At 40.5% G+C, this 56,950-nt stretch overlaps 1 protein-coding gene across 1 annotated transcript; it reads right to left on the minus strand.

Moving 5' to 3' along the window:
• Positions 1-16,446: 16,446 nt before the first annotated feature.
• Positions 16,447-54,476, minus strand: LOC142274114 (adhesion G-protein coupled receptor F1-like). Its single transcript, XM_075332555.1, has 8 exons — positions 54,216-54,476; positions 53,809-53,847; positions 52,793-52,866; positions 50,249-51,613; positions 40,923-40,964; positions 20,290-20,343; positions 19,509-19,545; positions 16,447-16,796 (listed from the first exon to the last, which is right to left on the minus strand). Exons 1-7 carry the CDS (start codon positions 54,331-54,333, stop codon positions 19,522-19,524), a joined length of 1,716 nt encoding a protein of 571 aa, XP_075188670.1. The 5' UTR covers positions 54,334-54,476; the 3' UTR covers positions 16,447-16,796; positions 19,509-19,521.
• Between the last annotated feature and the right edge of the window lie 2,474 nt (positions 54,477-56,950).

The raw sequence follows: 56,950 nt of genomic DNA on the forward strand, positions 1-56,950 counted from the left end.
TGAAAAAAACATTAAATGTTTATAACCTGTAGAAACACCGAAGCCGCAAAATGGGAAAAACTAAACTTGTGCCAGTCTGAAAACTGTTGGCAGCGACTGTGCGGCCCTTACCTGAGGATTTCTTCACTCTTATCTCAGGAATATTCTCAGTAATTTCCACCTGAAAATAAAAAAACAAAGACATGTAGAAAAAAATCCAATATATTTTTCAGGACAATGGGGAGTGCTGGCACTGGTGGGGGAGGGGTGACGCCCGCACGATATTCGCCCCGCGCTCCGCACACAGGTAATGACTTTCATTTGCATCTAGAACAATTCAACGAAACCGGAGAAGACTTGTAAAGTCCTGACGGAGGGCGACGCCGGGATCTGTATAAATATCTCTGTGTGCTCTTCACTTTATATCCTAGGACACCAAGAGATCATTTGCATATGCAAATCCAACATCTTAACGAGATGACTGTCCTTAGTGTCTTAATGAGTAAGTAAATTTCAGGCAACAAGTGTGTGCGCAACCACTGCTCATCCTAATGGGAGAACGGAGAGTTCTCAGCAACTACGAGAATACAGATTATTAGCAGCTGTATACATCTCATTACAGGGAGCTCCCCCTAGTGGTGGCTGCAGACAGGATCTTATCATGTATCCCTGTATACAGGGAGCTCCCCCTAGTGGTGACTGCAGACAGGATCTTATCATGTATTTCTGTATACAGGGAGCTCCCCCTAGTGGTGGCTGCAGACAGGATCTTATCATGTATCTCTGTATACAGGGAGCTCCCCCTAGTGGTGGCTGCAGACAGGATCTTATCATGTATTTCTGTATACAGGGAGCTCCCCCTAGTGGTGGCTGCAGACAGGATCTTATCATGTATCTCTATACAGGGAGCTCCCCCTAGTGGTGGCTGCAGACAGGATCTTATCATGTATCTCTGTATACAGGGAGCTCCCCCTAGTGGTGGCTGCAGACAGGATCTTATCATGTATCTCTGTATACAGGGAGCTCCCCCTAGTGGTGACTGCAGACAGGATCTTATCACATATCTCTGTATACAGGGAGCTCCCCCTAGTGGTGACTGCAGACAGGATCTTATCATGTATCTCTGTATACAGGGAGCTCCCCCTAGTGGTGGCTGCAGACAGGATCTTATCACGTATCTCTGTATACAGGGAGCTCCCCCTAGTGGTGGCTGCAGACAGGATCTTATGTATCTCTGTATACAGGGAGCTCCCCCTAGTGGTGACTGCAGACAGGATCTTATCATGTACCTCTGTATACAGGGAGCTCCCCCTAGTGGTGGCTGCAGACAGGATCTTATGTATCTCTGTATACAGGGAGCTCTCCCTAGTGGTGACTGCAGACAGGATCTTATCATGTATCTCTGTATACAGGGAGCTCCCCCTAGTGGTGGCTGCAGACAGGATCTTATCATGTATCTCTGTATACAGGGAACTCCCCCTAGTGGTGGCTGCAGACAGTATCTTATCATGTATCTCTGTATACAGGGAGCTCCCCCTAGTGGTGGCTGCAGACAGGATCTTATCATGTATCTCTGTATACAGGGAGCTCCCTCTAGTGGTGGCTGCAGACAGAATCTTATCATGTATCTCTGTATACAGGGAGCTCCCCCTAGTGGTGACTGCAGACAGTATCTTATCATGTATCTCTGTATACAGGGAGCTCCCCCTAGTGGTGGCTGCAGACAGAATCTTATCATGTATCTCTGTATACAGGGAGCTCCCCCTAGTGGTGACTGCAGACAGGATCTTATCATGTATCTCTGTATACAGGGAGCTCCTCCTAGTGGTGACTGCAGACAGGATCTTATCATGTATCTCTGTATACAGGGAGCTCCCCCTAGTGGTGACTGCAGACAGGATCTTATCATGTATCTCTGTATACAGGGAGCTCCCCCTAGTGGTGACTGCAGACAGGATCTTATCATGTATCTCTGTATACAGGAGCTCCCCCTAGTGGTGTCTGCAGAGAGGATCTTATCATGTATCTCTGTATACAGGGAGCTGCCCCTAGTGGAGTAAAAATCAGGTATACTAACCTGAGCATCACAAAAGACACCACAGATAACACAGTGATATCTCTGAGTACAGATAATGTAGTAGATGTCACCTGCAGTCCTATGTAACACCACAGATAACACAGTGATATCTCTCTGAGTACAGATAATGTAGTAGATGTCACCTGCAGCCCTATGTAACACCACAGATAACACAGTGATATCTGAGTACAGATAATGTAGTAGATGTCTCCTGCAGTCCTATGTAACACCACAGATAACACAGTGATATCTCTGAGTACAGATAATGTAGTAGATGTCACCTGCAGTCCTATGTAACACCACAGATAACACAGTGATATCTCTGAGTACAGATAATGTAGTAGATGTCACCTGCAGTCCTATGTAACACCACAGATCACACAGTGATATCTCTGAGTACAGATAATGTAGTAGATGTCACCTGCAGTCCTATGTAACACCACAGATAACACAGTGATATCTCTCTGAGTACAGATAATGTAGTAGATGTCTCCTGCAGTCCTATGTAACACCACAGATAACACAGTGATATCTCTGAGTACAGATAATGTAGTAGATGTCACCTGCAGTCCTATGTAACACCACAGATAACACAGTGATATCTCTCTGAGTACAGATAATGTAGTAGATGTCACCTGCAGTCCCATGTAACACCACAGATAACACAGTGATATCTCTGAGTACAGATAATGTAGTTGATGTCACCTGCAGTCCTATGTAACACCACAGATAACACAGTGATATCTCTGAGTACAGATAATGTAGTAGATGTCACCTGCAGTCCTATGTAACACCACAGATAACACAGTGATATCTCTGAGTACAGATAATGTAGTTGATGTCACCTGCAGTCCTATGTAACACCACAGATAACACAGTGATATCTCTGAGTACAGATAATGTAGTAGATGTCACCTGCAGTCCTATGTAACACCACAGATAACACAGTGATATCTCTGAGTACAGATAATGTAGTAGATGTCACCTGCAGTCCTATGTAACACCACAGATAACACAGTGCTATCTCTGAGTACAGATAATGTAGTAGATGTCTCCTGCAGTCCTATGTAACACCACAGATAACACAGTGATGTCTCTCTGAGTACAGATAATGTAGTAGATGTCACCTGCAGTCCTATGTAACACCACAGATAACACAGTGATATCTCTCTGAGTACAGATAATGTAGTAGATGTCACCTGCAGTCCTATGTAACACCACAGATAACACAGTGATATCTCTCTGAGTACAGATAATGTAGTAGATGTCACCTGCAGTCCCATGTAACACCACAGATAACACAGTGATATCTCTGAGTACAGATAATGTAGTTGATGTCACCTGCAGTCCTATGTAACACCACAGATAACACAGTGATATCTCTGAGTACAGATAATGTAGTAGATGTCACCTGCAGTCCTATGTAACACCACAGATAACACAGTGATATCTCTGAGTACAGATAATGTAGTTGATGTCACCTGCAGTCCTATGTAACACCACAGATAACACAGTGATATCTCTGAGTACAGATAATGTAGTAGATGTCACCTGCAGTCCTATGTAACACCACAGATAACACAGTGCTATCTCTGAGTACAGATAATGTAGTAGATGTCACCTGCAGTCCTATGTAACACCACAGATAACACAGTGATATCTCTGAGTACAGATAATGTAGTAGATGTCCCCTGCAGTCCTATGTAACACCACAGATAACACAGTGCTATCTCTGAGTACAGATAATGTAGTAGATGTCACCTGCAGTCCTATGTAACACCACAGATAACACAGTGCTATCTCTGAGTACAGATAATGTAGTAGATGTCACCTGCAGTCCTATGTAACACCACAGATAACACAGTGATATCTCTGAGTACAGATAATGTAGTAGATGCCACCTGCAGTCCTATGTAACACCACAGATAACACAGTGCTATCTCTGAGTACAGATAATGTAGTAGATGTCACCTGCAGTCCTATGTAACACCACAGATAACACAGTGATATCTCTGAGTACAGATAATGTAGTAGATGTCACCTGCAGTCCCATGTAACACCACAGATAACACAGTGATACCTCTGAGTACAGATAATGTAGTAGATGTCACCTGCAGTCCTATGTAACACCACAGATAACACAGTGATATCTTTGAGTACAGATAATGTAGTAGATGTCTCCTGCAGTCCTATGTAACACCACAGATAACACAGTGATATCTCTGAGTACAGATAATGGAGTAGATGTCACCTGCAGTCCTATGTAACACCACAGATAACACAGTGATATCTCTGAGTACAGATAATGTAGTAGATGCCACCTGCAGTCCTATGTAACACCACAGATAACACAGTGCTATCTCTGAGTACAGATAATGTAGTAGATGTCACCTGCAGTCCTATGTAACACCACAGATAACACAGTGATATCTCTGAGTACAGATAATGTAGTAGATGTCACCTGCAGTCCTATGTAACACCACAGATAACACAGTGATGTCTCTCTGAGTACAGATAATGTAGTAGATGTCACCTGCAGTCCTATGTAACACCACAGATAACACAGTGATATCTCTGAGTACAGATAATGTAGTAGATGTCACCTGCAGTCCTATGTAACACCACAGATAACACAGTGATATCTCTCTGAGTGCAGATAATGTAGTAGATGTCACCTGCAGTCCTATGTAACACCACAGATAACACAGTGATATCTCTGAGTACAGATAATGTAGTAGATGTCACCTGCAGTCCTATGTAACACCACAGATAACACAGTGATATTGCTCTGAGGATAGATAATGTAGTAAATATCACCTGCAGTCCTATGTAACACCACACATTGCATTAGCTACCTGTCTGACTGCGTTCACTTACTGCACAATGTATGAAGAAGATGAGGAGGAGGATGAGGACCGTGGATCCTGACCCCTTCATCCTGGTCGCCTCCGCGGTGTGTGCAGAATGTCAGTGTACCCGGACGGTGAAATGTCAGGATGATTTGAATATCAGTCACCAGATGAAATATTCACAGGAAGGGATCAGGTGTCTGCGCTGCTCCTGACATACAGCGCCGGCCTGAAGTATAGATATTTCCATACAGAGATAATAGGTTAACATCAGAACATGATTGGCCCCACTATGGGGGCACTGTGGATATCACAGGGAAGAAGCTGAGTGCAGGCTCCTTGTAAGGACGACGGCCGTTTCGCGTTGGTGTACGCTTCGACTGGTCCACGCGAAACGGCCGTCGTCCTTACAAGGAGCCTGCACTCAGCTCCTTCCCTGCCTTTTATGCTGCACTTGTTGGAATAACAGAAACTTCACTTGGCATATGGATTGTGCGCTCCTTTTCTTCTACGTTCTACTTGGACATTCTCTGGACACCTGTCTATTTGCAGGACGAGCACTCCTTAGCTGTGAATACTTGGAGCCCAGGTCTTTTCCCGGTCACCGGTGAGACCCCCGCAAGGTAAACCTAGTGGTGCAGGGCTACATCTATATATTTTTTGATTGGATGGGTTGATACCATTATCTAGTGAGAAATTTATGTCAATAACATCTTTAGAAATATATTTCCATAGCAAATTGGTGACTAGTGATGGGCAGACTCGTGGATAGCTGGAAACCGGGAACCTAACCGGATTTAAAACCACTCATTACCTTCATTGCATATGCACTGCTTTCCCCGCCCACAGGTGTCTGTGATTGGTTGTATTCAGACGCTCCTCCGCCCTGTGTGACAGCGTGTCAGCTGACTGCTTCCAATGAGTCGCTGTGTGCGTCTATTGGGGTATAAATATAAATAAATAAATAAAACATTTGCCGTAGGGTCCCCCCATATTATGATACCCAGTACAGATAAAGCCATGGCTACAGACTACAGCCCCCAGCCGTGCGCTTCTCTTGTCTGTGTATCAAAATAAGATGGACCGCATACAGGTTTTTTTTTCTTTTTTATTTAAATAAACAATTTAAAAAAACAGTGTGCGGTCCCCCCCAATTTTGATACCCAACCATGATAAAACCCGGCAGCTGGGGGCTGGTATTCTCAGACTGGGGGAACCCATGCTTATTGGAACCTCCCAGCCTAAAAATAGCAGCCTGCAGGTACGCAGAATTGTTGCATCCATTAGATGTGACAATCTTGGAACATTACCCAGCTGTTCCCGATTGCCCTGGTGTGGTGGCAATCAGGATAATAAGGGGTTAATAACAGTTCACAGCGGCCACTAAGCCCTAGATTACTAATGAGAGTTGTCTATGAGAAACACCAAAACAATCCTTTATTTGTAGTAAAATACAAAAAAGCAGCCTCTTTCTCCACTTTATTAACCCCACAAACACCTGTATTTTGTGTATCCTGTGCAGTCTGTGCATTCTGTGCAGTCTGTGCATTCTGTGCAGTTTGTGTATTCTGTGACTTCTGTGCAGTCTGAGTATTCTGTGCATTCTGTGTAGTCTGTGCATTATGTGCAGTCTGTGTATCCTGTGCATTCTGTGTATCCTGTGCAGTCTGTGCATCCTGTGCAGTCTGTGCATTATGTGCAGTCTATGCATTCTGTGCAGTCTTTGCAGTCTGTGCATTCTCTGCAGTCTGTGCATTCTGTGCATTCTGTGCAGTTTGTGTATTCTGTGCAGTTTGTGTATTCTGTGCATTCTGTGCATTCTGTGCAGTCTGTGCATTCTGTGCAGTCTGTGCAGTCTGTGTATCCTGTGCATTCTGTGCAGTCTGTGCATTCTGTGCAATCTGTGCAGTCTGTGTATCCTGTGCATTCTGTGCAATCTGTGCAGTCTGTGTATCCTGTGCATTCTGTGCAGTCTGTGCATTCTGTGTAGTCTGTGCAGTCTGTGTATCCTGTGCAGTCTGTGCAGTCTGTGCATTCTGTGCAGTCTGTGCAGTCTGTGTATCCTGTGCATTCTGTGCAGTCTGTGTATCCTGTGCAGTCTGTGCATTCTGTGCAATCTGTGCAGTCTGTGTATCCTGTGCATTCTGTGCAGTCTGTGCATTCTGTGTAGTCTGTGCAGTCTGTGTATCCTGTGCAGTCTGTGCAGTCTGTGCATTCTGTGCAGTCTGTGCAGTCTGTGTATCCTGTGCATTCTGTGCAGTCTGTGTATCCTGTGCAGTCTGTGCATTCTGTGCAATCTGTGCAGTCTGTGTATCCTGTGCATTCTGTGCAGTCTGTGTATCCTGTGCATTCTGTGCAGTCTGTGCAGTCTGTGCAGTCTGTGTATCCTGTGCATTCTGTGCAATCTGTGCAGTCTGTGTATCCTGTGCATTCTGTGCAGTCTGTGCATTCTGTGTAGTCTGTGCAGTCTGTGTATCCTGTGCATTCTGTGCAGTCTGTGCAGTCTGTGTATCCTGTGCATTCTGTGCAGTCTGTGTATCCTGTGCATTCTGTGCAGTCTGTGCATTCTGTGTAGTCTGTGTATCCTGTGCATTTTGTGCATTCTGTGTAGTCTGTGCAGTCTGTGCATTCTGTGCAGTCTGTGCAGTCTTTGTATTCTGTGTAGTCTGTGCAGTCTTTGTATCCTGTGTATTCTGTGCAGTGTGCAGTCTGTGCAGTCTTTGTATTCTGTGTAGTCTGTGCAGTCTGTGCATTCTGTGTAGTCTGTGCAGTCTTTGTATCCTGTGTATTCTGTGCAGTCTGTGCAGTCTGTGCAGTCTTTGTATTCTTTGCAGTCTTTGTATTCTGTGTATTCTCTGCAGTCTGTATATTCTGTGCATTCTGTGTATTCTGTGCATTGTTTTCTTATTTTCACCAGTTCTCATTTTCAGAAAATAAATACAGAATGTATTGCTTGGAAATTCGGAGACGTCGTCAGTAGTTTATAGAATAAAAGAACAATTTACATTTTACTCAAAAATATAAAGAATAAAAATCCTGAGCATTTTGCAGCGGTCTCTTAATTTTTGCCAGATCTGTGTATATTTAAGAGACATGTGCTCATTGACCAAAAGATTACACCATATATTAAAACCCCGTGCATTGAAGATACATCACCTAAAGTAAGTATATCATATATATACTGTATATATATATATAGCAGCAACGAACCACAACATTTCTTCAGATGGATGCAAGTCGCCTGCTCGCATCCAGGGCCTGTGTAGGTTTCTAAGTCTATCACCAGCAAAGAGCAAGGGGAAATGAGAATATTTAAAGACACAAGAGAAGTGCCGATGATTAACAGCTGAAAAGCGAGGAAATACGCAGGGTCCTAAAGAGAAAGGGATATACCCCAAACAGAGAAAAAGGGAAAGCCAAGGAGCAGCTTGTGTAGCCAAACGTTGCGACCTTCTATAGCTGAACATCACAGGACTGTCTGTGAAGCGTGACACACCCGTGACAAATACTGTTATGCTCGCGCGGCGAGTACAGAGTTAGTGGATCCACTGGACCAAAGATACCAATCCCGGGCCTAGAGGTGTGAACTGGATTGGTCACTGAGTCTTTACTAAAGCCACCAGAGGTGGAGATAGACACACATGCTGGTAAGTAGCCAACAGAGGGCAGCTTCGGGGGATCAACTGTATCTGTGGTGCCAGCTGACGAGGTGCCAACAGTCTCTGGTAGCAGAAGCAGCAGCAGCTGGTGTCATGGATTTGGCCAGGATGGAGGGATGGATGCAGCAGCAGCGGCCGACGTGGATACTTGCAGCAGCGCATATCATAGAAGTGGCCGCTGCAGATACTTCCAGCAGCGGATATCGTGGAAGCGGCCAGCATAGTTACAACAGCAACAGTGGACTTGTAATGCACTGAAACACAGAAAGGAATCATGAGCAGCGCACCACACAATAACAGCAGCAGCAGCACAATGACAGCAGCAGCACAATGGACCTGAGAGCTAGCAACATATAGAACTTGTTGCCCAGTCACCTTCCTTAAGGGAAAGGTGCCTAAAATACCTAATGCCTCTCAGCCGGTTCAGGGCATACTGGCCTGTTAAGAAAAGGTGTGTGTCTGCTCACAACTTATGCATTCCCATGAGGCCTGTGCTTCATGCGCAGCACCTAGGAGACAGAAGGATGGACTTTATGTATGTGCTCCGTGTTTACATGTATATATGTGCTCTTTGTATTCATGCGTTTGTATGTATGTGCTCGGTGTATATACTGTATAGCTGTATGTATGTGCTCTTATTTATTTTTTAAATAATTTTTTAAATAAAAATAAAATAAAAATAAAAATATAGTCGCGGTGCGCGGCCAGGGATAGTAAGGCCGCCGCTGCCAGTCTTCCCTGGGGGTGATGGATGGGCAGCGTGGATGGTGGAGCCCTCCGCAAGCAGGGCTTTTCCCCCAGGGGTAGGTGAAGGGTTAACTGTTGTGAATACGTTTTCCAGTTCGGAGCTCCCTCTTGTGGTCAGTGCTGGCAGTGCAGTTGATGTGTGGAATGGAAGCGACACACCTGCAGAGGACTGGTAATCAGGGTCTGACTGGGCTATTTAACTTAGTAGCTTACTCTTGTTACTTGCCGGTGGTTAATGTCTCCTGTGTGTTAAGGACATTCTGTAACCAGCTCTGCTCACTACCAGAACTTCTCTCAGATTAGTGGTCTTTGTACCTCTGTTCTTTCTTTACTACCTTTTGTTGTTGTTCTGTTTTGATACTAATGCATGATTCCTATTTTGTCTGTGTGGAGTTCTTGGTGGAATTGGATCATTCCCTGCTGAGAGTGTCTGTATACTTAGCTCCATGATTCTGCAAGGTATTGTTTTTGTCATGCTTGGTATTATTCAGTCCCTCATCTGTATTAGTGTTTTTGGATCCCAGTAACATCAGAGTGCTGATACAGTGGGGGAGAGGTTGTGTGACCTCAGGATTTTTCCATATCAGAAGTGCTGGTATATATTAGGGTTTTTACAGTTGCAGACAGTTGCTCTATCCTATCCTTTTCTATAAAGATGGTTTGGGCCTCACCTTTGCTGAAATCTGTCTTTTCTGGCTTTGTATTGTGTTTTTCTATATCACCGTAGCCTTTACATGTGGGGGGCTATCTATCTATCTTTGGGAACTGCTCTGAGGCAGATTAGCTTTCTTATATTTCTATCTGTGAGATTATTTAGTTCTCCGGCTGTGTCGATGTGTCCAGGTCATCGTAGGGTCGTCCCACGGCTACTTCTAGTTGTGTGTCAGGATTAGGTCTGCAGTCCGTTAAGTTTCCAGCCACTCTGTTACCTTTTGGGATTCCGCATTATTTGATCCTCTTTAGTCCCTGAATCATAACAGTTAACGTGGAGGCGCAGGGCAATAAATCAGTCCAGACAGGGGAGTGCAGTTTGGTTGCTTTTACTTACAGGTGGGTTCGCACCCTGGAGACGTGCTGGATCTCAGGTGCACTCTGAACTCTGCAAAAAGAAGTTTCTGGATGCCGAAGGGGACTGATGTCTGCCCCAAAGGAGCTGGAGTCTGGCGACCTGGAGCCAGACACTGCTGCCTGGCTGTACTGGGAGCTGGCCCAGTTCTGCAGTCATCCGGCAAATGATGGAGTGGCATGCGGAGTTGCGGGACTTAGCTGTGGCAGTATGGGCCCATGAAGGCTGGGCCGCGTAATCAGTGCCAGTCCGGGAGGTGGCCACCCAGACCCCCTTGCTGATGCCGCTTGGGGTGCAGGTGGAGCGAGAGTGCCCCACCACCGGAGAGCACCAGTTGGAGCTGACCACCAGCAGTGTCCTGATACTGACCCCAGCTGCGGACCAGGTTGCAACCCCAGTTCCAACGGCCAGACCAGGCCGCAACGCCTCCACAATCGGCCAAGAAGGACCAGGCCGCACCGCTGTCGTTACCAGCTGAGAACACAGTAGCGACGCCTTATGCCCTGCCTGCGACGACCTTGCCTACCACCATGGAGGAGAAGTACGTCGCTGACCCTGCCTTGGAGGTCCTACCAGCTGCCTTTGCTGGGGACCCGGCAACGGAACTCCCGGAGGTGAGCCAACCTGCACCGTCCGGGATCCCTACTCGCTCCCCGCCTCGGGTTGTCCAGGCCGCAGGCTTGGGTGCTGCTCTGTCACTGGAGGTGGAGGAGGCGTGCAAGGCCATGGCCTTAAAGCTGTCCCGGGAGTATCATCATAGTATCATAGTTTTTAAGGTTGAAGGGAGACTCTAAGGGGTACTTTGCACGCTGCGACATCGCAGGCCGATGCTGCGTTGCCGAGCGCGATAGTACCCGCCCCCGTCGCAGCAGCGATTTCCTTGTGATAGCTGCCGTAGCGAACATTATCGCTACGGCAGCTTCACATGGACTCACCTGTCCTGCGACCGTCACTCTGGCCGGCAACCCGCCTCCTTGTTAAGGGGGCGGGTCGTGCGGCGTCATAGCGACGTCACACGCTAGGCGGCCAATCTCCTTCCTTCCGCATATCCCACGGAAGCCGCAGTGACGCCGGTAGGAGATGTTCCTCGCTCCTGCGGCTTCACACACAGCGATGTGCGCTGCCGCAGGAGCGAGGAACAACATCGGACCGTCGCGTCAGCGTAATCATGGACGCCGACGCTGCACCGATGATACAATTACGACGATTTTGCGCTCGTTAATCGTATCATCTAGGCTTTACACACTACGATGTCGCATGCGATGTCGGAAGTGCGTCATTTTCAATTTGACCCCACCGACATCGCACCTGCGATGTCGTAGTGTGCAAAGCCCACCTAAGTCCATATAGTTCAACCCGTACATCTTTCTACTCAGGTCTTTGCGGAGTCTTTGCTACTTTCTCTGTGTCTCAAGATTCCGTTGTCTGTCTTGATACATATTCTTTTACTACCGCTCACTTCTCACTCCTCTCCTCAACTCCTTTCTCTCTCCTTGTCTTCCGCAAACTAGCCACACCCCCCAGGTCACTCGCTCCTCCCCCAGGTCTGGTCCCTCCCTCCCCAGTTTGCTGTGTGTTAGCTCACAGTGCCCAGCCCTGTCACCTGGTTCTATGGGAGTCTCCCGTCCTGGGTGTGAGTGCATGTGTCCTGGTGTGCTAGTGTGTATACTGACTGGCACAGTTATGTAGGACCCGAGCTGTCGCTTTGTTGTTACCTTATTTTGTGACACCTGGTTACCGCAGGGGCGTCACATATGTGCTCTGTGTATATATAACTGTATGTATGTGCTCTGTGTACACCTGTATCTGTATGTATTTGCACTGAGTATATATAGCTATTTGTATGTGCTCTGTGTTCACATGTGTCTGTATGTATTTCGTCTGTGTATATATAGCTGTATTTATGTGCTCTTTGTATATATATATATATATATATATATATATATATATATATATATATTGCTGTATGTATGTGCTCTGTGTACACGCGTCTGGATGTATGTGTCTGTATGTATGTTTGTGCTCTGTATATACATGTATCTGTATGTATGTATGTGCTCTGTGTACACGTGTCTGTATGTATGTATGTGCTCTGTATATACATTTGTCTGTATGTATGCATGTGCTCTGTATATACATGTGTCTGTATATGTGCTCTGTGTACACATGTGTCTGTATGTATGTATGTGCTCTGTGTACACATGTATCTGTATGTATGTATGTGCTCTGTGTACACATGTATCTGTATGTATGTATGTGCTCTGTGTACACATGTGTCTGTATGTATGTATGTGCTCTGTATATACATGTGTCTGTATGTATGTATGTGCTCTGTGTACACATGTGTCTGTATGTATGTGCTCTGTGTACACATGTGTCTGTATGTATGCATGTGCTCTGTGTACACATGTGTCTGTATGTATGTATGTGCTCTGTGTACACATGTTTCTGTATGTATGTGCTCTGTGTACACATGTGTCTGTATGTATGTGCTCTGTGTACACATGTGTCTGTATGTATGTGCTCTGTGTACACATGTGTCTGTATGTATGTGCTCTGTGTATACATGTGTCTGTATGTATGTGCTCTGTGTATACATGTGTCTGTATGTGCTGTGCTCTGTGTACACATGTGTCTGTATGTATGTGCTCTGTGTACACGTGTCTGTATGTATGTGCTCTGTGTACACATGTGTCTGTATGTATGTGCTCTGTGTACACATGTGTCTGTATGTATGTGCTCTGTGTACACATGTGTCTGTATGTATGTGCTATGTGTACACATGTGTCTGTATGTATGTGCTCTGTGTATACATGTGTCTGTATGTATGTGCTCTGTGTATACATGTGTCTGTATGTGCTGTGCTCTGTGTACACATGTGTCTGTATGTATGTGCTCTGTGTACACGTGTCTGTATGTATGTATGTGCTCTGTGTACACATGTGTCTGTATGTATGTGCTCTGTGTATACATGTGTCTGTATGTATGTGCTCTGTGTACACATGTGTCTGTATGTATGTGCTCTGTGTATACATGTGTCTGTATGTATGTGCTCTGTGTACACATGTGTCTGTATGTGCTGTGCTCTGTGTACACATGTGTCTGTATGTATGTGCTCTGTGTACACATGTGTCTGTATGTATGTGCTCTGTGTACACATGTGTCTGTATGTATATGCTCTGTGTACACATGTGTCTGTATGTATGTGCTCTGTGTATACATGTGTCTGTATGTATGTGCTCTGTGTACACATGTGTCTGTATGTATGTGCTCTGTGTACACATGTGTCTGTATGTATGTGCTCTGTGTACACATGTGTCTGTATGTATGTGCTCTGTGTACACATGTGTCTGTATGTATGTGCTCTGTGTACACATGTGTCTGTATGTGCTGTGCTCTGTGTACACATGTGTCTGTATGTATGTGCTCTGTGTACACATGTGTCTGTATGTATGTGCTCTGTGTACACATGTGTCTGTATGTATGTGCTCTGTGCATACATGTGTCTGTATGTATATGCTCTGTGTACACATGTGTCTGTATGTATGTGCTCTGTGTACACATGTGTCTGTATGTATGTGCTCTGTGCATACATGTGTCTGTATGTATATGCTCTGTGTACACATGTGTCTGTATGTATGTGCTCTTTGTATACATGTGTCTGTATGTATGTGCTCTGTGTATACATGTGTCTGTATGTATATGCTCTGTGTACACATGTGTCTGTATGTATGTGCTCTTTGTATACATGTGTCTGTATGTATGTGCTCTGTGTATACATGTGTCTGTATGTATGTGCTCTGTGCATACATGTGTCTGTATGTATATGCTCTGTGTACACATGTGTCTGTATGTATGTGCTCTTTGTATACATGTGTCTGTATGTATGTGCTCTGTGTATACATGTGTCTGTATGTATATGCTCTGTGTACACATGTGTCTGTATGTATGTGCTCTGTGTACACATGTTTCTGTATGTATGTGCTCTGTGTATACATGTGTCTGTATGTATGTGCTCTGTGTATACATGTGTCTGTATGTATATGCTCTGTGTACACATGTGTCTGTATGTATGTGCTCTTTGTATACATGTGTCTGTATGTATGTGCTCTGTGTATACATGTGTCTGTATGTGCTGTGCTCTGTGTACACATGTGTCTGTATGTATGTGCTCTGTGTACACGTGTCTGTATGTATGTGCTCTGTGTACACATGTGTCTGTATGTATGTGCTCTGTGTACACATGTGTCTGTATGTATATGCTCTGTGTACACATGTGTCTGTATGTATGTGCTCTGTGTACACATGTGTCTGTATGTGCTCTGTGCATACATGTGTCTGTATGTATATGCTCTGTGTACACGTGTCTGTATGTATGTGCTCTTTGTATACATGTGTCTGTATGTATGTGCTCTGTGTATACATGTGTCTGTATGTATGTGCTCTGTGCATACATGTGTCTGTATGTATATGCTCTGTGTACACATGTGTCTGTATGTATGTGCTCTTTGTATACATGTGTCTGTATGTATGTGCTCTGTGTATACATGTGTCTGTATGTATGTGCTCTGTGTACACATGTGTCTGTATGTGCTGTGCTCTGTGTACACATGTGTCTGTATGTATGTGCTCTGTGTACACATGTGTCTGTATGTATGTGCTCTGTGTACACATGTGTCTGTATGTATATGCTCTGTGTACACATGTGTCTGTATGTATGTGCTCTGTGTATACATGTGTCTGTATGTATGTGCTCTGTGTACACATGTGTCTGTATGTATGTGCTCTGTGTACACATGTGTCTGTATGTATGTGCTCTGTGTACACATGTGTCTGTATGTATGTGCTCTGTGTACACATGTGTCTGTATGTATGTGCTCTGTGTACACATGTGTCTGTATGTGCTGTGCTCTGTGTACACATGTGTCTGTATGTATGTGCTCTGTGTACACATGTGTCTGTATGTATGTGCTCTGTGTACACATGTGTCTGTATGTATGTGCTCTGTGCATACATGTGTCTGTATGTATATGCTCTGTGTACACATGTGTCTGTATGTATGTGCTGTGTACACATGTGTCTGTATGTATGTGCTCTGTGCATACATGTGTCTGTATGTATATGCTCTGTGTACACATGTGTCTGTATGTATGTGCTCTTTGTATACATGTGTCTGTATGTATGTGCTCTGTGTATACATGTGTCTGTATGTATGTGCTCTTTGTATACATGTGTCTGTATGTATGTGCTCTGTGTATACATGTGTCTGTATGTATGTGCTCTGTGCATACATGTGTCTGTATGTATATGCTCTGTGTACACATGTGTCTGTATGTATGTGCTCTTTGTATACATGTGTCTGTATGTATGTGCTCTGTGTATACATGTGTCTGTATGTATATGCTCTGTGTACACATGTGTCTGTATGTATGTGCTCTGTGTACACATGTGTCTGTATGTATGTGCTCTTTGTATACATGTGTCTGTATGTATGTGCTCTGTGTATACATGTGTCTGTATGTATATGCTCTGTGTACACATGTGTCTGTATGTATGTGCTCTGTGTACACATGTGTCTGTATGTATGTGCTCTGTGTATACATGTGTCTGTATGTATATGCTCTGTGTACACATGTGTCTGTATGTATGTGCTGATTGAATTGTTTATGGTGGAACATTATTTTTCTCAGCAGGCTATGTTCACATGTTGCATTTTTGCTGAATTGTTTCATGAGTTTTATGCAAATTAAAAGCTGCTTTTTTCAGCACCAGTAAAACAAGAGAGCAGGTTTTGGCTGCAGAAAACAATGCAACGTGTGAACACAGCCCAGGGAGGCCGGGAAACAGGAGCCGAATGACTTGTATATTGTGTAATGCAATGACTGGGAGCGGCCGCACGCCACACAACAATATTCTTCCGGCTTTACCTGCAGCTTATTGATATTGAGGACTTTTCAGGTTTATGTAATAAAAGGAGACGCTGCACTGAGTGTATATAGTTTTATTTACAGCATTGAGTTCACAACCTGGAAAGACAAGACAAGGAGAGCGGTGACTCGCCCACTGAGCTTACAATCTACACTACAATATATAGCTGGATAGAAGGATGTGGGGTCAAAGGTTACAACGTGGAGCGTCCTACATTGCTGGGCACAGTCCTTATGAGTTGTCCTGACCTCCTATGGCCATGGGAAGGACACCAAACATGGGAGAAGCAGCCGGTCAGGAGTGGCGGCTCTTTCACTACCGGACAGTTGTGTTGGGCTGCCCCTTTCCAGTATGGAGAGCCTTGGATAATATGGAGACAATGCGGTATAGTTTGTGACAAGCACCCGGATGGCGGCATCATTGCAGAATATCTCATCAGGAGGAACAAGTGAGGAGTCCACGTACGGAGAATAAGCCGTGGTCTGTGATCTCTGCAAAAAAAATAGTAACAAAGGTCATAATGTAAAAGTGTCCAATGTTTTCTAATCTATTTCTGGCCATTATAGGACTGGTATATGGCAATTTCACCAGTTTACCCCTCTGCCATTTTACAATTGCCCTCAGGAGCATGGAGGACATTATACAGCACTGAGCAGGGTGGGTGTGAATCCAGCTCTGGGGGGAGGTAAAAGACTTGTTAGAAAGCTCAGCACGAGCTTTATGTCTCTCCCTCTGCTTGTTTCCTCACTCTGCTCTACTCTTTTCCCTACCTTGCCCTCTCCATAGGGTATAACAGGCTTTGTGACCTGCCGCCTCGCACTCTGGAGTCACACGGGGGAGGAAGCGTCTCATCTTACAGAAACAATGGAGTGACTTGTCTAGTCTAATCTATTTTAGCCCACTCTAGTCTAGAATAATCTAATCTCACTGTACCCTCACCCTCTCTTCTAATCCATTTTTTTCTATCTTACTCTAGTCTAATCTATTTTAAAGTACTCTAGTCTAGAGTGCTCTAGTCTAACCTACTGTAGCCTAATGTACTCTAGTCTATTCTAATCTATTCTAACCTACTTTAGTCTAGACCTACTGTAGCCTAATGTACTCTAGTGTTTTCTAACCTACTTTAGTCTAGACTTACTATAGGATAATGTACTTTCCTTTAGTGTAATCTGTTCTAACATACTGTAGTCTAATATATTCAAACCTATTCTAGTCTAGACTAATCTACTCTAATTTACTGCAGGCCAAACGTACTCTACTCTAGTCTAATCTATTGTAACCTACTCTAGTCTAGATGATGCTAACCTACAGTAGTCTAATGCACTCTAGTCTAATCTATTCTAACCTACCTCAGTCTAGACTAATTTATTCTAACCTACTGTAGCCTAATGTACTCTAGTCTCGTCTAATATATTCTAACATACTGTAGTCTAATATATTCTATCCTATTCTAGTTTAGTCTAATCTATTCTAACCTACTTTAGCCTAGACTAATTTATTCTAACTTACTATAGTCTAATATATTTTAACCTACTCTAGTCTAGATTAATCTATTCTAATCTACCATAGCCTAATGTACTTTCGTCTAGTCTAATCTATTCTAAACTCCTCTAGTCTAGACTAATCTATTCTTATTTACTGCTGGCCAAACCTACTCTACTCTAATTTTGTTCTAACTTAATCTAGTCTATACTATGCTAACCTATTTTAGCCTAATGTATTCTAGTCTAATCTATTGTAATTTACTTTAGTCTAGACTAATTTATTCTAACCTACTGTAGGCTAATGTACTCTATTCTTGTCTAATCTATTCTAACCTACTGTAGTCTAATACATTCTATCCTATTCTAATCTAGCCTAATCTATTCTAGTTTATTCTAATCTAGTCTAACCTATTCTAACCTACTATAGTCTAGACTAATTTATTCTAACCTACTGTAGGCTAATGTACTCTAGTCTCATCTAATCTATTCTAACGTACTGTAGACTACAGTCTGTAGTCTGATATAGTCTAACTTACTCTAGTCTAGACAAATCTATTCTAACCTACCGTAGTGTAGTGTCCTTTAGTCTAGTCAAATCTATTCTAAGCTACTCTAGTCTAGACTAATCTATTCCAAACTATTGTAGTATAAGCTTGTCAAATCTATTGTTTACTAATCTATTCTAACTTACAAGTCTAATCTATTGTAACCTACTTTAGTCTAGACTGTGCTAACCTACTGTGGCCTAATGTACTCTAGTCTAGTCTAATCTATTCTAACCTACTTTAGTCTACACTAATCTATTCTAAGCTACTGTAGCATAATGTACTTTAGTCAAATCTATTCAAAGCTATTCTAGTCTAGACTAATCTATTCCAAACTATTGTAGTATAAGCTTGTCAAATCTTTTGTTTACTAATCTATTCTAACTTACAAGTCTAATATATTTTAACCTACTTTAGTCTAGACTAATCTATTCTAATTTACTTCAGGCCTAACCTACTATACTCCGGTCTAGTCTAATTTTTTCCAACTTACTCTAATCTATTGTAACCTACTTTAGTCTAGACTGTGCTAACCTACTGTGGCCTAATGTACTCTAGTCTAGTCTAATCTATTCTAAACTACTTTGGTCTACACTAATCTAGTCTAAGCTACTGTAGTGTAATGTACTTTAGTCTAATCTATTCAAACCTACTCTAGTCTAGACTAATCTATTCTATTCTACTTTAGTCTAGTCTAATTTTGGCTTAGTCTGTAATCAGTAAGCCTGACACTCCAATGTTTGTTCATTATTTATTGTGTCAGTTGCTTTAGGGATGGGATGTCAGTTGGGCGGGGGATGGTTTGGATGCTGTAGGGGGGATAGGGATACCCTGATATTGACTTTTTATGGATTTGTAACTAGAGCTGTAAGTCCATCATACCCCTCAGAATTTCTGCGGTAATGACCCGGCTGTCCTCACATTGGGCTTCCAGGAGGCTGAGACATGAGGGGCTGTATACCGGGGTCTCCATACTACAAAGCTGCATTATTGGCGCTTGTTCTGCCTGTGGTCAGTGTTCTAGTAAAACATCAAATCTGTTCTAGATACTTCCTCCATATCTCCGGCCGCTCCGGGACACCAGGACACCAGGACACCAGCAGCCGCCGGCGGTGGTCTACAGTATCTCATCCTTATGGACCGTTATTTAGGGGGGACACGGAGCTGCTCTTACCTCTCCGGGAGCATTAATAGGAGCTGACGGTTGTAGCCTGCGGAGAAATAGAGAATAACATTATCAGCCCCAGATACAATATACAATATACAGACAAGAAGATTCCAGAAAAGAGGACGAGAAATGTAAACACCCAAACACTGTATATAGGAGAACTGTCCCTACAGGGAGGGGAGAGGACCTCTGTATACCACCTCTGTATATTATCTCTGTATATAATCTCTGTATACCACCTCTGTATACCACCTCTGTATACCACCTCTGTATATTATCTCTGTATATAATCTCTGTATACCACCTCTGTATACCACCTCTGTATACCACCTCTGTATACCACCTCTGTATACCACCTCTGTATATTATCTCTGTATATAATCTCTGTATACCACCTCTGTATACCACCTCTGTATACCACCTCTATATATTATCTCTGTATATAATCTCTGTATACCACCTCTGTATACCACCTCTGTATACCACCTCTGTATATTATCTCTGTATATAATCTCTGTATACCACCTCTGTATACCACCTCTGTATACCACCTCTGTATATTATCTCTGTATATAATCTCTGTATACCACCTCTGTATACCACCTCTGTATACCACCTCTGTATATTATCTCTGTATATAATCTCTGTATACCACCTCTGTATACCACCTCTGTATACCACCTCTGTATATTGGGGGAACATGCTTCCAATAGGACACTGATACTTTATTTTATTTTTGTTCCTTTCAGAAGCCCCCGGGGTTGACATTGTATCACTATGTTGTTACCGTGCTGCTGAATACGGGGGTCTTTGCCATCCTCTTCTTTATGAGATCCATCACCTGGAACATAAATTACAGCCTAAATATGTTTTATGTTAATCTAATCTACTCCAAACTGAGCAAATCTGAGCTAAACTCATAAAGTGAAGTCTAACGTCCGACTCATGAAACCTAGTGTAGTCTGATCTAATATAGTCCAGTCTTATCTAGTGTAGTCTGATCTAACATAGTCCAGTCTTATCTAGTGTAGTCTGACCTAATATAGTCCAGTCTTATATAGTGTAGTCTGATCTAATATAGTCCAGTCTTATCTAGTGTAGTCTGATCTAATATCGTCCAGTCTTATCTAGTGTAGTCTGATCTAATATAGTCCAGTCTTATCTAGTGTAGTCTGATCTAATATAGTCCAGTCTTATCTATTGAAGTCTGATCTAATATAGTCCAGTCTTATCTAGTGTAGTCTGATCTAATATAGTCCAGTCTTATCTAGTGTAGTCTGACCTAATATAGTCCAGTCTTATATAGTGTAATCTGATCTAATATAGTCCAGTCTTATCTAGTGTAGTCTGATCTAATATAGTCCAGTCTTATCTAGTGTAGTCTGACCTAATATAGTCCAGTCTTATATAGTGTCGTCTGATCTAATATAGTCCAGTATTATCTAGTGTAGTCTGATCTAATATAGTCCAGTCTTATCTATTGAAGTCTGATCTAATATAGTCCAGTCTTATCTAGTGTAGTCTGATCTAATATAGTCCAGTCTTATCTATTGAAGTCTGATCTAATATAGTCCAGTCTTATCTAGTGTAGTCTGATCTAATATAGTCCAGTCTTATCTAGTGTAGTCTGACCTAATATAGTCCAGTCTTATATAGTGTAATCTGATCTAATATAGTCCAGTCTTATCTAGTGTAGTCTGATCTAATATAGTCCAGTCTTATCTAGTGTAGTCTGACCTAATATAGTCCAGTCTTATATAGTGTAGTCTGATCTAATATAGTCCAGTCTTATCTAGTGTAGTCTGATCTAATATAGTCCAGTCTTATCTATTGAAGTCTGATCTAATATAGTCCAGTCTTATCTAGTGTAGTCTGATCTAATATAGTCCAGTCTTATCTATTGAAGTCTGATCTAATATAGTCCAGTCTTATCTAGTGTAGTCTGATCTAATATAGTCCAGTCTTATCTAGTGTAGTCTGACCTAATATAGTCCAGTCTTATATAGTGTAATCTGATCTAATATAGTCCAGTCTTATCTAGTGTAGTCTGATCTAATATAGTCCAGTCTTATCTAGTGTAGTCTGACCTAATATAGTCCAGTCTTATCTAGTGTAGTCTGACCTAATATAGTCCAGTCTTATATAGTGTAGTCTGATCTAATATAGTCCAGTATTATCTAGTGTAGTCTGATCTAATATAGTCCAGTCTTATCTAGTGTAGTCTGATCTAATATAGTCCAGTCTTATCTAGTGAAGTCTGATCTAATATAGTCCAGTCTTATCTAGTGTAGTCTGACCTAATATAGTCCAGTCTTATATAGTGTAGTCTGATCTAATATAGTCCAGTCTTATCTAGTGTAGTCTGATCTAATATAGTCCAGTCTTATCTAGTGTAGTCTGATCTAACATAGTCCAGTCTTATCTATTGAAGTCTGATCTAATATAGTCCAGTCTTATCTAGTGTAGTCTGATCTAACATAGTCCAGTCTTATCTAGTGTAGTCTGACCTAATATAGTCCAGTCTTATATAGTGTAGTCTGATCTAATATAGTCCAGTCTTATCTAGTGTAGTCTGATCTAATATCGTCCAGTCTTATCTAGTGTAGTCTGATCTAATATAGTCCAGTCTTATCTAGTGTAGTCTGATCTAATATAGTCCAGTCTTATCTATTGAAGTCTGATCTAATATAGTCCAGTCTTATCTAGTGTAGTCTGATCTAATATAGTCCAGTCTTATCTATTGAAGTCTGATCTAATATAGTCCAGTCTTATCTAGTGTAGTCTGATCTAATATAGCCCAGTCTTATCTAGTGTAGTCTGACCTAATATAGTCCAGTCTTATATAGTGTAATCTGATCTAATATAGTCCAGTCTTATCTAGTGTAGTCTGATCTAATATAGTCCAGTCTTATCTAGTGTAGTCTGACCTAATATAGTCCAGTCTTATATAGTGTAGTCTGATCTAATATAGTCCAGTATTATCTAGTGTAGTCTGATCTAATATAGTCCAGTCTTATCTATTGAAGTCTGATCTAATATAGTCCAGTCTTATCTAGTGTAGTCTGATCTAACATAGTCCAGTCTTATCTAGTGTAGTCTGACCTAATATAGTCCAGTCTTATATAGTGTAGTCTGATCTAATATAGTCCAGTCTTATCTAGTGTAGTCTGATCTAATATAGTCCAGTCTTATCTATTGAAGTCTGATCTAATATAGTCCAGTCTTATCTAGTGTAGTCTGATCTAATATAGTCCAGTCTTATCTATTGAAGTCTGATCTAATATAGTCCAGTCTTATCTAGTGTAGTCTGATCTAATATAGTCCAGTCTTATCTATTGAAGTCTGATCTAATATAGTCCAGTCTTATCTAGTGTAGTCTGATCTAATATAGTCCAGTCTTATCTAGTGTAGTCTGACCTAATATAGTCCAGTCTTATATAGTGTAATCTGATCTAATATAGTCCAGTCTTATCTAGTGTAGTCTGATCTAATATAGTCCAGTCTTATCTAGTGTAGTCTGACCTAATATAGTCCAGTCTTATATAGTGTAGTCTGATCTAATATAGTCCAGTATTATCTAGTGTAGTCTGATCTAATATAGTCCAGTCTTATCTAGTGTAGTCTGATCTAATATAGTCCAGTCTTATCTAGTGAAGTCTGATCTAATATAGTCCAGTCTTATCTAGTGTAGTCTGACCTAATATAGTCCAGTCTTATATAGTGTAGTCTGATCTAATATAGTCCAGTCTTATCTAGCGTAGTCTGATCTAATATAGTCCAGTCTTATCTAGTGTAGTCTGATCTAATATAGTCCAGTCTTATCTAGTGTAGTCTGATCTAATATAGTCCAGTCTTATCTAGTGTAGTCTGATCTAATATAGTCCAGTCTTATCTAGTGTAGTCTGACCTAATATAGTCCAGTCTTATCTAGTGTAGTCTGACCTAATATAGTCCAGTCTTATCTAGTGTAGTCTGATCTAATATAGTCCAGTCTTATCTAGTGTAGTCTGATCTAATATAGTCCAGTCTTATCTAGTGTAGTCTGACCTAATATAGTCCAGTCTTATCTAGTGTGGTCTGACCTAATATAGTCCAGTCTTTTCTAGTGTAGTCTGACCTAATATAGTCAAGTCTTATCTAGTGTAGTCTGATCTAATATAGTCCAGTCTTATCTAATGTAGTCTGACCTAATATAGTCCAGTCTTATCTAGTGTAGTCTGGTCTAATATAGTCCAGTCTTATCTAGTGTAGTCTGACCTAATATAGTCCAGTCTTATCTAGTGTAGTCTGACCTAATATAGTCCAGTCTTATCTAGTCTAGTCTGATCTAATATAGTCCAGTCTTATCTAGTCTAGTCTGACCTAATATAGTCCAGTCTTATCTAGTGTAGTCTGATCTAATATAGTCCAGTCTTATCTAGTGTAGTCTGACCTAATATAGTCCAGTCTTATCTAGTGTAGTCTGATCTAATATAGTCCAGTCTTATCTAGTGTAGTCTGATCTAATATAGTCCAGTCTTATCTAGTGTAGTCTGATCTAATATAGCCCAGTCTTATCTAGTGTAGTCTGATATAATATAGTCCAGTCTTATCTAGTGTAGTCTGATCTAATATAGTCCAGTCTTATCTAGTGTAGTCTGATCTAATATAGTCCAGTCTTATCTATTGAAGTCTGATCTAATATAGTCCAGTCTTATCTAGTGTAGTCTGATCTAACATAGTCCAGTCTTATCTAGTGTAGTCTGACCTAATATAGTCCAGTCTTATATAGTGTAGTCTGATCTAATATAGTCCAGTCTTATCTAGTGTAGTCTGATCTAATATAGTCCAGTCTTATCTATTGAAGTCTGATCTAATATAGTCCAGTCTTATCTAGTGTAGTCTGATCTAATATAGTCCAGTCTTATCTATTGAAGTCTGATCTAATATAGTCCAGTCTTATCTAGTGTAGTCTGATCTAATATAGTCCAGTCTTATCTAGTGTAGTCTGACCTAATATAGTCCAGTCTTATATAGTGTAATCTGATCTAATATAGTCCAGTCTTATCTAGTGTAGTCTGATCTAATATAGTCCAGTCTTATCTAGTGTAGTCTGACCTAATATAGTCCAGTCTTATATAGTGTAGTCTGATCTAATATAGTCCAGTATTATCTAGTGTAGTCTGATCTAATATAGTCCAGTCTTATCTATTGAAGTCTGATCTAATATAGTCCAGTCTTATCTAGTGTAGTCTGATCTAACATAGTCCAGTCTTATCTAGTGTAGTCTGACCTAATATAGTCCAGTCTTATATAGTGTAGTCTGATCTAATATAGTCCAGTCTTATCTAGTGTAGTCTGATCTAATATAGTCCAGTCTTATCTATTGAAGTCTGATCTAATATAGTCCAGTCTTATCTAGTGTAGTCTGATCTAATATAGTCCAGTCTTATCTATTGAAGTCTGATCTAATATAGTCCAGTCTTATCTATTGAAGTCTGATCTAATATAGTCCAGTCTTATCTAGTGTAGTCTGACCTAATATAGTCCAGTCTTATATAGTGTAGTCTGATCTAATATAGTCCAGTCTTATCTAGCATAGTCTGATCTAATATAGTCCAGTCTTATCTAGTGTAGTCTGATCTAATATAGTCCAGTCTTATCTAGTGTAGTCTGATCTAATATAGTCCAGTCTTATCTAGTGTAGTCTGATCTAATATAGTCCAGTCTTATCTAGTGTAGTCTGACCTAATATAGTCCAGTCTTATCTAGTGTAGTCTGACCTAATATAGTCCAGTCTTATCTAGTGTAGTCTGATCTAATATAGTCCAGTCTTATCTAGTGTAGTCTGATCTAATATAGTCCAGTCTTATCTAGTGTAGTCTGACCTAATATAGTCCAGTCTTATCTAGTGTGGTCTGACCTAATATAGTCCAGTCTTTTCTAGTGTAGTCTGACCTAATATAGTCCAGTCTTATCTAGTGTAGTCTGATCTAATATAGTCCAGTCTTATCTAATGTAGTCTGACCTAATATAGTCCAGTCTTATCTAGTGTAGTCTGGTCTAATATAGTCCAGTCTTATCTAGTGTAGTCTGACCTAATATAGTCCAGTCTTATCTAGTGTAGTCTGACCTAATATAGTCCAGTCTTATCTAGTGTAGTCTGATCTAATATAGTCCAGTCTTATCTAGTCTAGTCTGATCTAATATAGTCCAGTCTTATCTAGTCTAGTCTGACCTAATATAGTCCAGTCTTATCTAGTGTAGTCTGATCTAATATAGTCCAGTATTATCTAGTGTAGTCTGATCTAATATAGCCCAGTCTTATCTAGTGTAGTCTGATCTAATATAGTCCAGTCTTATCTAGTGTAGTCTGATATAATATAGTCCAGTCTTATCTAGTGTAGTCTGATCTAATATACTCCAGTCTTATCTAGTGTAGTCTGATCTAATATAGTCCAGTCTTATCTAGTGTAGTCTGATCTAATATAGTCCAGTCTTATCTAGTGTAGTCTGATCTAATATAGTCCAGTCTTATCTAGTGTAGTCTGATCTAATATAGTCCAGTCTTATCTAGTGTAGTCTGATCTAATATAGTCCAGTCTTATCTAGTGTAATCTGATCTAATATAGTCTAGTCTTATCTAGTGTAGTCTGATCTAATATAGTCCAGTCTTATCTAGTGTAGTCTGATCTAATATAGTCCACTCTTATCTAGTGTAGTCTGACCTAATATAGTCCAGTCTTATCTAGTGTAGTCTGATCTAACATAGTCCAGTCTTATCTAGTGTGGTCTAATCTAATATAGTCCAGTCCTATCTAGTGTAGTCTGATCTAATATAATCCAGTCTTATCTAGTGTAGTCTGATCTAATATAGTCCAGTCTTATCTAGTGTAGTCTGATATAATATAGTCCAGTCTTATCTAGTGTAGTCTGATCTAATATACTCCAGTCTTATCTAGTGTAGTCTGATCTAATATAGTCCAGTCTTATCTAGTGTAGTCTGATCTAATATAGTCCAGTCTTATCTAATGTAGTCTGATCTAACATAGTCCAGTCTTATCTAGTGTAGTCTGATCTAATATAGTCCAGTCCTATCTAGTGTAGTCTTATCTAATATAGTCCAGTCTTATCTAGTGTAATCTGATCTAATATAGTCTAGTCTTATCTAGTGTAGTCTGATCTAATATAGTCCAGTCTTATCTAGTGTAGTCTGATCTAATATAGTCCAGTCTTATCTAGTGTAGTCTGACCTAATATAGTCCAGTCTTATCTAGTGTAATCTGATCTAATATAGTCTAGTCTTATCTAGTGTAGTCTGATCTAATATAGTCCAGTCTTATCTAGTGTAGTCTGATCTAATATAGTCTAGCCTTATCTAGTGTAGTCTGATCTAATATAGTCCAGTCCTATCTAGTGTAGTCTGATCTAATATAGTCCAGTCCTATCTAGTGTAGTCTGATCTAATATAGTCCAGTCTTATCTAGTGTAGTCTGATCTAATATAGTCCAGTCCTATCTAGTGTAGTCTGATCTAATATAGTCCAGTCTTATCTAGTGTAGTCTGATCTAATATAGACCAGTCTTATCTAGTGTAGTCTGACCTAATATAGTCTAGTTGTATTTACTGTAGTCTGATCTAATATAGTCCAGTCTTATCTAGTGTAATCTGATCTAATATAGTTCAGTCTTATCTTGTGTAGTCTGATCTAATATAGTCCAGTCTTATCTAGTGTAGTCTGATCTAATATAGTCCAGTCTTATCTAGTCTAGTCTGATCTAATATAGTCCAGTCTTATCTAGTGTAGTCTGATCTAATATAGTACAGTCTTATCTACTGTAGTCTGATCTAATATAGTCCAGTCTTATCTAGTGTAGTCTGATCTAATATAGTCCAGTCCTATCTAGTGTAGTCTGATCTAATATAGTCCAGTCTTATCTACTGTAGTCTGATCTAATATAGTCCAGTCTTATCTAGTGTAGTCTTATCTAATATAGTCCAGTCTTATCTAGTGTAGTCTGATCTAACATAGTCCAGTCTTATGTAGTGTAGTCTGACCTAATATAGTCCAGTCTTATATAGTGTAGTCTGATCTAATATAGTCCAGTCTTATCTAGTGTAGTCTGATCTAATATAGTCCAGTCTTATCTAGTGTAGTCTGATCTAATATAGTCCAGTCTTATCTAGTGTAGTCTGACCTAATATAGTCCAGTCTTATCTAGTGTAGTCTGATCTAATATAGTCCAGTCTTATCTAGTGTAGTCTGATCTAATATAGTCCAGTCTTATCTATTGAAGTCTGATCTAATATAGTCCAGTCTTATCTAGTCTAGTCTGATCTAACATAGTCCAGTCTTATCTAGTGTAGTCTGACCTAATATAGTCCAGTCTTATATAGTGTAGTCTGATCTAATATAGTCCAGTCTTATCTAGTGTAGTCTGATCTAATATAGTCCAGTCTTATCTATTGAAGTCTGATCTAATATAGTCCAGTCTTATCTAGTGTAGTCTGATCTAATATAGTCCAGTCTTATCTATTGAAGTCTGATCTAATATAGTCCAGTCTTATCTAGTGTAGTCTGATCTAATATAGTCCAGTCTTATCTAGTGTAGTCTGACCTAATATAGTCCAGTCTTATATAGTGTAATCTGATCTAATATAGTCCAGTCTTATCTAGTGTAGTCTGATCTAATATAGTCCAGTCTTATCTAGTGTAGTCTGACCTAATATAGTCCAGTCTTATATAGTGTAGTCTGATCTAATATAGTCCAGTATTATCTAGTGTAGTCTGATCTAATATAGTCCAGTCTTATCTATTGAAGTCTGATCTAATATAGTCCAGTCTTATCTAGTGTAGTCTGATCTAACATAGTCCAGTCTTATCTAGTGTAGTCTGACCTAATATAGTCCAGTCTTATATAGTGTAGTCTGATCTAATATAGTCCAGTCTTATCTAGTGTAGTCTGATCTAATATAGTCCAGTCTTATCTATTGAAGTCTGATCTAATATAGTCCAGTCTTATCTAGTGTAGTCTGATCTAATATAGTCCAGTCTTATCTATTGAAGTCTGATCTAATATAGTCCAGTCTTATCTAGTGTAGTCTGATCTAATATAGTCCAGTCTTATCTAGTGTAGTCTGACCTAATATAGTCCAGTCTTATATAGTGTAATCTGATCTAATATAGTCCAGTCTTATCTAGTGTAGTCTGATCTAATATAGTCCAGTCTTATCTAGTGTAGTCTGACCTAATATAGTCCAGTCTTATATAGTGTAGTCTGATCTAATATAGTCCAGTATTATCTAGTGTAGTCTGATCTAATATAGTCCAGTCTTATCTAGTGTAGTCTGATCTAATATAGTCCAGTCTTATCTAGTGTAGTCTGATCTAATATAGTCCAGTCTTATCTAGTGTAGTCTGACCTAATATAGTCCAGTCTTATATAGTGTAGTCTGATCTAATATAGTCCAGTCTTATCTAGCATAGTCTGATCTAATATAGTCCAGTCTTATCTAGTGTAGTCTGATCTAATATAGTCCAGTCTTATCTAGTGTAGTCTGATCTAATATAGTCCAGTCTTATCTAGTGTAGTCTGATCTAATATAGTCCAGTCTTATCTAGTGTAGTCTGACCTAATATAGTCCAGTCTTATCTAGTGTAGTCTGACCTAATATAGTCCAGTCTTATCTAGTGTAGTCTGATCTAATATAGTCCAGTCTTATCTAGTGTAGTCTGATCTAATATAGTCCAGTCTTATCTAGTGTAGTCTGACCTAATATAGTCCAGTCTTATCTAGTGTGGTCTGACCTAATATAGTCCAGTCTTATCTAGTGTAGTCTGATCTAATATAGTCCAGTCTTATCTAATGTAGTCTGACCTAATATAGTCCAGTCTTATCTAGTGTAGTCTGGTCTAATATAGTCCAGTCTTATCTAGTGTAGTCTGACCTAATATAGTCCAGTCTTATCTAGTGTAGTCTGACCTAATATAGTCCAGTCTTATCTAGTGTAGTCTGATCTAATATAGTCCAGTCTTATCTAGTCTAGTCTGATCTAATATAGTCCAGTCTTATCTAGTGTAGTCTGATCTAATATAGTCCAGTCTTATCTAGTGTAGTCTGACCTAATATAGTCCAGTCTTATCTAGTGTAGTCTGATCTAATATAGTCCAGTCTTATCTAGTGTAGTCTGATCTAATATAGTCCAGTCTTATCTAGTGTAGTCTGATATAATATAGTCCAGTCTTATCTAGTGTAGTCTGATATAATATAGTCCAGTCTTATCTAGTGTAGTCTGATCTAATATACTCCAGTCTTATCTAGTGTAGTCTGATCTAATATAGTCCAGTCTTATCTAGTGTAGTCTGATCTAATATAGTCCAGTCTTATCTAGTGTAGTCTGATCTAATATAGTCCAGTCTTATCTAGTGTAGTCTGATCTAATATAGTCCAGTTTTATCTAGTGTAGTCTGACCTAATATAGTCCAGTCTTATCTAGTGTAGTCTGACCTAATATAGTCCAGTCTTTTCTAGTGTAGTCTGATCTAATATACTCCAGTCTTATCTAGTGTAGTCTGATCTAATATAGTCCAGTCTTATCTAGTGTAGTCTGATCTAATATAGTCCAGTCTTATCTAGTGTAGTCTGATCTAATATAGTCCAGTCTTATCTAGTGTAGTCTGATCTAATATAGTCCAGTTTTATCTAGTGTAGTCTGACCTAATATAGTCCAGTCTTATCTAGTGTAGTCTGACCTAATATAGTCCAGTCTTTTCTAGTGTAGTCTGACCTAATATAGTCTAGTTGTATTTACTGTAGTCTGATCTAATATAGTCCAGTCTTATCTAGTGTAATCTGATCTAATATAGTTCAGTCTTATCTTGTGTAGTCTGATCTAATATAGTCCAGTCTTATCTAGTGTAGTCTGATCTAATATAGTCCAGTCTTATCTAGTCTAGTCTGATCTAATATAGTCCAGTCTTATCTAGTGTAGTCTGATCTAATATAGTACAGTCTTATCTACTGTAGTCTGATCTAATATAGTCCAGTCTTATCTAGTGTAGTCTGATCTAATATAGTCCAGTCCTATCTAGTGTAGTCTGATCTAATATAGTCCAGTCTTATCTATTGAAGTCTGATCTAATATAGTCCAGTCTTATCTAGTGTAGTCTGATCTAATATAGTCCAGTCTTATCTAGTGTAGTCTGACCTAATATAGTCCAGTCTTATATAGTGTAATCTGATCTAATATAGTCCAGTCTTATCTAGTGTAGTCTGATCTAATATAGTCCAGTCTTATCTAGTGTAGTCTGACCTAATATAGTCCAGTCTTATATAGTGTAGTCTGATCTAATATAGTCCAGTATTATCTAGTGTAGTCTGATCTAATATAGTCCAGTCTTATCTATTGAAGTCTGATCTAATATAGTCCAGTCTTATCTAGTGTAGTCTGATCTAACATAGTCCAGTCTTATCTAGTGTAGTCTGACCTAATATAGTCCAGTCTTATATAGTGTAGTCTGATCTAATATAGTCCAGTCTTATCTAGTGTAGTCTGATCTAATATAGTCCAGTCTTATCTATTGAAGTCTGATCTAATATAGTCCAGTCTTATCTAGTGTAGTCTGATCTAATATAGTCCAGTCTTATCTATTGAAGTCTGATCTAATATAGTCCAGTCTTATCTAGTGTAGTCTGATCTAATATAGTCCAGTCCTATCTAGTGTAGTCTGATCTAATATAGTCCAGTCTTATCTATTGAAGTCTGATCTAATATAGTCCAGTCTTATCTAGTGTAGTCTGATCTAATATAGTCCAGTCTTATCTAGTGTAGTCTGACCTAATATAGTCCAGTCTTATATAGTGTAATCTGATCTAATATAGTCCAGTCTTATCTAGTGTAGTCTGATCTAATATAGTCCAGTCTTATCTAGTGTAGTCTGACCTAATATAGTCCAGTCTTATATAGTGTAGTCTGATCTAATATAGTCCAGTATTATCTAGTGTAGTCTGATCTAATATAGTCCAGTCTTATCTATTGAAGTCTGATCTAATATAGTCCAGTCTTATCTAGTGTAGTCTGATCTAACATAGTCCAGTCTTATCTAGTGTAGTCTGACCTAATATAGTCCAGTCTTATATAGTGTAGTCTGATCTAATATAGTCCAGTCTTATCTAGTGTAGTCTGATCTAATATAGTCCAGTCTTATCTATTGAAGTCTGATCTAATATAGTCCAGTCTTATCTAGTGTAGTCTGATCTAATATAGTCCAGTCTTATCTATTGAAGTCTGATCTAATATAGTCCAGTCTTATCTAGTGTAGTCTGATCTAATATAGTCCAGTCTTATCTAGTGTAGTCTGACCTAATATAGTCCAGTCTTATATAGTGTAATCTGATCTAATATAGTCCAGTCTTATCTAGTGTAGTCTGATCTAATATAGTCCAGTCTTATCTAGTGTAGTCTGACCTAATATAGTCCAGTCTTATATAGTGTAGTCTGATCTAATATAGTCCAGTATTATCTAGTGTAGTCTGATCTAATATAGTCCAGTCTTATCTAGTGTAGTCTGATCTAATATAGTCCAGTCTTATCTAGTGTAGTCTGATCTAATATAGTCCAGTCTTATCTAGTGTAGTCTGACCTAATATAGTCCAGTCTTATATAGTGTAGTCTGATCTAATATAGTCCAGTCTTATCTAGCATAGTCTGATCTAATATAGTCCAGTCTTATCTAGTGTAGTCTGATCTAATATAGTCCAGTCTTATCTAGTGTAGTCTGATCTAATATAGTCCAGTCTTATCTAGTGTAGTCTGATCTAATATAGTCCAGTCTTATCTAGTGTAGTCTGACCTAATATAGTCCAGTCTTATCTAGTGTAGTCTGACCTAATATAGTCCAGTCTTATCTAGTGTAGTCTGATCTAATATAGTCCAGTCTTATCTAGTGTAGTCTGATCTAATATAGTCCAGTCTTATCTAGTGTAGTCTGACCTAATATAGTCCAGTCTTATCTAGTGTGGTCTGACCTAATATAGTCCAGTCTTATCTAGTGTAGTCTGATCTAATATAGTCCAGTCTTATCTAATGTAGTCTGACCTAATATAGTCCAGTCTTATCTAGTGTAGTCTGGTCTAATATAGTCCAGTCTTATCTAGTGTAGTCTGACCTAATATAGTCCAGTCTTATCTAGTGTAGTCTGACCTAATATAGTCCAGTCTTATCTAGTGTAGTCTGATCTAATATAGTCCAGTCTTATCTAGTCTAGTCTGATCTAATATAGTCCAGTCTTATCTAGTGTAGTCTGATCTAATATAGTCCAGTCTTATCTAGTGTAGTCTGACCTAATATAGTCCAGTCTTATCTAGTGTAGTCTGATCTAATATAGTCCAGTCTTATCTAGTGTAGTCTTATCTAATATAGTCCAGTCTTATCTAGTGTAGTCTGATATAATATAGTCCAGTCTTATCTAGTGTAGTCTGATATAATATAGTCCAGTCTTATCTAGTGTAGTCTGATCTAATATACTCCAGTCTTATCTAGTGTAGTCTGATCTAATATAGTCCAGTCTTATCTAGTGTAGTCTGATCTAATATAGTCCAGTCTTATCTAGTGTAGTCTGATCTAATATAGTCCAGTCTTATCTAGTGTAGTCTGATCTAATATAGTCCAGTTTTATCTAGTGTAGTCTGACCTAATATAGTCCAGTCTTATCTAGTGTAGTCTGACCTAATATAGTCCAGTCTTTTCTAGTGTAGTCTGATCTAATATACTCCAGTCTTATCTAGTGTAGTCTGATCTAATATAGTCCAGTCTTATCTAGTGTAGTCTGATCTAATATAGTCCAGTCTTATCTAGTGTAGTCTGATCTAATATAGTCCAGTCTTATCTAGTGTAGTCTGATCTAATATAGTCCAGTTTTATCTAGTGTAGTCTGACCTAATATAGTCCAGTCTTATCTAGTGTAGTCTGACCTAATATAGTCCAGTCTTTTCTAGTGTAGTCTGACCTAATATAGTCTAGTTGTATTTACTGTAGTCTGATCTAATATAGTCCAGTCTTATCTAGTGTAATCTGATCTAATATAGTTCAGTCTTATCTTGTGTAGTCTGATCTAATATAGTCCAGTCTTATCTAGTGTAGTCTGATCTAATATAGTCCAGTCTTATCTAGTCTAGTCTGATCTAATATAGTCCAGTCTTATCTAGTGTAGTCTGATCTAATATAGTACAGTCTTATCTACTGTAGTCTGATCTAATATAGTCCAGTCTTATCTAGTGTAGTCTGATCTAATATAGTCCAGTCCTATCTAGTGTAGTCTGATCTAATATAGTCCAGTCTTATCTATTGAAGTCTGATCTAATATAGTCCAGTCTTATCTAGTGTAGTCTGATCTAATATAGTCCAGTCTTATCTATTGAAGTCTGATCTAATATAGTCCAGTCTTATCTAGTGTAGTCTGATCTAATATAGTCCAGTCTTATCTAGTGTAGTCTGACCTAATATAGTCCAGTCTTATATAGTGTAATCTGATCTAATATAGTCCAGTCTTATCTAGTGTAGTCTGATCTAATATAGTCCAGTCTTATCTAGTGTAGTCTGACCTAATATAGTCCAGTCTTATATAGTGTAGTCTGATCTAATATAGTCCAGTATTATCTAGTGTAGTCTGATCTAATATAGTCCAGTCTTATCTATTGAAGTCTGATCTAATATAGTCCAGTCTTATCTAGTGTAGTCTGATCTAACATAGTCCAGTCTTATCTAGTGTAGTCTGACCTAATATAGTCCAGTCTTATATAGTGTAGTCTGATCTAATATAGTCCAGTCTTATCTAGTGTAGTCTGATCTAATATAGTCCAGTCTTATCTATTGAAGTCTGATCTAATATAGTCCAGTCTTATCTAGTGTAGTCTGATCTAATATAGTCCAGTCTTATCTATTGAAGTCTGATCTAATATAGTCCAGTCTTATCTAGTGTAGTCTGATCTAATATAGTCCAGTCTTATCTAGTGTAGTCTGACCTAATATAGTCCAGTCTTATATAGTGTAATCTGATCTAATATAGTCCAGTCTTATCTAGTGTAGTCTGATCTAATATAGTCCAGTATTATCTAGTGTAGTCTGATCTAATATAGTCCAGTCTTATCTAGTGTAGTCTGATCTAATATAGTCCAGTCTTATCTAGTGTAGTCTGATCTAATATAGTCCAGTCTTATCTAGTGTAGTCTGACCTAATATAGTCCAGTCTTATCTAGTGTAGTCTGACCTAATATAGTCCAGTCTTATCTAGTGTAGTCTGATCTAATATAGTCCAGTCTTATCTAGTGTAGTCTGATCTAATATAGTCCAGTCTTATCTAGTGTAGTCTGACCTAATATAGTCCAGTCTTATCTAGTGTGGTCTGACCTAATATAGTCCAGTCTTATCTAGTGTAGTCTGATCTAATATAGTCCAGTCTTATCTAATGTAGTCTGACCTAATATAGTCCAGTCTTATCTAGTGTAGTCTGGTCTAATATAGTCCAGTCTTATCTAGTGTAGTCTGACCTAATATAGTCCAGTCTTATCTAGTGTAGTCTGACCTAATATAGTCCAGTCTTATCTAGTGTAGTCTGATCTAATATAGTCCAGTCTTATCTAGTCTAGTCTGATCTAATATAGTCCAGTCTTATCTAGTCTAGTCTGACCTAATATAGTCCAGTCTTATCTAGTGTAGTCTGACCTAATATAGTCCAGTCTTATCTAGTGTAGTCTGACCTAATATAGTCCAGTCTTATCTAGTGTAGTCTGATCTAATATAGTCCAGTCTTATCTAGTGTAGTCTGATCTAATATAGTCCAGTCTTATCTAGTGTAGTCTGATCTAATATAGTCCAGTCTTATCTAGTGTAGTCTGATCTAATATAGTCCAGTCTTATCTAGTGTAGTCTGATCTAATATAGCCCAGTCTTATCTAGTGTAGTCTGATATAATATAGTCCAGTCTTATCTAGTGTAGTCTGATCTAATATACTCCAGTCTTATCTAGTGTAGTCTGATCTAATATAGTCCAGTCTTATCTAGTGTAGTCTGATCTAATATAGTCCAGTCTTATCTAGTGTAGTCTGATCTAATATAGTCCAGTCTTATCTAGTGTAGTCTGATCTAATATAGTCCAGTTTTATCTAGTGTAGTCTGACCTAATATAGTCCAGTCTTATCTAGTGTAGTCTGACCTAATATAGTCCAGTCTTTTCTAGTGTAGTCTGACCTAATATAGTCCAGTCTTATCTAGTGTAGTCTGATCTAATATAGTCCAGTCTTATCTAATGTAGTCTGACCTAATATAGTCCAGTCTTATCTAGTGTAGTCTGATCTAATATAGTCCAGTCTTATCTAGTGTAGTCTGACCTAATATAGTCCAGTCTTATCTAGTGTAGTCTGACCTAATATAGTCCAGTCTTATCTAGTGTAGTCTGATCTAACATAGTCCAGTCTTATCTAGTGTGGTCTGATCTAATATAGTCCAGTCCTATCTAGTGTAGTCTGATCTAATATAGTCCAGTCTTATCTAATGCAGTCTGACCTAATATAGTCCAGTCTTATCTAGTGTAGTCTGATCTAATATAGTCCAGTCTTATCTAGTGTAGTCTGACCTAATATAGTCCAGTCTTATCTAGTGTCGTCTGACCTAATATAGTCCAGTCTTATCTAGTGTAGTCTGATCTAATATAGTCCAGTCTTATCTAGTCTAGTCTGATCTAATATAGTCCAGTCTTATCTAGTCTAGTCTGACCTAATATAGTCCAGTCTTATCTAGTGTAGTCTGATCTAATATAGTCCAGTCTTATCTAGTGTAGTCTGACCTAATATAGTCCAGTCTTATCTAGTGTAGTCTGATCTAATATAGTCCAGTCTTATCTAGTGTAGTCTGATCTAATATAGTCCAGTCTTATCTAGTGTAGTCTGATCTAATATAGTCCAGTCTTATCTAGTGTAGTCTGACCTAATATAGTCCAGTCTTATCTAGTGTAGTCTGATCTAATATAGTCCAGTCTTATCTAATGTAGTCTGATCTAACATAGTCCAGTCTTATCTAGTGTAGTCTGATCTAATATAGTCCAGTCTTATCTAGTGTAGTCTGATCTAATATAGTCCAGTATTATCTAGTGTAGTCTGATCTAATATAGCCCAGTCTTATCTAGTGTAGTCTGATCTAATATAGTCCAGTCTTATCTAGTGTAGTCTGATCTAATATAGTCCAGTCTTATCTAGTGTAGTCTGATCTAATATACTCCAGTCTTATCTAGTGTAGTCTGATCTAATATAGTCCAGTCTTATCTAGTGTAGTCTGATCTAATATAGTCCAGTCTTATCTAGTGTAGTCTGATCTAATATAGTCCAGTCTTATCTAGTGTAGTCTGATCTAATATAGTCCAGTCTTATCTAGTGTAGTCTGATCTAATATAGTCCAGTCTTATCTAGTGTAGTCTGATCTAATATAGTCCAGTCTTATCTAGTGTAGTCTGATCTAATATAGTCCAGTCTTATCTAGTGTAGTCTGATCTAATATAGTCCAGTCTTATCTAGTGTAGTCTGATCTAATATAGTCCAGTATTATCTAGTGTAGTCTGATCTAATATAGCCCAGTCTTATCTAGTGTAGTCTGATCTAATATAGTCCAGTCTTATCTAGTGTAGTCTGATATAATATAGTCCAGTCTTATCTAGTGTAGTCTGATCTAATATACTCCAGTCTTATCTAGTGTAGTCTGATCTAATATAGTCCAGTCTTATCTAGTGTAGTCTGATCTAATATAGTCCAGTCTTATCTAGTGTAGTCTGATCTAATATAGTCCAGTCTTATCTAGTGTAGTCTGATCTAATATAGTCCAGTCTTATCTAGTGTAATCTGATCTAATATAGTCTAGTCTTATCTAGTGTAGTCTGATCTAATATAGTCCAGTCTTATCTAGTGTAGTCTGATCTAATATAGTCCACTCTTATCTAGTGTAGTCTGACCTAATATAGTCCAGTCTTATCTAGTGTAGTCTGATCTAACATAGTCCAGTCTTATCTAGTGTGGTCTAATCTAATATAGTCCAGTCCTATCTAGTGTAGTCTGATCTAATATAGTCCAGTCTTATCTAGTGTAGTCTGATCTAATATAGTCCAGTCTTATCTAGTGTAGTCTGATATAATATAGTCCAGTCTTATCTAGTGTAGTCTGATCTAATATACTCCAGTCTTATCTAGTGTAGTCTGATCTAATATAGTCCAGTCTTATCTAGTGTAGTCTGATCTAATATAGTCCAGTCTTATCTAATGTAGTCTGATCTAACATAGTCCAGTCTTATCTAGTGTAGTCTGATCTAATATAGTCCAGTCCTATCTAGTGTAGTCTTATCTAATATAGTCCAGTCTTATCTAGTGTAATCTGATCTAATATAGTCTAGTCTTATCTAGTGTAGTCTGATCTAATATAGTCCAGTCTTATCTAGTGTAGTCTGATCTAATATAGTCCAGTCTTATCTAGTGTAGTCTGACCTAATATAGTCCAGTCTTATCTAGTGTAATCTGATCTAATATAGTCTAGTCTTATCTAGTGTAGTCTGATCTAATATAGTCCAGTCTTATCTAGTGTAGTCTGATCTAATATAGTCTAGCCTTATCTAGTGTAGTCTGATCTAATATAGTCCAGTCCTATCTAGTGTAGTCTGATCTAATATAGTCCAGTCCTATCTAGTGTAGTCTGATCTAATATAGTCCAGTCTTATCTAGTGTAGTCTGATCTAATATAGTCCAGTCCTATCTAGTGTAGTCTGATCTAATATAGTCCAGTCTTATCTAGTGTAGTCTGATCTAATATAGACCAGTCTTATCTAGTGTAGTCTGACCTAATATAGTCTAGTTGTATTTACTGTAGTCTGATCTAATATAGTCCAGTCTTATCTAGTGTAATCTGATCTAATATAGTTCAGTCTTATCTTGTGTAGTCTGATCTAATATAGTCCAGTCTTATCTAGTGTAGTCTGATCTAATATAGTCCAGTCTTATCTAGTCTAGTCTGATCTAATATAGTCCAGTCTTATCTAGTGTAGTCTGATCTAATATAGTACAGTCTTATCTACTGTAGTCTGATCTAATATAGTCCAGTCTTATCTAGTGTAGTCTGATCTAATATAGTCCAGTCCTATCTAGTGTAGTCTGATCTAATATAGTCCAGTCTTATCTACTGTAGTCTGATCTAATATAGTCCAGTCTTATCTAGTCTAGTCTGATCTAATATAGTCCAGTCTTATCTAGTGTAGTCTGATCTAACATAGTCCAGTCTTATGTAGTGTAGTCTGACCTAATATAGTCCAGTCTTATATAGTGTAGTCTGATCTAATATAGTCCAGTCTTATCTAGTGTAGTCTGATCTAATATAGTCCAGTCTTATCTAGTGTAGTCTGATCTAATATAGTCCAGTCTTATCTAGTGTAGTCTGACCTAATATAGTCCAGTCTTATCTAGTGTAGTCTGATCTAATATAGTCCAGTCTTATCTAGTCTAGTCTGATCTAATATAGTCCAGTCTTATCTAGTCTAGTCTGACCTAATATAGTCCAGTCTTATCTAGTGTAGTCTGATCTAATATAGTCCAGTCTTATCTAGTGTAGTCTGATCTAATATAGTCCAGTCTTATCTAGTGTAGTCTGACCTAATATAGTCCAGTCTTATCTAGTGTAGTCTGATCTAATATAGTCCAGTCTTATCTAGTCTAGTCTGATCTAATATAGTCCAGTCTTATCTAGTCTAGTCTGACCTAATATAGTCCAGTCTTATCTAGTGTAGTCTGATCTAATATAGTCCAGTCTTATCTAGTGTAGTCTGACCTAATATAGTCCAGTCTTATCTAGTGTAGTCTGATCTAATATAGTCCAGTCTTATCTAGTGTAGTCTGATCTAATATAGTCCAGTCTTATCTAGTGTAGTCTGATCTAATATAGTCCAGTCTTATCTAGTGTAGTCTGATCTAATATAGTCCAGTCTTATCTAGTGTTGTCTGATCTAATATAGTCCAGTCTTATCTAGTGTAGTCTGATCTAATATAGTCCAGTCTTATCTAGTGTAGTCTGATCTAATATAGTCCAGTCTTATCTAGTGTAGTCTGATCTAATATAGTCCAGTCTTATCTAGTGTAGTCTGATCTAATATAGCCCAGTCTTATCTAGTGTAGTCTGATCTAATATAGTCCAGTCTTATCTAGTGTAGTCTGATCTAATATAGTCCAGTCTTATCTAGTGTAGTCTGATCTAATATACTCCAGTCTTATCTAGTGTAGTCTGACCTAATATAGTCCAGTCTTATCTAGTGTAGTCTGATCTAATGTAGTCCAGTCTTATCTAGTGTAGTCTGATCTAACATAGTCCAGTCTTATCTAGTGTAGTCTGATCTAATATTGTCCAGTCCTATCTAGTGTAGTCTGATCTAATATACTCCAGTCTTATCTAGTGTAGTCTGATCTAATATAGTCCAGTCCTATCTAGTGTAGTCTGATCTAATATAGTCCAGTCTTATCTAGTGTAGTCTGATCTAATATAGTCCAGTCTTATCTAGTGTAGTCTGATCTAATATAGTCCAGTCCTATCTAGTGTAGTCTGACCTAATATAGTCCAGTCTTATCTAGTGTAGTCTGATCTAACATAGTCCAGTCTTATCTAGTGTAGTCTGATCTAATATAGTCCAGTCCTATCTAGTGTAGTCTGATCTAATATAGTCCAGTCTTATCTAGTGTAGTCTGACCTAATATAGTCCAGTCTTATCTAGTGTAGTCTGATCTAATATAGTCCAGTCTTATCTAGTGTAGTCTGATCTAATATAGTCCAGTCTTGTCTAGTGTAGTCTGATCTAATATAGTCCAGTCTTATCTAGTGTAGTCTGATCTAATATAGTCCAGTCCTATCTAGTGTAGTCTGATCTAATATAGTCCAGTCTTATCTAGTGTAGTCTGATCTAATATAGTCCAGTCTTATCTAGTGTAGTCTGATCTAATATAGTCCAGTCCTATCTAGTGTAGTCTGACCTAATATAGTCCAGTCTTATCTAGTGTAGTCTGATCTAACATAGTCCAGTCTTATCTAGTGTAGTCTGATCTAATATAGTCCAGTCCTATCTAGTGTAGTCTGATCTAATATAGTCCAGTCTTATCTAGTGTAGTCTGATCTAATATAGTCCAGTCTTATCTAGTCTAGTCTGATCTAATATAGTCCAGTCTTATCTAGTCTAGTCTGATCTAATATAGTCCAGTCTTATCTAGTGTAGTCTGATCTAATATAGTCCAGTCTTATCTAGTGTAGTCTGATCTAATATAGTCCAGTCTTATCTAGTGTAGTCTGACCTAATATAGTCCAGTCTTATCTAGTGTAGTCTGATCTAATATAGTCCAGTCTTATCTATTGAAGTCTGATCTAAGCCACTTACCTTCTTATCAAGCAAACAACCAAAGATGAATATGAAGAACCCCTGCAGGAGAGAAGAAGAGATCAGGATGACCGCGCTCAAGAAAGCGGTCAGTGTCTATAGTCTGCAGATAAAGCGGTAAAGTATCTACATCACACGGTAAAATGAATCCTTCTCCTGTCCAATCCATAACAGAGAACTATGTTTTTAGCATAGATTTCCTGGGCAAGGCCACCATTAGGAATTTACGGTCCCCATGCTGGGGACATTTTTGGGCACCCTTCAGGCTCCGCTAATTCTCCACCCCAGCTCCGTCTCCACCCCTCAAACCTTCCACAGTTTCACCGCCACGCTTGGAAAAACGTATATATTAATACACATTCACAGTCATGGTGAAAAGTGTTAGCACACTTGAAGTTGTTTCAGAAAATGAAGTGTTTAATAATACACCCCCTACACTTCCCCTTTCCATAATACACCCTCTAAACTGCCCCTCTTAATCTCTCCCACACTGCCTCAATGTATAATATCCCCCCACACACTGCCCCTCTGTATAACATCCTATACACACACACTGCTCCTTTGTATAATAATCCCCACACACACTACCCTTCTGTATAATATCCCCCCATACACTGCTCCTCTGTATAATATCCCCACACACACTGCCCCTCTGTATAACATCCTATACACACACACTGCTCCTTTGTATAATAATCCCCACAAACACTACCCTTCTGTATAATATCCCCCCACATACTGCTCCTCTGTATAATATCCCCCACACACATTGCCCCTCTGTATAAAATCCCGGTACATACATTACCCCTTTGTGTAATATCCCCCCCACTCACTGCCCCTCTGTAATATCCCTCACATACACTGCCCCTCAGTATACTATCCCCCCACACAAGTTGCCCCTCTTTATAATATCCTCCCACACACTGCTCCCCTGTATATTGCCCTACACACTATCCCTCTGTATACTATTCCCCCACACACACACTACCCCTCTGTATAATATCCATGTACACACATTGCCCCTTTGTGTAACATCCTATACACACACACTGCTCCTTTGTATAATAATCCCCACACACTACCCTTCTGTATAATATCCCCCCACACACTGCTCCTCTGTATAATATCCCCCCACACACTGCTCCTCTGTATAATATCCCCCACACACATTGCCCCTCTGTATAAAATCCCCGTACACACATTGCACCTTTGTGTAATATCCCCCCCACTCACTGCCCCTCTGTAATATCCCTCACATAAACTGCCCCTCAGTATACTATCCCCTCACACAAGTTGCCCCTCTTTATAATATCCTCCCAAACACTGCCCCTCTGTATGTTGCCCTACACACTATCCCTCAGTATACTATTCCCCCCACACACACACTACCCCTCTGTATAATATCCCCCATACACACACTGCCCCACTCTGTATAATACCCCCCACATTGCTCCTCAACACTTTGTTAGGAAAGAAGTAATGGGCACCACAGTGTAATAAATATAAATAAAGAGAGGCTGCTAACAAAAAACTATGTAAAAAAATAATTGTAACATGAGAGGAAAAAAGCTGCATTATAAAAATGTGCACACCCAGCTATTTATATATAAACATGGTTTTTATTGATACAAAACATATAAGGCTGAAAAACGTGATTGACAAAAAAAATATGGATGAAATAAGGGGATGGGCATAATAATTTTGTACTTATCCCCAGTGAAGTATCAGGGGACTGATAACAGAATGCACAATAAGTATATAAACAAGGCAGTGTCCACAGATAAATAATCCCAAAACACACAATACCTGGCTGTAGAGCCTCACCTTAAAGGTAATGTGGCAGTAAGTCAATAGAGGGTGGGTTTTAAACCTTTGTTTTTGTTAGCCTTAAATGTTTGGTATCAATAAAATATTATATATATATATATATATATATATATATATATATATATATATATATATATATATATATATATATATAAAATGTCCCCCCTCCTGGTATATATCCCCATCCTGACCCCCCCTGGTGTATATCTTCTCCTCCTGGTATATATGTCCCCTTCCTGGTATATATGTCACAATTCTGGTATATATGTCCCCTTTCTGGAATATATGTCCCCATCCTTGGCTCTTTCTGGTATGTATGTCCCCCTCCTGTTAAATATGTCCCCCTCCAGGCCCCATCCTAGTATATATGTCCCTATCCTGGTTTATTTGTTCTCTTTCTAGCATATATGTCCTCCTCCCGGTATATATGTCCACTTCCTAAGCCCCTGCTCATACGTATGTCTCCATTCTTGTTTATTTGTCCCTTTCCTGGTATATATGTTCTCCGTCAGGTATATATGTCTCCTTTATGGGCACCTCCTGGTTTATATGTCCAAATCCTGGAATATGTCATCCTGTTACATATATCCCCCTCTGGGCACATTTTGGTATAGATTTCCCCATTCTGGTTTCTGTCCCCTTCCTGGTATATATATGTTCCCTTCTTGGGCCCCTCCTGGTATATTTGTCTGCCGGAAAATGAAAAAAAAATTTTTTACCAACCCTCCCCGACTCCCACATCGCAGGGTGTCCTCTCTGAGTTGCAATGCATTTCAGCTGAATGTGCTCCCTCTGATGCACATCCACTCCTGTCTTCAGCTCATGGAGTGCTTACCTTTCCCTGCCAGCTGCCGCGGCCTTGTCAACCTCCGTGGTTCTGCGTTGCCTGTAGCAGTGTGATGAGGTTGCAGAGTGATGACCTCATCACCCTGCTGCATGCTGGGCCTTTAGATGACATGTTGGTGCCTTGTTCTGCTCCAATGACCTTGCCTCCACCACATGACTAATTTGCATGTGAAGTGCTTCGCATGCAAATTATCTATGTGTAGTGGCTAAAACAACACGGCCACGGCCCCTCTGCTGTGACTGAGGCCCGGTGAAGAGGGGGGCCTGGCCTTGGGCTTAAAGCTAAGTAATCACCCTCGGCCCTGGCTAGGCCCCCCTCTTTACTGGGCCCCATACACCAATCATGGTGGCCCTGTTCCTGGGAAAATGGATCATCCACGCTCTATAATTATGTCACTATCAGGTTATTCCTGTCTCACTTTGTCTTTATTGGGAGAGAACTCAGTTTTTCTGATATAAAGGTCCAGATTTCCTGCACAGACATAATGTAACTTGATAGATACCATTGTATGTGCCTGCAGTCACCACTAGGGTGAGCTCAGGAGCTCATTGTATACAGATCATGCATTATACTCAAGAATTACTCAGTTTACAGGAAGCGCCCCCTAGTTGTATTCACAGACATCAGGAGCCGGAGACAGTGAGCTCTGTATTGATAAAATTCAATGTATATAAGATATATTAAGAAATTAATCAGTAATTAATCAGAGTTGGACTCGAATGCAAAATATTTTGCTGGTTGTGAGGGTGGGATATTGTGGGTCATGTACCATTTTGTGTGGGTTCATGTTTAGGCTTGGTTCACTATCCATTATTTGTACTGCTTATGTGTACATTCTATTGTCTTTAGATAATCACCCCCTACAGTGTTTCTGTCCCTAGGTCTGGGGGAGGGGTTCAGGGATTCAACTAAACTCTCTGTTTTACTTGGAGATCGTCAGTCTGTTGGAGAACTTCAAGAATGAAGCAGGAAGATTGATCCTCTTGTAGAAGCTGAGACGTCTCAGAGAGAGACCTGGACATTTATCGCTTACTGGACTTTGTGTTACTGGATTAATTTTACCCTCTGTTTTGTGGATTATTTTATGGACCGTTTTGATTTGCTTGGAATATATGCTCTTTGGATTGTACCGCCATCTCTCGCTCTGTTGATTGTGTGATATGGGAGAAGAACCCCGTGACACTGATCCCATTTAAATCAGTGATATCAACCTACAAATGTCTTGAGGACAGTCCTGGCCAAACGTTTTAAGATTTTCACAGTAGCCTCTTCATAAAGGAAGAGAACGTGAACTCTAATACCACCTATAGGAGGTAGTAATCCTAAAAATTAATATTGACCCTTTAACGAACCTTACCTTATGACTTGGGATGAGAAGCCAAACTAGACACTCTCTCTGTCGAAATATACTTAGAGGTGATTGACCCCTCAAAGCTGGAGGTCTAATTAGGCTGGGTTAGAGGTCTCTGATGGGCCATCTATGGGAACATTTCTCCTTTTAGATAGTCCTGGTGTAAGGAGACTTAAAGGCCATGTAATGCTTTCCTGGAAAACATGTCTGAAGAGGCTTCATCAGAGATAACAACTTTGCAGGAAATGAAAGGATGGACTGCAGAAACACTGTGGAAACCTACTTTCTCTGATAAAGCTGTTTTCTCTGTTTGGGGTATCTTGAAAAATGATTATCCAGAAAAGAATAGGCAAGCTCTGCCATGAGTCCTGTGTCTACCAGCAATGAAGCCTCTTAAGACCACTCATGTGTGGTGGCTTTTCCTCCATTTTGCACAAGACATGTAGGGTATAAAGTGAGCATGTGGGAGAAGGTGCTCTGGTCAGATAAGACCAAAGGAGAACTTATTAGGCTAAATGCAAAACACTATATGTGGCTGAAAACTAACACTGCACATCACCCTAAAAAAAACATCCCCACCATCACACATGGTGGAGGCAGCATCCTGCTGTGGGGACGCTTTTCCTCAGCAGGGGGAAGAAAGCTGGTCAAAGGTGATAGGAAGATTGATGGAGTTAAATACAGGGCAATCCTTGAGGAATTATGTTATGGCGAGGCTTTTCTTCAGCAGGAGCAGGGGAGCTGGTCAGAGGTGGTGGGAAGATGGATGGAGCTTAATACAGGGCAATCCTGGAGGAAAACCTGAGAGAGGCTGCAAAAGACGTGAGACTGGGGTGTAGACTTATGTTTCAGCAGGACAACAACCCTAAACATCCTGCAGAGCTACAATGGATGGTTTATGTGACGCCCTGGACTAGCCAGGTAGTCACAGACATAACACCACACACACCCCCTCCCCTGGATAGTCACACCAGTCAAACAAAAACCCTTGTTGCCTCCCTCCAGGGTCTGATGTCCACACCAGGTGGGGCGGAGCCAGGCGGTTGGCCCCACCCACCGAGGAGTTCACAGGTCTGGAGGTGGGAAAAGTGTCAGATTCGTTTTGGAGGTGAAAGTGTGAGGAGTAGAAACTGCAAGTGTCTGGGTCGGAGCCCAGGCACTGACAGCAAGGTTGGCAGACGGTGGTGGCCGTCTGCAGGAGTTAGTGGATCTCTGCGGAATCGTTGGACCGGGGTCGGGCGGTGGACCGCTGGTACCGACACGGGGAGCGGAGTGAAGCTAAGCACAAAGGCAGGGCCATCGGACCCCGACTAGGCTTGGAGCCGCCGACAACGGTCAAATCCGAGTGTGACCGGAACCCCAGGGGTTTCCTAACAACCAAGACCCGATAGAAGGCACAAGTCCACACTGTGAGGATATACAGCCACCGCCACAGGCTAGAGATCCAAGGGCCAGAGCCTGCGGGCAAAACGGGCTCCTTCGGTACCTATACACCGGGGAGCGGACTACCGTGTGGGAAGCGATCGGAGTCAAAACATTCTAACCAGGTGCAGGGAAAGACAGCCACCACCACCCTGTCCGGGGAGAGCATAGACACTGCAGCTGGCTGCGGGACCCGTCCATCCAGCCGTTTGGTTTACCAGAGACTCTGTGCATCTGTTTCTGAGTGAGTACAACAGTGCCATCCGGCACCGCACCGCGCTGCCCCTGCAACCCTGCACCCCAGCCATCCAGCCTCCCCGTTGCACCACCGGGCTCGGGATCACCAACCCCTACCCACGGAGGGGACAACATCCTAGCTGCTCCCTACCATCGCTCCTGGGATCCCCGTCACCAGCAGTGGTGGTGCCAACTATCACCACGACCCGTGGGTGGCGTCACAAACTATCTCCCTAAACAAACCACCCCTTTTCACTCATGGGCGAGGAGCGCTGCTCGAGTCCCCGGGTCCGGCCCACCGCTCGAGCCACCGAGCAGCAGCAGCCACGGAGGACCCGAGCGTAGTGAGCGCGGCCCCTCCGCCCGCGACATTAGATCAGGGGTCTCAAACTTGTGGCCTACATGCGGCCCCTATGGCTGGTTCTTCCTGCCCTCTCGCATGTGGCCCCCTTGATATTACAGCCGGTGCAGGGGCTGCAGCAGTCAGCACTTTATTTCCGATGACTGGTTTACAGGTGTTGCACAAAGACAAGCCCTGTGTACAACTATTCCAATGGCAGCCGCCGTCCACTCAGAGGTCAGAAGCGTATGACGTCAGTTGCTGGCCTTCTGATTGGCCGGCAGCGACCAAAGGAAAGGCTGTGCACAGAGCTTATCTCTGCGCAGAACATCTGAAATAAAGTGCTGACTGTGACGGCCCCCTACACCGGCTGCGATCATCTAGGGAGCCGCAGGCTGAAGGAAAGAAGACATCGAAGGAATGGAGGACACTGGAGAAGATTTTTTTTTGTGTGTGAATGGCACAATAGGCAACACATCTACAGGATGGGGCATTGCTACAAGAAGAGAACTAGGAAAGGGGACATTACTACAAGAAAAAGACCAGAAAGGGGACATTACTATAAGAAGAGCACCAGCATGGGCACATTAGTTATCAGTGACAATCATGGGGTACATTACTACAGGATGGAGAAAAGGATGGGCACATTACTACAGGATGGAGATAAGGATGGGCACATTACTACCGGATGGAGATAAGGATGGGCACATTACTACCGGATGGAGATAAGGATAAGCACATTACTACAGGATGGAGATAAGGATGGGCACATTACTACAGGATGTGGACATGTTGGAGCACATTAATACAAGATGGGGACAAGGATGGGCACATTACTACAGGCTGGGGACAAGGATGGGCACATTACTACAGGATGAGCACAAGGATGGGCACATTACTACAGGCTGGGGACAAGGATGGGCACATTACTACAGGATGAGCACAAGGATGGGCACATTACTACAGGATGAGCACAAGGATGGGCACATTACTACAGGCTGGGGACAAGGATGGGCACATTACTACAGGATGAGCACAAGGATGGGAACATTACTACAGGATGGGGACAAGGATGGGCACATTACTACAGGATGAGCACAAGGATGGGCACATTACTACAGGATGAGCACAAGGATGGGAACATTACTACAGGATGGGGACAAGGATGGGCACATTACTACAGGATGAGCACAAGGATGGGCACAATTATACAGGCTTGGGACAAGGATGGGCACATTACTACACATGGAGACAAGGAAGGGCACATTACTACAGGATGTGGACATGTTGGAGCACATTAATACAAGATGAGGACAAGGATGGGCACATTACTACAGGCTGGGGACAAGGATGGGCACATTACAACAAGATGAGGACAAGGATGGGCACATTACAACAAGATGAGGACAAGGATGGGAACATTACTACAGGATGAGCACAAGGATGGGAACATTACTACAAGATGGGGACAAGGATGGGCACATAACTACAGGATGAGCACAAGGATGGGAACAATACTCTAGGATGGGGACAAGGATGGGCACATTACTCCAGAATGTACACATTACTACAAGATGGGGACAAGGACAGGCACATTACTACAGGATAAGGACAAGAATGGGCACATAACTCCAGGATGGAGACCAGGATGGGGCACATCACTACAGGATAGACGCAAGAAGGAGCACATTAATCCAGGATGGGCAAATTACTCCAGGAGGAGTACATTACTATAGGATGGGAACAAGGAGGAGAACATTACTACAAGATGGGGACATGGATTGCCACATTACCACAGTATGGGCACATTATTACAGGATGGGAACAAGGAGAAGCACATTACTCCAGGATGGAGACAAGGATTGGCACATTGCTCCAGGATGGTGACACGGATTAGCACATTGCTCCAGGATTGGGACCAAGATGGGCACATTACTACAGGATGGGAACAAGGATGGGAATATTACTACAAGGGGACAAGGATGGGCACATTACTACAAGGGGACAAGGATGGGCACATTACTACAGGATGATGACAATGTTGGGCACATTACTACAGGATGGGGACAATCTACATTACTTCAGGATGGGGACCAGGATGGGTACATTACTACACAACAGGGACAAGGATGGGTATATTATTTCACGATGGGGGCCAGGATAATTGTAAGACAATATTACTTACAAGAAGGGGATAAAATGTAAAAAAATAATTAAACAGAAATTATGATTTTTTTTTTACCATTTAAAATGCTTTTTTATATATAAACAAAAAAGTGCCCACTTGTTATAATAAACGAGCGAAAAATGTCCAAAACAGTGATCCAAAGGTGTAAAGAAAATAAATGGTATCACTAAAAATGTCACCTTGTCCTGCAAAGAACGCAGCCCTCCAAATTATCTTTTTTTCAATATGCGGCCCATGCACCCAGCCGAGTTTGAGGTTTAGATCAGAGCATACTCCTGTGTGTGAGCGGCTGAGGCACAGCCCAGACCCAAATCCACCGAGAATCTGTGACAAGACGGGAAAATCACCGATCACAGACGTCTCCATCCAACCTCACTGAGCGAGAGAAGAGGAAAAGATCACCTCAAGATGTGTAAAGCTGGAGAGACCCCCAAATGACAGATAAAGGTTATCCTATATAGTGCTGACTCCGGGGGCTGAATACTAATGCAAGACACAATTTTCAGATTTATATTTGTAAAATATTTAGAAAAACAGGTATCATTTCCTTTACACCTCAATAATACTTGCTACTTAGTGTTGGTATATGAAATAAAATCCAAATAAAATACATTTAAGTTTGTGGGTGTAACATGAAAAAAAGTGTAAAAGCTCACGGGGTATGAATACTTTTTCAATGCACTGTAACTGAACTTTCTCTAACTAAATTAGATCCTCCTAAATCCAGCCTGAATGGAGCAGCCCAGGGTATCTTACTATCTACCTCTCATTCTAGGAGGTCATCAACTCCATATCACCACCATCTCCTCATCCCCAAATATCCACAGTAATTCCGAGTTCTGCACTCTTCTTCATCACTTCTCCAGCTCTCGCCTGTCTGCCATTGTACCAGTGACCCAAGACCCTTTCCTGTCTTTTGTAAATCTCCTCCTGTGCTGCATCTGAATTTTGGAATGCACTTTCTTCATCAGAATGATATCTAATATTTCCATCTTTAAGCATCAGTCATTTCGAACCTTAACTAATGACTTCCCTTCCTTTTCCTTTTGTTCTCTGCATCAACTAAGACACACGTCTAATCCAAACCAAAGAAAAAAATATCTCCAAAACTGACCTGAAGTGGATTGAGAAGAACAAACAAATAGTGTAGAGCCACAGAGCTCCCATCTGAGAGTAAAGGGATTCCAATAGCCCAGGTCAATCCAAACTGAGGTGTACAGAAGACCACAGCCTTCACTAGCTTCTTGATGACCTCTTCATCCTCGTTGCTGCCTTCTGAGATGGACGGTCTGAGAAGTTTCCGAATCACCACAAGAAGGACGAGGAAGTTTCCAGACAGAATAATGATGGTTGGGATGTTAAAAGCCATAGAAGCCCCCGAGTCACTCTCCAGCCAGCAAACATTGTCCTTCCGGTAATCATTGGTAGGAGTGTAGTACAAGAAGGTGCCCACGGCAATAATGCTGGGACAGATGTATCCAAGACCAACAGAAAGACTCATGAATTCCTTTTTCGTGATGTGATGGAACACAAAGACCAAACGGCAAAAAAGAAATAGACTTTGGACTAAGGTCCAGCAAAAGAAAGCCAGGAGAGAAAAGTGGGTGCAGAAGGTTAGCCCTACGCAAAGCCGGAGATATTCCTTGGGTGTGATGTAACTGGAGGCAATAAATGAGACATAGCTTAGAAGAAGGAAGATGGAAGCGTTCAGTATGGCGGTATGTCTGTAGTAAGCTACAAGGTTCATGGGAAACCTCAGAAGGTACACTTGGAACGTGATGCACAACGTGAGGGAAACTATGGAGATAATAAGACCAGCGATGGTTATGTAGTCAAGTACCAAGCTGTTCTTCAAGGAATTGGGGATGTATTTTGCAATCAGCAAGGAGAATGATGTAAGATGATGGCAGTAACAGTGGGTTTCTCCATCGGCAATATCGGTGATGCACCCCTCTGAAGACCATCTGCTGGTGGTGAAGTTCCAAAAAGCACAAACAGATGTGGGGTCACAATAATTCCCATTGGAACAATGGAAGGTCAAGTTGATATTTGGGTTGTGGTAATTTTCATCATGTATTCGCAAGACGTTGGTCACAATGTTACTGTCTACTTGGTAAGGCAATGTTTCTTCTTCGTATTGTCCTGGGAAGTCCAGGTTCAGGGTTGTGCAGGATAATAAGAAAATGTTGACCAAGCAGGTTGGATGAAAGATTTGTTGACTGTCCTCGGGGGCCAGGGCTAAACTGATATGCGGATTAATACTTAGGGGATTCTCATTACTCATGTTGACGCAGGGGGCCACTAAGCAATAGAACTCTAGGTTTTCGTAGGACACATTATAAGATGCATTCACCATCTCCATCCTTTCTAGGAGATTTTCAATACACCGTAAAAAGGTTGGGCCGAGCACAGAGTTAGCGCTGGATGCTTCTCTCCAAGACGTTTCATTGAGGATTTCATTGGCAATGTAGAGGATGTCCTAGAAGGAAGAAACGTGAAAGGTCAATGAATAATAATGCCCGACAGTTATTAACATCTGTGTTATATAGAACTCAAGTATCTACTATTGGCAGCATCTACAAGGTGGGCAGATCTTTGGTGAGACATGATCATCATGGTAAGGATAAACCTCTGTGGACCACTTGCCCCATATTATATTGATGTCCCATCCTAGAAATTACATTTTCTCCACTGCAGTGGTTGGCGAGTTGTCTTCCATCCTTAGACCTCCTTGTCCTTCTGCCCAGTTGTCAGTGGTGGTGGCCCAGTTCTCAGTGGTCCTTCTGTGGTTGCATCGTCTTGAGAGCTCTCAGTGTCTACACTTTTGCCCCAGTACCTTCGGAGCATCATTAGAACAGTTTCTATCTTGGGAATCTGATTACTCACCATCATGGCGCCCGCAGGGAAGCTCAGGTTAGACTGTTATGTTCCCCAGAATATACACAATTATTTCCTCCTCATCTTTCTGAAAGAAACATTATCGTAACGGCAGCTTCACACGCACTCACCTGCCCTGCGACGTCGCTGTGAATGCCGAACAATCCCTCCTTCAAGGGAGAGGTGCGTTCAGCATCACAGTGACGTCACCGCGACGTCACTAATCGGCCGGCCAATAGAAGCGGAGGGGCGGAGATGAGCGGGACGTAAACATCCCGCCCACCTCCTTCCTTCCGCATTGCAGCCGCTGGACGCAGGTAGGAGATGTTCCTCGCTCCTGTGGCTTCATACACAGTGATGTGTGTTGCCGCAGGAACAAGGAACAACATCGTACCTGTCGCTGCACCGGCATTATGGAAATGACCGACACTACACAGATCACCGATTTACGACGCTTTTGCGATCGTTTATCGGTGCATCTAGGATTTACACGTTGCGACGTCGTTACTGCGTCACTTTCAATTTGACCCTGACGATATCGCAGTACCGATGTCGCAACGTGCAAAGCCCCCCTTAGAGTGCACCTAGGAGGCATGTGCGATGTCTGCAGGCCACGGCAGTCACAGAAGCAGGGATCAGAGAAAGATCAGCCACTGCGGGGGAGGAGAGCAGGACAGTACGGGGACAATGGTAAGGGCGTCACATATACAAAACTTTAAGCAGTTTTACAGCAGAAAATTTGCACAAACCGATTGACGAATTGACCCCAATGACGACTTACCGTAGACGTGTAATTTAACCACTCCATCAGCTGACTCCAGTCGCTGGAATTGTAGGAGGAGGATCCTGTGGAGCCTGAATATTATGGTACAATAGTTGTAGTAATGTGAGAGTATCATAGGACATTACACAAATACGAGGTAAAACCACATACAAAGAGGAAGATTTCCCATCACAGGGGTGTAATCCACAGTCATGGAGTGAAATATGCAATGTGTCTGACACAAAGAGGTTTTTACAAACATTGCCGACTGTCATGGCAGCATCAGGATCTGTTGAAGCTCCAGATCCTGGCACTCTGCCTGATAACTTCTTGGATGTCTGTGATCAGTGCAGGCAGACTCTGGTGTCGACCCACAGACATGTAGTTCCTAGGAAGGCTAGCAAGTGTTAAAACCTGCTGGTCTGCTTGTTAGTCTCCTTTGATCACATACTATGGGGGAGCCAATCACATTCACTCCCTTCTTATACATGCTGGCTGGACGCTTTTTTATTGCCAGCTATAGCTTCTCTATTCTGGTTTGGTAAGGTGTTGTGATCCAAACTTACTGGTGTTTGTAGTACTTTGTTACCGTGAGCGGTTATGGTGCTAAACCTTGTTGTCCTTTTGCTGCTGTCTTCCTTCTCTTGCTTTTCTCCTTTGTCTCTCACTGTTTGTTCCTGTTAGTTTGCAGTGTGTCTGAGTTTAGTTTTTTCCCTGTCTATCCTTATCTGTGTTGCCATCACACTCCTACCCCTTCCTTCCCTGGGGAGAGGGGAACAGTTTAGTTCTGGTCAGGAGAATAGTAAGGCATGGAACTCCAGCATCTCCACCATCAGGGGTAATCTGGAGGTTAGGGATAGCCTTGGGTCCCCTAATAATATAAGGGACAGTGTAGGAGCCCCTGTCCCTTGCTATCCCATATTGTGACAGTGCCCCCTTGACCTTGTTCTAAACCATGTTTATACTCCATCCCCTCATCTGTCCAGGAAGTTCAACTTTTGGGACACATTTAGAGAATATAACATGTCACTTACCGATTGGTTGAGCTGACGTCGCTGTTGTCAATGTCGTATCTGGATTAAAAAATACTAAAAATTAAAAGAAAATTCAAAATAATAAACTTTAAAAGAAAGGTTTGGATGTGACTAGAGCCGCTCAGATTGCAGCTGAAGATGTAGCGCTGTCCGGATAATATCCATAAGACTTACCGGATATGGAGAGGGTCTTGGCTGCCGCTCGCGGGCTGACGGACTGGGGTCATTATATATATATATAAATATATGTATATGCAGCGTAACATCCCCCGCAAGATGACCTGTTTTCTGTCCCTCACCCAATTCATAATGTCGCCAGAGTGGCACAGAGTATTTCAGGAGACGACAGTGCCGAGCTTGTTGACGGCAGTAACCTCTCCGCACATGATGACAGGACAGTCTCTTACCGGAGTATCCTCCAATGCTCTGGGTATTGGTGGACCCTTTGTCTTGGGGGGTGGTTGAGATGGGATGTAGGCTGGTACTCTGCGGTTTTGTGTTGACATTGGTTGTGTCTGTTTTCATGGTTGGTGATGTTGATATCGAAACCTCTTGGGGGGCCGTGCTCAGGGTGGTCCCTTGTGAGGCTACGGTTGTGCCAAAAATTTCAGCAGCCAGGGTGGTTGTCTCAGTGGTCACTGGACTTGTTTCTGCCAGGATGCCCGGTCCAAGGGTACCAGACACTATGGTGGCAGCGGATATCTTGAAATCTTCAAAGAAATGTAACAGAGAGGTCAAGAATATAATACACATCTGTATATAACTAGAACATCATGATTGGAAGAATAGAAGGAACAAGGCGAAGAGGAAGACCAGCAACCCGATGGCTTGATACAGTCAAAATAATGGCGGAGAATACCCTGGTGGACCTATCTACGTGGAGAAGACTCTGATGGACCTATCTGGGTGGAGAAGACCCTGATGGACCTATCTAGGTAGAGAAGACCCTGGTGGACCTATCTAGGTAGAGAAGACTCTGATGGACCTATCTAGGTGGAGAAGACCCTGATGGACCTATCTAGGTAGAGAAGACTCTGATGGACCTATCTAGGTGGAGAAGACCCTGATGGACTTATCTAGGTGGAGAAGACCCTGGTGGACATATCTAGGCAGAAAAGACCCTGATGGACCTATCTAGGTGGAGAAGACCCTGGTGAACATATCTAGGCTGCACAAGATTGATTTTCCTACAGAGCATTCATCCATCAAGACGCCAAGGCTCAAGATCAACCCGAAAGCTGTTAAAACTAAATATACAGGGTGGTCCAAATGTAGGTGGACAGTATGTGTAATAGGGCTAGGAAGATTTATCAAACATGGTGTAAAGTGAATGCCCTTAGAAACCAATCAGATTACACTTTTCATTCTTCACAGACTCTTTGGAAAATGAAAGGTGGAATCTGATTGGTTGCTAAGGGCAACTGAGTCAGTTTCACAGATCCAGTTTTCACAGATAAATCTGTCTACCTACTTTTGGATCTCCCTGTATATATATCTATCTATACCCACAGCCTGCAGGATTCACACCGCAATATGTTCTCTTTTCTTTTAAGTAAGTAATTATTTTGTGTTTTGCAATTATGAATTAATAAAAAGTAAGTAATTTTCCAAGCATTTTCCCCTCCGGCCATTTTTTTCTGCAGTTCATCAGTTTCCACTGATTGTCATCTCTAGAGTCTGCAGCTGAAGAAAACCTTTAATTTTTGTAAATGCATTTACAAAGAAGCGTTAATCTATGAGGAATTACAGAGGGAAATAAATCGGAAATGTCATCCAGAAATCACTACCAGTTCTGACCATCGAAAGGCGACACCGAGACTTTACAGGAGAAAGGAGGAAGAAAGCTAGGAGAAGGGAGAAAGAGCAAGGAAAGACGGATTAACGGAGAGAGAATTAAGAGTAGGAAAGAAAAAATAAATAAAACAGGGTAATCAAAGAAAGAGAGGAAGAGAAAGAAAGAAAGAAAGAAAGAAAGAAAGAAGGAAAGAAAGAAAGAGAATAGAAAAGAAAAGAAAAAAAGAGTAAAAAAAGAAAGAGAAAATAAAGAAAGAGAAAAGAAAGAAAGAGACAAGAAATAAAGATAAGAAAGAGAAAAGAAACTGTAAAAAGAAAGAGAGAAAATAAGTGAAAGAGAAAAGAAAGAAAGAGAAAAGAAATTAAAGAAAGAAAACATGAAGGGGATGGAAGTGGAAGGGAAAGAGAGGAAGAGAAAGAAAGAAAGAAAGAAGGAAGAAAGAGAATAGAAAAGAAAGAGAAATAAAGAAAAGAAAGAAAAAAAGAGTAAAAAAAGAAAGAAAGAGACAAGAAAGAAAGAAATATAAGAAAGAGAAAAGAAAGAGAAAAGAAACAGTAAAAAGAAAGAGAGAAAAGAAGTGAAAGAGAAAAGAGAAAGAGAAAAGAAAGATAAAAGAAAAGAAAGAAAGAAAGCATGAAGGAGATGGAAGAGGAAGAGAAAGAAAGAAAGAGAATAGAAAAGAGTAAAAAAAGGAAAGAGAAAAGAAAGAAAGAGAAAAGAAAGAAAGAGACAAGAAACAGTAAAAAGAAAGAGAGAAAAGAAGTGAAAGAGAAAAGAAAGAAAGAGAAAAGAAAGATAAAAGAAAAGAAAGAAAGAAAGAAAGCATGAAGGAGATGGAAGTGGAAGGGAAAGAGAGGAAGAGAAAGAAAGAAAGAGAATAGAAAAGAAAGACAGATAAAGAAAATAAAGAAAAAGAGGGAAAAAAAGAAAGAAAGAGAAAAGAAAGAAAGAGACAAGAAAGAAATAAAGATAAGAAAGAAAAGAAAGAAAGAGAAAAGAAACAGTAAAAAGAAAGAGAGAAAAGAAGTGAAAGAGAAAAGAAAGAAAGAGAAAAGAAAGATAAAAGAAACGAAAGAAAGAAAGAAAGAAAGAAAGAAAGCAAGAAAGCATGAAGGAGATGGAAGTGTAAGGGAAAGAGAAAATAGAGATAAAGAGAATAAAAGCTAAGAAAAAAACAAGCAAAAGAAATGAGAAAGAAAATATAAAGGAATGAAGGAAGCAAAATCTAAAAAGAAAGAATAAAAAAGTATTAGAAGAAAAGGGAAAGAAGGAAGAAGGAAAAGAAGGAAAAAAATAAGGAAGGAAGAAATGAGTGAATTTAGGAAAGATTGAAGAGAAAAGAGGAGA

Source organism: Anomaloglossus baeobatrachus, unplaced genomic scaffold (assembly GCF_048569485.1).
Source record: "Anomaloglossus baeobatrachus isolate aAnoBae1 unplaced genomic scaffold, aAnoBae1.hap1 Scaffold_370, whole genome shotgun sequence".
Classification (NCBI taxonomy): domain Eukaryota; kingdom Metazoa; phylum Chordata; class Amphibia; order Anura; family Aromobatidae; genus Anomaloglossus; species Anomaloglossus baeobatrachus.

Coding starts and splice junctions, on each gene's coding strand:
- LOC142274114 (XM_075332555.1), bottom strand. CDS start 54,333: ATGAAAACAGACACAACCAATGTCAACACAAAACCGCAGAGTACCAGC. Junction 52,867..53,808: donor GACGTCAGCTCAACCAATCG/GTAAGTGACATG, acceptor CATAATATTCAG/GCTCCACAGGATCCTCCTCC. Junction 51,614..52,792: donor GGTTAAATTACACGTCTACG/GTAAGTCGTCAT, acceptor TCTTCCTTCTAG/GACATCCTCTACATTGCCAA.